Raw genomic sequence first — 72,089 nt, forward strand, 5'->3', positions numbered from 1 at the left:
CAGAAGCGCATTTGTGAGGTCAGACACTGATGTTGGACGAGAAGGCCTGGCTCACAGTCTTCGCTCAAATTCATCCCAAAGGTGCTCTGTCGGGTTGAGGTCAGGACTCTGTGCAGGCCACTCAAGTTCTTCCACACCAAACTCGCTCATCCATGTCTTTATGGACCTTGCTTTGTGCATTGGTGTGCAGTCATGTTGGAACAGGAAGGGGCCATCCCCAAACTGTTCCCACAAAGTTGGGAGCATGGAATTGTCCAAAATCTCTTGGTATGCTGAAGCATTCAGAGTTCCTTTCACTGGAACTAAGGGGCCAAGCCCAGCTCCTGAAAAACAACCCCACACCATAATCCCTCCTCCACCAAACTTCACAGTTGGCACAATGCAGTCAGACAAGTACCGTTCTCCTGGCAACCACCAAACCCAGACTCGTCCATCAGATAGCCAGATGGAGAAGCGTGATTCGTCACTCCAGAGAACGCGTCTCCACTGCTCTAGAGTCCAGTGGCGGCGTGCTTTACACCACTGCATCTGACGCTTTGCATTGCACTTGGTGATGTATGGCTTGGATGCAGCTGCTCGGCCATGGAAACCCATTCCATGAAGCTCTTTACGCACTGTTCTTGATCTAATCTGAAGGCCACATGAACTTTGGAGGTCTGTAGCGATTGACTCTGCAGAAAGTTGGCGACCTCTGCGCACTATGCGCCTCAGCATCCGCTGACCCCGCTCTGTCATTTTACGTGGCCTACCACTTCGTGGCTGAGTTGCTGTCATTCCCAATCGCTTTCACTTTGTTATAATACCACTGACAGTTGACTGTGGAATATTTAGTAGCGAGGAAATTTCACGACTGGACTTGTTGCACAGGTGGCATCCTATCACAGTACCACGTTGGAATTCACTGAGCTCCTGAGAGCGGCCCATTCTTTCACAAATGTTTGTAGAAGCAGTCTGCATGCCTAGGTGCTTCATTTTATACACCTGTGGCCATGGAAGTGATTGGAACACCTGAATTCAATTATTTGGATGGGTGAGCGAATACTTTTGGCAATATAGTGTATAATGGAATTAGCCACGTTCCACCACCCTTATAAGAAGGATAAATAAGAAATGATCAGATTAGAAATCGGAATAAGAATTCTCCACCATTAAATATGTAATACAACAGGCTCGTTGAATCCGCTCACAATGTATATGTAGGAATTAGCTTAATAAGGGAATTATGATTAATTCACTTATTGAAAGAATTAAGGTGTACGTCTGATCACTCACGAGTTGATATGACACATCTGTTAACTCTTTAGAGTAATACTATTCTCATGGCCATTGAAAATATAATCACAAATATGTTGAAATATTGTTTGAGCTTGGAGCGCAGATCTTTTAAAAGTCAATTGATGACCACAGTCAAATTCTCTTTTAATACAAACAAGACTTTATTGCTAATCTACAACATAAAAAATGAACTAACACATAGACAAACATAAAACAGGTTGGTGAGTGAGCTGTATTAGAGGGTGAATGGAAATTATCTGTACAGAGAAGATTGAACTTTATGGAGTCTACAGACCATGCCCTGGACCATCAATACTTCATTTAGTATACCTCGATTTGCAATCGGTTTACCCAAATTATTTAAATAAACACCAGCACATTCTAGCAAAAGTCTGGAGATGTACTTGTGTTTCCTTGTGTTGCTTTGGATCTTTGGCTGGGTCAGTGGAAAGTTCTGGTTGTTCTGTCGATGTTTTGGACCTCTGTTAAAATCGTGGATGTGGGAGTTCAGTGCTGGAATGATCAGGCGGGCTTTGAAGTGAGGTCTCCTGTAAAGGAGACACACGACTCCCTGTCACGTGTGCGAGTCATAGCGCAGAGAAGAGAACTCTTTTCGGAACTTTGCGTTCTGAGCTTTCCTGAACTCTACATTGTGTGGAACTTTGGCAGAGGGGCACCGAAGCGAAGCCAGCTGAAGAAGGGCTAAGAGCCACGAGGGAAGAAAACAAGCATAGTTTGTCCTGAGAGGAGTGGTTTTGTTATGTTAAGGTTTGCCGCACCCCAAAGGTGTCTTGAGCCAATCAGAAGTGTCTTTTGCTGGGTCACATGGTCATTTCTGTCCTCCCCTCAAGATAATTAATTTATGGCCCTTTGTGTGTGCAGATTTGCATTTCCTGCTCAAAAAGAACATTTTAACATTTTAACATGAACATTTTAATCATGAATTTCGTAAGAATATATAAATGCAAATAACCCAAATATACTTCATAGCATCATTCTGGAAATTAACTATGGACCTCATAGATACCAAACATGAGGGTAATAATAATAATTACAATGGTAATAACATGATAAGTGATTAAAAGAGTAATAAGAATAAATTGTATGGTTAAAGCAAGGATAACATTACATGAGGTAGTCTGACAATCTCAAAGGTAGATATAACATATTAGAAAGACACAAACAACGTTAGTTCCATGTATTTAAAAGGGTAAAATATTAGTAAACCCAGTCTTGAAATTTCAAGGCTTCAGATCTCGCTCTCTTGAGTGTAATTATAATGGTTACACCATTAACTTAAGAGCATGGTGATGCTTGATTATCTGTTTTTGTAAATGATATAGTCAGGCTAAGCCTGGTGTATAAAATTATATTGTACGTTTGGTCCAACAGAGAGCTTGGGCATCTTGGGTTGAGATGCACAGAGAGTCAAAAGTTCGGTGTCTGCGTGAAAATGTTCAGAAGGTCATACTGAGTCTACCCTATGTCACTGTCCTGTGGGGTGCAGGGCCTCCTTGACCAAAGGCCCTTTTGTTTTAAATCATGGGGTTTTGCTGTTTTAGCAGAATGGTTAGTCTCCTGACCAACTATTTGGGACTTGTTAATTATCTCAAATCATCAATTAAAAGGAGCTTCAGTCTCCCAAAAGGCGATCTTTCTGACAGTTCTTTTGTTTAGTGATGTGATGCAGGATGGAAATGGGAGAGGATGCCTCAGACTTTTCGGCACCAAATGTATAGATTCACAGTTTTATGGCCTGGAAAGGCCCTAAGGTTATTCCTCCAGAAGGTTCTGCTTATTGCTTTGTGTGTCCTTTGGAATGTTTCGCTGCCTGGTGCACTTAAAGTCCTACAACTATGCATTATGAGGAAGTTGTACTTTAAAATAATTAATTGGCTACATTTTGATTCTGTGTTGAGCTTGTGTAGAGTAGAGAATAAATAAAAAATGTGTAGATTCAGTTTAGAATTTTCCATTACTTTTAGCATTTAATTAATTGCCATGACCTTTCTATGCATGAAAAACACAATTTAGCTAAAATTTCCCTGATATTTCCAGGTTCTCCGTGACTGAGGGAACCCTGCACTTTGTTGCATTCCATTGTGTTCCAGCCGTTTTTGAATGCAAGAACATGCCATATCTAAATGCCTCCTTAGAAACGCATGTGATTGGGGTCAGGTAAACCCTAAACCAGTCTTATTATTATTCTAATTATATATTCGGACTTCCTTAAGGCCAAAATGTAGACTTGATTTTGAACATACGTAGTTTTGCATATACCTAATTTGCATCGAATAAAATTGAACATCAGAATCCATTGTACCAAGCCGTAATGGGCAGTGACCCGCTCCAAACCAGATGTGCACTTTATCCAGCGGAGGTGATGGCTCGGATCAGATGTCCATGACCCAGGGAGTATTTCGAAGTTCTAAAGCATGTTGGAACGTTCCAGATCTCTCTGGCCGAGCGAACAGATTCTGAGAAAAGCCAGAGTCGGAAAATGAGATGTCAAGTGTGATTAATCTTCACACCAGGAGAGGGAGAGAAATGGGGTGATTCTGGGGTGAAGAAAAAGAAAGATCTTGAATAGCAATGAACAAGCTTGAAATTCAGCCACTTTTTGAGCTGTGAAGTTCACAGACCTAAAGAATATATATATGGCATTCAGGCTAATGCACATATTTTCTCTTTTAAAGCTGTGCAATGTTTCTTATGTAGAGCTTTTATAGGTTGCAGCCTATGAGGCTGTTCTTCTACACTGGGCTTTTAGGTCTCTGGTTATGAATAGAATTTGGGTTGGAAATACTGGCCCCAGATGAGCATTAAAAGGAATAGTTTACTCCAAAATGAAATAGCTGTAATTTTTTATTCAAAAAACCTTTTTGACGCCACGATGTGGGTTTATGTTTTCTCTTTTAACCTTTTAAATGTAATTTTGAGTGTGACCATGGTTTAAGGAGGGTGTACCTGTATGCTGGGTTGGAAATGTCAAGAATTAATAGTGGTATTTTCCTCATTACATCACGCATTGTTCTGAAAGCAAAAAGAAACAAATGAAACACGGAATTTAGGCTGTCATCCATGCAGCCTGACCGAAGCAAAGCGTGCGCATTTACTCACACGATTAACCGAAAGTGAAGCGCTGCCGGCTCGTGATGCGTGAATGGCTTCCACGCGCTGCATGAGTCTGTTGGGTATACTGAAGTCTCGTCACATTTGAACTTTTTGTTTAGCCTCCCATTCAGCTCATGAAAACACGCTGCGTGATCATGAGGAAGGATTACATCAAGATGTCATTTGGAATGCAGGTGCGGAATTTATATAAATAAAATAGTCTACTCCTCTCTCGCCGTTGCTGGCGTGTCAGTGATTACCGCTCCGCATGCCAGTGCTGGCACGCGTGCCATAGGTTGCGACCCCCGATCTAAAACATACATATCGGAGATGTACGTGTGCTATCTGGGATGGTTCTTTCTTGATAATTTTTTTCATTTTTGGAGCTTCACATTCTTAGTCAATGAAATTACTGACGAAAATGTTCATTGACCAAGAGTTTTTTTGATTTTGTTAACAACACTGAAGATGAGCCGAAAAAGACACATCATGATGATAATCAAACGGTTTTAACTAAAATATACAGTTTACAAAAATATGATGAGAAAAACATATTGCAATTAACAATGCACTAACACTAGTTTTGTTTTGTATTTGTTTTTTATCTAAAATAATTGATTCAAATAATCCAGTCATAGTATGTTGGGTATTTCCCCACTTGAGCTGCATAAGCTGAAAGAGCACCTGTACAATGAATTTAACTAATCTCTAGAGCAACATGTGTTGTGACACATATGGTGATGTTACACCTGGGGAGCGAGTTGCTGATGGTGATTCAATGTGTTGGGGTCAGATTTCATACTGATGTTTTATGTCAGTTGGTTAGTTAGGTTAAAAGCTTTGTCAGCTAGGGGAATTACGGCGTGCTAACTGGGAATTCCATATGCTCCTTTTTCACAAGAAGGCCGCAAGCAAAGACTAGATTCCTGACACGTAAGCAAAGTGATACTGACAGGTCTGTAAACAAATTACTTTTAGTGTCATGGTCCATTAGCGGGAATTTGGGGGTAGAGACCTGGACGCTTAGAGTGACAGTTCACCCAAGAGTTAAAAATTCTTTCATCATTTACTCGCTCATGTGTTTCTAAATGGAACTTTTTTCTTCTGTCGAACATAAAAGGAGATGTTAGTATATTCACAAAAGGAAAGCCTTGACTGGCTCCTTGTAAATTAAAATCCATCTATATAGTGTTTAATTATAGAAATGCATGGAGTACAATGCAGTCATAACATTTCACTGATGATGTGCTGCACCCTGGTGGTAAGGAGAGGAAGTGCAAGCTTCATTATGTGATAAGTGACTCACACCGTTTTATTTTATGATGATGGAAACTCCCACCCACCCATCTGTCTGGGATTTCTCCTTTAGTGAAATTCACCTAAACTGTTTCCCTCCCTCCATTTGCCAGCTATCTATTTGTTTTCACTTACTATCTGTCATTTGTCACTATTTGCATATGATCTGCCACGTTAATGGTTACCAAACAGATAAAAATCATAATCCTAGTTGCAGTTATTGCATCGCACAGCTGTACAAAATTGCTTCACACCTGAGGTGACGTTAGTGGTGCAGTGATTGCGTTTATGATACCAGTCGCTCTGTTTATGTTCAGATCCATAACACACTGCCACTGCATATTCCAGTTTATGTATGCATGTTTATGCTACAGGCACACATATGTGTTCTAGTACAAGAAGAATCAGCACGGGTGTCAGTGATGTCATGTTAATGGGAAGATTATGACAAATAATGCATCAATGTTGAAATATGTGAGAGCTTGTCTTGATTTGGTCTTGCTCTTCAACAATGAATTGCTTATGTTTTATAATTTCCTAATTTGTAAGTTGCTTTAAATAAAAACATGCTAAATAAATATGAAATTAAATTAATGAAATGACTGTGTGGTTGTACCAGTTGAATCCCTCTCCCTTTTGCTCTCCTTGTTTCTCTGTCTTGGTCCTTGCCTGGTTAAAAACGCAATGTATCATTTACTTGTCCCCTCTGTCCTCAGAGCGTACTTTCAGTTTGACCCAAACTCTGCCTTTTACCTGTAAGTTGAGGTAGGAGTGTCACATCAGAACCCATGGGACTGAATCACAGTATTGAGGCAAGAGCGACAGGGACATAGACAAGGCCTGACATGGAGTGAATCATTATGGATCCTCTTGAAGAGTCTGAAGAGCATGCAATCCGACAGCAATGTATTTGTCACAGTAAAAAGTGATAAATATGCCAAGAATCAGTCTTTCCCTTTGCCGCAACCTGTTTGAAAACAATCAGGGTTTTTTCCAATTCCATTGGAGCCACTAGTGGCGCAGATTTTCACTTCACCTTATGTTTTTGGTCTCACCAGACTGCTCACCCTTTGAATTCGGCAACAGTAGTTTGAACATTTTGCTACTGAAATCGGTCTGTGCTTACCGAAATTCAAACCACTGGCCTCCAGTGGCCAAAGCCGGAAGTGTTGCTGAACATTTGGCCACGTGTGAGCTCTAGTTACCAGGCCCACAGATTGCCGCCAAATGCGAATTGTATTCTAAGTTGTAAATGATGTAGTACAGTCAACAGGAATGGATGTTTTATTAACTCTACCCCTTAATCCAAAACCTTACCATCAGTAGAGTAACAATATAATTTTAGAGCGAAAATACATACTCTGAATCGCGTTCACCATTGTATATATAACGCGATTACTTCCTGGTTCCCGAGGGACCAGAAATCGCATCTCGGATGTTGCCCAGTAGCGCTATAAGCAGAAATGTGTTTATGCTTGAATTGATGCAAAAATTTCTGATGGGGGATGCCACTTCTCAGTAATTCATCTGAATGGAGTTGATTTCAGGGTACATGAACTTTCGGAAGCAACATGTCGATTTCCTGTGTTATTATGTTGGATTTCACTGAGCATGTGTGGATTTGCTTGGATTCACTGGAACCAGTGGTCAGAAGGTTCGGTAACCGAGTCGGAGGTCAGTACTTGGAGAAATCAACTGTACACTTTCTGTCTGGCCCGGGGAAACAGAGGAAGTCCTATTTCAGGCAGCTTTATTTTAATTGAAGCAGTAGTGTGATTGACAGCCCTGCATTTTTTACTCAGATGGAACAGGAGCCATTCTGTTCTCTATAAGAACACAAAAAGCCTTTGGTGGGGTTCAAAGAGTCAATATGCTCTGGTTTTTTTGTTGCACAAGGTCCCAATGCGGGTTTCCCTTTGAGAAAAGGCAGCAGAAAGTCTCAGAGGAGGATTATACTACTGTAAGAGCAGTGCTTCTCTACAAGGGCACAAAGTTTGAAGGACATGTTTTTGATCTCAGTAACTCTGGTTTTTAGGTCAACCTACTTGTGATTGAACTTGCAAGTATTAGGTAACCAGCCCAGATTCATTCCTCCACTACTATTTTATGGTTTAGAGACAACGAGTGATTTACATGCATGATTTTACACTTACAATTTTCCCAACAACACGACAGGTCATGGATACTGTGTTCTTTTAAATGGGAAGAGGCCATTTCTTAAAAGGCATGTTCCAGGTTCAAGTGAAGTTAAGCTTAATCGACAGCATTTGTAGCATAATGTGCATAATGTTTAAACATATATAATGATAAACACATCTTGTGGCTATACTTTTGAAACAGTGTGTATAGTAGCGTTTTTTTGACCAGCTCTTTGTTCACTTTAATTGTAAGTGCCTGTAACCGCAATTTTTGCTTTTTTTTTATAAATAATAATTAAAAAAAAAAAAAGAATTGTGGGGAGCCTGGGTAGCTCAGCGAGTATTGATGCTGGTTACCACACCTGGAGTCGCGAGTTCGAATCCAGGGTGTGCTGAATGACTCCAGCCAGGTCTCCTAAGCAACCAAATTGGCCCGGTTGCTAGGGAAGGTAGAGTCACATGGGGTAACCTCCTCGTGGTCACGATTAGTGGTTCTCGCTCTCAATGGGGCACGTGGCGAGTTGCACGTGGATCGCGGAGAGTAGCATGAGCCTCCACATGCTGTGAGTCTCCCCGGTGTCATGCACAACGAGCCACGTGATAAGATGCGTGGATTGATGGTCTCAGAAGTGGAGACAACTGAGACTTGTCCTCCGCCACCCGGATTAAGGTGAGCAACCATGCCACCATGAGGACCTAATTCCCTAGTAGTGGGAATTGGGCATTCCAAATTGGGAGAAAAGAGAATAAAAAATAAAAAATAAAAAATAAATAAATAAAAGAATTGTGGTATTCAACATTATGCTACAATGTTGTCGACTGAGCTTAACTTGTGTTGAACACAGAGCATTCTTTTATGTATTCATTACTTTCTCAAAAGTAAATATTCAATGAAAAACATTTTTGGGTGGTTGGTCTTATCTATTGAAATTCATTAGATTCTGAAAAGTGTGTGTTACACGCTAGTGTTGGGTTCGAGTCTTTAAACAATCGAGTTGAGTAAGAGTCCAAAAGGGGCAGAGTCGGACTCAAGACCGAGTCCATAACAGTAGTCTGAGTCAGAATGATTATGTTCATGAATTTGAATTAAAATTGTAACCTTAAACTCAACATCAATATTTTAAGCTTATTTTAAACTTCACAACTAAGAAAAACTGTTTGTCAGTATAAATGTAACAAAAAAAACCTCTGTTACATTTCATATATATATATATATATATATATATATTTTATGATTAGTATCCTGCTGAACAAACTTCAAAGTGGTTTCAGATTGAAAGCATATGCTTTATGTGTATGAAGACAAAACTGTCCTTCAACACAATTCTTATTGCATTCTGTTGACATTTCAATTATTTGTTGCTTTTTCCCTTCCACTCAAACATACACCAAAGAAAGTGAAAGCTGCGTTAGTCATTACAACCAATGTTATTATGTTTTGAATTTTAATGTGGTTTTTATTTCTACTTCATTTTCAATTTGTCAATTCAATTTAATTTAGATGTATTTTATCCCTATTTAAAGAAATAATAGTCTATACTGAGATTTCTTTCTGAATCTCTTTTTCTCTATCTGCCAACTGATTTGGGAAAATACAGTACATACAAATGAGTCAACACAGTAGTAATTAGCACTCGCTGAGAAGTTACGTCTCACGATTTGACTGCAAATGCTACATCCAAAAAACACTGGAAAAGCCCACTGATAATATTAGGGCCATGTCATCACGGACATGATTTTCTAGTTAATTTGCAGGAAACCACACAATGCAGGGCAGTTCTGCATACTGCTCGTGTACCTAAATCCCTGATGTGTCCGTGTGCGTCTCGCAGCAGCTGCCGCAGAAGATAAAAAAAAATATAAAAATAATAATAATTGATATTTGCTTGAGCGGCAGCCGCATTGGTCTGCTATCAGTCTGAAATCTTTAAATACCAACCGAAGAAAATTTCATTGAGCTCTTTAACTGCAAAAACATGGAGAATAATAATTTTGAGTTATAAATTTAACCGAATTGTCCTTCAAAAGTGTCATAGAAAAAGACGTGCATAAGTAACCTGGTGGTTTACAATAAAAATAAAATAAACATTTAAAATAAAAATGTCATAACCAAATAAATTCACCTCGTAACATGAAATTTAGCTTCATACACAAACTCTGTCACTGAATAATACATTTATTTTATAGTCTATAATTAAATTATAAACAAAACATTTCACTACCCAAAATATCCTAATATTCTATTGTGTGTGTTTGAATGTTGTGAATGGTGGACAAATGCTGTTTATCTGCTTAGAGTTGCTGTCTGCTTTAGCAATAAAGTTTTTTTCCTCCAACTATTTAAAAAGTTACACAGTTAATTCATCAAGTTATTATGGACCAGTTCAAGCTGACAACACTGCGTGGACTACAAGAGACTACAGAAGCCTGCATGTGTAGATACCTAAAAATACTTAATATCCAATATGAATACTATTTTTATTTCAATATGCTGTTTTTAATAAACTGTGAGATATGATGTGGGTGACTTGACTCACTGAAGTTCTTGATTTTAAGTTTTTAACCACGATGAAACCGCAATGCGAGCACCGTCTTGGCTGCACAAACAACACATGCAATTTTACCAGTTGTCAGGTCCCGTGTCGTGTGAAACTGCCTTGTTTAGTTTCTATTACATTGGATACATACCTGTCTTTATTTTTTGTCATGCTAGCCATCTCAGTAGTCGATGTTAGTCTCTATAGTAACATTCAAGCGTATTGGTTGACTGAAGAGTGTGCCTGTGCACATGTGTGTTTGCGTGAGTTTGCTTAAACACAGTGAAACAACTCTGGCTACAATCTACGACTTCAGGGGCTAATACAGCTGCATGCAGACAGAGATGTGTTCATTAATTTCTGTTTTGTTATTTATTTATTTTATTTTTTTCATTGCATCACAAATGTCATGGACTCGGCTGGACTCAAGTCTGAGTAAAAATGCATCCGAGACCGTGACAAGTCCAAGTCCGTTAAAATTGGACTCGTGACTCAACTCGAGTCCGAGTCCAAACTCAAGTACCCCAACTCTATTACATGCCAAAACAGAGGTGGTTGGAACTGGGTAATACAATGTGCAACAGATCAATATTTAAGTCCTGTTTTACCACAAATCTCCACTTTCACTTTCAAAAATGTAAAAGACTTTGAAAGTGGACACTTGTGGTAAAAAGGACTTAAATATGTATCTGTTTCTCATCCACACCTATCATATCGCTTCTGAACACATGGATTAAACCACTGGAGTCTACTGGTTTACTTTTATTTGGCCTTTAAGTGATTTTTTGGAGCTTCAAAAGTCTGGTCAACATTCACTTACATTGTATAGACCTACAGAGCAGCAATATTCTTCTAAAAATCTTCGTTTGTGTTGTGCAGAAGAAAGAAAGTCAAACACATCTGGGATGGCATGAGGGTGAGTAAATTTTGGGGGGAACTGTCCCTTTAAAAGTCTGAGTCTCTCTGTTTCTGAGTGCTGTGGAGAGGAGGGCAGTTTTATGGAGAGTACCTCCACCCTCAGCATGCTCTCAGAGTAAACGAATGATGAAATTAACTCAAACATTTCTCATCAAATTACCCCAAAACCAAATTATCTGCACTATGATATAGATTAATTTTATAGCATTACTACAATAGGTCAACAATTGTCTCCAAAACCTATTTTTACTTTTCCTAAGGAATTTTCTGTGAAACACCAGAGACGAAGTTGTAAAGCCCCTGAAAGATCAACTTCTGTGCAGTCAAATGGTCTCATCATGTAACATAAACCAGATTACTACTGCAAACCTTATGCTGTCTAATGCCTACATAGGCATCTGCCTTATAAGGAGCTGTGCACACCAAAGCATTTTTATTTTTTTTTTTTTTTTTTTTTTGCATCTGTCAGTGCCACTTGTCAGTTGTTTTCTATATAAAAATTAGCCAGACAGATATCTTTGACCATTGTGCCTCATCTTGATTGTTTTCTATTTTTTTTTTTTTCAGCGGCTTGCACAGCAGTGCCACGTTTTTTTTAAATTCTGAGTCAGGTTAAAAAAAGTCAACTTTTTAAATGTGTCTTAAGCATGTGTTCCGTTCTATCCACCTTTTTCCTGAACGCGGAAGCGCTCCATGCATCCCAACTGAAGCCTGTTTTAGTTTTCTGGTCTCCAAAGTTTTCACTCACATTGGCGTATGTTGTTTAGCATATTAAATTGGTAAAAACTGCCAAATAAATAAAACATGACTCCATAGTGCAAATTCTTTACAGAGTCAGAATTACTGTCCTTTACCACTGCCTCACCTGAGGGTAGATGACATGAAGTGATGGCCCGAGGTTAGCAGGCTTGGGGAGTAACGGAATACTTGTAACGGCATTACGTAATCAGGATACAAAAATGTGTAACTGTAATCCGTTACAGTTACATAAAAATTCAACATATTCAGATTACAGTTACATTTGGTAAAAATTGGGATTACTAGCATTAAAATTTTCAATATATAAAAATAAACAAAAGATTCTCCTTACATAAAACGATAAAGACAGCTGCTTGCTTTATAGTGATACAGATATGATCAGATGCGCGCTGGAGATCTCTTCTGGTTCTCTCTCATGAATCTGGCGCCACTCACTGTCGCATGTGTAAAAAACACTTGTCTCACATCAGCACTGTGCTCTCGAGGCAAACGTGGTCAAACCATTAAAAGTGCCGTTTTTTCTTTATTAAAAAAATCCAGATTGTACACATGAGTACCAAATGAACTGAACATATTATTAAATTCTTAAAGGAAAAGTGCAATGAATAATTTATCTGATTTTGATACTTATAAATTTATTGTTAAGAGCAGTTCAAAAGTATGGATGAGGGAGAAATACTGGCAATTGTAACATTCCTACTTTCTATTTTTTAAATAAGTAAATCAAGACACACTAAAAAGGTTTTCTGTTTTGATCTATTCTTTAAAACAAGATGACAGGCACTGGAGGCATTAATAATAATGATGATGATGATGAAGATAGCATGTGATCTACCTATTGCAGTCGGAAGTTAATGAATGGTCAGTGCCAATTAGTCTACATGCTAAATGCAATACATGGCAGAATTCAACTTTGTAGTATTTTTGAATCTGAGGTATACAGTGCATCCGGAATGTATTCATAGCACTTCACTTTTTCCACATTTTGTTGTTACAGCCTTATTCCAAAATGGATTAAATTCATTATTTTCCTCAAAATTCTACAAACAATACCCCATAATGACAACATGAAAGAAGTTTGTTTGAAATCTTTGCAAATTTATTAAAAATAAAAAACGAAAAAAAAAAAAAAAACATCACATGTACATAAGTATTCACAGCCTTTGCCATGACACTCAAAATTGAGCTCAGGTGCATCCTGTTTCCACTGATCATCCTTGAGATGTTTCTACAACTTGATTGGAGTCTACCTGTGGTAAAATCAGTTGATTGGACATGATTTGGAAAGGCACACACCTGTCTATATAAGGTCCCACAGATAACAGTGCATGTCAGAGCACAAACCAAGGCATGAATTCCAAGGAATTGTCTGTAGATCTCCGAGACAGGATTGTATCGAGGCACAGATCTGGGGAAGGGTACAGAAAAATGTCTGCAGCATTGAAGGTCCCAATGAGCACAGTGGCCTCCATCATCCGTAAATGGAAGAAGTTTGGAACCACCAGGACTCTTCCTAGAGCTGGCCGACCGGCCAAACTGAGCGATCGGGGGAGAAGGACCTTAGTCAGGGAGGTGACCAAGAACCCGATGGTCACTCTGACAGAGCTCCAGCATTTCTCTGTGGAGAGAGGAGAACCCTCCAGAAGAACAACCATCTCTGCAGCACGTCACCAATCAGGCCTGAATGGTAGAGTGGCCAGACGGAAGCCACTCCTCAGTAAAAGGCACATGACAGCCCGCCTGGTGTTTGCCAAAAGGCACCTGAAGGACTCTCAGACCATGAGAAACAAAATTCTCTGGTCTCTTTGGCCTGAATGGCAAGCATCATGTCTGGAGGAAACCAGGCACCACTCATCACCTGGCCAATACCATCCCTACAGTGAAGCATGGTGGTGGCAGCATCATGCTGTGGGGATGTTTTTCAGTGGCAGGAACTGGGAGACTAGTCAGGATTGAGGGAAAGATGAATGCAGCAATGTACAGAGACATCCTTGATGAAAACCTGCTCCAGAGCGCTCTGGACCTCAGACTGGGGCGAAGGTTCATCTCCCAACAGGACAATGACCCTAAGCACACAGCCAAGATAACAAAGGAGTGGCTCCGGGACAACTCTGTGAATGTCCTTGAGGGGCCCAGCCAGAGCCCAGACTTGAACCCAATTGAACATCTCTGGAGAGATCTGAAAATGGCTGTGCACCGACGCTTCTCATCCAACCTAATGGAGCTTGAAAGGTCCTGCAAAGAAGAATGGGAGAAACTGCCCAAAAATAGGTGTGCCAAGCTTGTAGCATCATACTCAAAAAGACTTGAGGCTGTAATTGGTGCCAAAGGTGCTTCAACAAAGTATTGAGCAAAGGCTGTGAATACTTATGTACATGTGATTTTTATTTTTATTATTATTATTTTTTTTTAGATTTCAAACACTTCTTTCACGTTGTCATTATGGGGTATTGTTTGTAGAATTTTGAGGAAAATAATGAATTTAATCCACATAACAAAATGTGGAAAAAGTGAAGCGCTATGAATACTTTCCGGATGCACTGTATCCTCAGATTTTTTTAATGTTAACCAAGACATACTGTAATTCAGTGCATCTGTTCTAACTGTATTTGCTTGATGAGAAAATAAACTATTTTCTGTAACAGATAGAGGACTCACCTGATTTGGTTAATAATGCTAAGTTGTGGGGACCTGGGTAGCTCAGTGGTAAAGACACTAGCTACCACCCCTGGAGTTCACTAGATCAAATCCCAGGGCATGCTGAGTGACTCTAGTCAGGTCTCCTAAGCAACCAAATTGGCCTGGTTGTTAGGGAGGGTAGAGTCACATGGGGTAACCTCCTAAAAGATGCTTTTTTAAACTAAAACGTATTAGTGTAGATGTGACCTTAAGGAGACTTTGCCTTTTTTTTTTTTTTTTTTTTAAGTGAAGTATTGATTTAAAGAGGCCCTATTATGCTTTTTTGGGATTTTACCTTTCCTTTAATGTGTAATATAGCTGTTTGTGCTTGTAAAAGGTCTGCAAAATTTACAAAGCACAAAGTCCACGCCAAAGGGAGTTACTCTCTCCCACATAAAACACTGCTCCTGAACTGCCTGAAACACCTGGTTTGCAGTCCAACCATTACTTCCGTGACTTAGCTATGTCACTATGTAATACATTTACATAATGCCCGCCTAAGGGCTACTTCAGTTATGGTAAGGGGCATTACATTTCCGACACATGCTCTAAGCGGTTGACCAATCACAACAGACTGGGCCAGCTGACCAATCAGAGCAGACTGGGCTTTTTGGAAAGGGAGCCTTTAAAGAGACAGGAGCTAAAACAGAGTGTTTAAAACAGAGGGTGAAAAGAGGTGCTGCAACAATGTACAGCATGAGAAAAATAATGTGTTTTTTTGAACATTAAAGCATGTAAACCTATTCTAGTAGACCCCCAAAATAAAATTATGAACCTGTAAATTAGCATAATATGGGCTCTTTAATTGCTGCTGTTTTTCACAATATTTAGATTCATATATATATATAAAATACTCTAGATAAAAATATGCATTGTAAAAATTATGATCACTTTGTGTATGTGTGTGTGTGTGTGTGTGTGTCTGTGTGAGATAGATTTGATCCTTTCTAGCTGTGTTTATGGGCACACAGATCAAGCAGTGAGCAGACGGCAGAAAATGAGTTTGCAGATCCTCTCTGGTTTGTTTGATCTGGTCGACTGGATGTCCACAGGTGGACGGACATTAAAATTTATGGGGCCGAAAGTAAACTTGCACCCAATTTTGAATCAACAAAAACTCTGAATGAGGGCCATAAAAGGCAATACTGTAACTCAAGAAAGTTATTTAACTTTCATTGTTCCATGGGTCTGTTGAATGCTCGATTCTGATTGGTTGACGGACGTTCTAAGGTGTGTAATTATTTTACAAAAAACACACAGCTATGAAGTAGTTCCAGGTCTTGACTGCATAACGGTTCCATATCACTTCGGCAAATTATTTCAGTTATTTCAAAGAGCCCTACAGGCTACCACAGCAAAATAATAATAAAGACATTGATTAAGTACATTGGATAAGAATGACAAACAATATCTATAATATCCTAAATTTATTTCAATTCCAATATTTTTACAGGAAAACAATACAAAAATTATTATCAAGAATACGCTTTTTGCCCTAATATCAAAGGTCTTTCGAGAAAAAAAGAAATTATGATCCAACATGAATTTTCTTGATAAAAAAATATGATCGTGTCTGGTAACGTGCATGGAAAAAGGCTAGAATAGCATTTTAGCTTAGCGTAAAGCTGACAATTTACACAAGGTTTATTTCTATTTTTTCTGCTCCAAACTGACTTCAAACTTACTTCAGACTTACTTCTCTGTCTGCTCGTATGAATGTAACACATCATAAGAAAGTGTTTCACCGCTGTTCAAATGCACTTTGGATCGCATCATTTATATGTATAAATGTTTTCCATCTGAAAGGACTAAATATTAAATGAAACAAATGACAATAAAATGCAAAGTAATCTCTTCAGTAATCAAAATACTTTTTGAATGTAACAGTATTCTAAATACCAATGATTTAAATTGTAACTGTAGTGGAATACAGTTACTTATATTTTGTATTTTAAATACATATTCCCATTACATGTATTTCGTTACTCCCCAACCCTGCTGATAGCTCAGTCGTACGCTGCTTCTAATTCTTTGTTTGCCGAGTAGAGTAACATAAGAAGAAAGCTTTTCTGGCATATTTTTTTATATCTCAACAAAGCAAAAATGGCAATTACGGACTTTGGTGCCATTCTCACATTCTCAGCCTTTCTCCACTTCATCAGACGACTGACACTCCTCGCATGTGCAGAAGTTTGGTTCGGAATACATGTAATGCACATGTAAACGAATATTTGTATTGGATTGCAAAGTTTAAGGGGCATATAAACAGTACAATCAGAATCTGCAATCGGATTGAATTTATTCAGACTGACGAAAATTAGTGCATGTAAAAATAGCTAATGTATTTCGCCCTAATCATCCTCACATAACTATAGTGGAAAGCACTGCGCTAACCCTTCCCCTCTCTATTGCTCTCACACAAACTCTCTCGGGAGCAAAGTCAGCGCACCCCTGTGACTCACTGGTATTGTAAACAGTTGCTTAGCAATAGAAAAGCTATATACAAGAATGGTGACACTGCTGCTGAGACTAAAACTTACACTTTGGCAATCTGAAGCGATGTTATTCCTGATGAGAGCCACTTGAAACACAGGTAATTCCACACACGATCTCTCTCAGTTTCTCTCTTTTTCTCGCACACACACAACCTTGTTTCTCCAATGCCGTAAAGCAGCACATTCTCCGTTGCTAGTTCTAAAGTGACGTTTTCGAACTAGCAACGAAGGCTTGAGCTGTATCAAAGCTAGATACACTTGATCAATACAACAGTTTCTATATTATCTAAAATAACTGTGGCAAATATCCTTGCGCTCCTCCTCCCCCTCTCTTAAGCTCTCTCACACACGTGGACACATCTACATTATACACATTATGCACACACTAACTCATGAGCGAAAAACAGAGCCATCATGTCAGCGCACACCTGCATCTCAGTAGGGTTGAAAACAGTTGTTAAGGTTTACATCGGAAAAGCTATATACAAAAAAGGTGACACTCGCTACTGCTGAGAAGTGCTTAAACTTACATTTTGGTGATTATGAAGCAGTGTTACTTCTGATGAGAGCTGCAACAAAAAAGATTATCCCAGAAGCGATCTCTCTCAGTTTGAGTTTCTCTCTTTCGATCCCTCAAAATCAAACTCACACGCACACGCACACAAACACACACACACACACACACACACACACACACACAAACACAAATGCACTACCTTATTACACCAGTAAGTTCTCCAGTAAAGCAGCGCAAGCCTCGCTATCCACCGTTGCTAGTTCTAAAATGACATTTACAAATTAGCAACGAAGGCTTGGGCTGTATCAAAACATGATGCTGAATCTGTGACAGAAGAATGTAGTTCCACTCACAAGAGCCTTGTAGGGACGAAAACCAGAAAATGTCTTGAGATAAAACCCTGAACAATGTCTTAAAGTATGGTAATGTGGTATAAATGGAATAATTGACTCTGGCCTGTTGAATTATTGAAAAATAATACACACCCGCTTTATATATTGTTCGTTTTTTAATTAGTAATGAAAGTTAGAATAAAATGTTACCCATGTGCACTCAATCAAGTCAATTAAAAGTACATTCAAAAGCTCATCTAGTTCAGAGACTATTAGAAAAAATAAATAAATCAATCAACAAATTAGTCCATATAAATACTCAATTAATCCAACAAATAAAAAATATACTGGCCAGGGTTTTAAATTAAAGCTTCGGCTTCTTCACCATACATCCTTTCCAGACAAAACATGAGCATTTGAAAATATATGGAATAAACTTTCCACAAAGTACCAAAAGCAACCAGGAAAACATAATAACAATTTAATCAAACCTGCTTCTGAAGAGATATTGTCTTTGGATGTTCCTTTCACTGTCAACTAGACTGGACCTGTGCAACTTCAGTAGTTTGGTTCTCTTTGTATATTTGTTTACATTTGCCTCCATTTTAACCAATTGATTACCTTGATTGGCAGGCTGTCTTAAAGGGGCAGTGCTACACAGCCTGCCTTAAAGGGGCAGAGCATGTTTATGCTAGTCTGCCACACAAACAGCCAGTCTATTGAAAGTCACTTTCTTCCAACACACGTCCACCCACTGACTGAGGTGTATAGTAATGAGACACAAATACTTTGTTACTGCACTTTTGTAATATTTCTTCTTTACTAGAGTATGCTTCTTTTGGCTTTTACTTGTACTTCACTACATATCGAAGCAAAAACATTAATACTTTTACTGCAATAAATGTCTTTATGCCCTTCCTTGTTTTTGCGACTGCATAACACAATAGAACTGTTCAGCTGTGACATCAATTTATTGGGAACGTGTAAGGGTAATTCGCAAAGGGTTCCCTCTGAATTTTCCTATGGGTTTTGAAAATGGGGTTTTTCAGCTTATGAGGAAAATAAGGTCAACAATTGTGGTAAACATTACTTGATGATACGTGGACTTTTTGTCATACCTCAAACATGAATTTTGAAGCTGCTGTGTGTTTAAAAAAAGAAGAAGGATGCATTCAATACGGCTTCAAAATTGTCTGATTCATGAACAAATTATTTGAGCCAAATCTTTTATTCAGTCAATTCTGTCTGAACGATTAATTTCTCGAATCGTGTATCGCGAATCTGAATCAAAATCATGAGAAGCTCCCAACGTGTGTCACGTCTCCACCTGGGAATCTGAAGAGAAGAGACTGCTCATGTTGTATATAAATGGAGTTGTAAACAAATGTTTGGGAGGAGCTTGTCCAGCTAATCCCATCAATCATAATGCAAGCACATATAAGCAGCTGCTTACCCTCACTCCCGTGACGAGTCTTCCGGCATCTCTCCAACACCCCTATTCCTCCTTGATTATTAACCTTAACTAACTTTAGTTAAGTAGCCCAGAAGGGGGCGAACTTAGTGCTCAAGCCGAGACGCATGCTCAGGCCCCTCATGCCCGAGCCCCTCTTTACGGACAGCAAGCCAAATGTGTTTACCCTTAACAATCTGTTTACCATTTCCACTTCAGGGGCTAGGTGGACATGCAAACTCATTAAATTAATTTTATACGTTCCTGACTGAAGCATTGTGAACATTGAGAAATGTTGATGAATTTATGTGCAATAACATTTCTTCAAGTCTCTTCACATATTTCCTGGAGAATTGTTAATATTTATATTTATCAGAAAGCGCGTTCATAAGTTACTACAATGTAGTTACCATTTACATTTAACCAAAGCGCCATATATGATTAGATTATGTTCGGATTCGCTTAGGAGAATGCCTAATACTAACATCTGCAAAGCTCATTTAACCTGAAAGCGTCAACACACACGTTTTCTTTATGTTAAACATGAATGGAACTTATTATAAAACAGATAAACAACACATAAAATGGAATCTGGATACAAATAGAGCTACTTTAACTTTTACTTGAGGCAATTAAGGTAATTAAAAGGTACAATTAAAATTGTGTTTTAAAACACAGACTGTCTATACACCCATATGCATCTATAAAAGAACTAATAGTCTTTATATGAAAAATCCTCTTTAGTCAAACACTACTAGGCAACTAAATGGCCTCTGGGGCCAAAACATAGATTTGAGTGGACATCCAGTTATCTTAAGTGCTTCACATTATAGTAAAAATTTTAATTATACATACAGTAAAAACATGTTACCGTAATTAACCAAAATATGTATACAATGCATGAAAAAGTATACAATAATATTAAGAAATAAACTGATGACCCTGTTTTGAAATACAATTCAATTTGATTTGAAATTTTGATATTCTTTAGCAATTATTAAACAAACATAACTTACAATAATATGCACATAAGTAGTTGAAGTAAAAAAAATAAAAATAAAAATGTATTGAAATATAGCCACTTTTTCAAAATGCCATATTGTTTTTCTTGGCATCTAAATATGGATGATTTAGGAAGAACAGAATTACAACTATGGCAGTGAAAAGTTGAAATGACGCATTTTGCAAGCAAAACATTTGTCAATGGCATTACAATTTTTAAGTTAATTTTATTTTTTTATTTTTTTCACTTTAAAACAAATATACAAAGCATTGACAAATATGTGGTTCCCACCACTACATTTGATAAGTACAGTAACTGTTATATCTAGCAATAATCAAAATGTGCAATGTGCAGACAGGAATTACACTTTAAGTATGAAGCTATGGAATACTATGCAATTGTGGTCCAATTTACAGGTACAATTCCATCAATAATGGCTCAGTTAAACTCTGAGATTTCTCAGTTTTCCCAGTCCACCCAAGGGTTGCTGAACAATTTAACCACCATGCAGTGCTTTAAGGCATAAAGCTTTAAACAAGCTTACACAATTGTGGTAGACACCACTATCATTGCAGCATAGTACAGAAATCTTACAACAGAAATCAACACCATGTTAACAGTGTTCTGAGACTTATAAGAGATACCACAGAGGGAGTTGTTCAGTCCATAGGGCCTTTCATTGGGTTTATCCCTCAAAGGAACATGAACTTCAGGCCTATAGAAGCAGTTTAGCCTAGGTGATGGACTACATGTGGATTTCAATACTTAAAGGCAGCTTTCTTGTGAAGCCATGTACCTGCAAGAATTTTAAAAAAGCTGTGGGAGATCTTTGAGGGTGGATGGAAGATGTGAAATCGTTGAGGCCAAGATCATAAGTGCTAACTGCACTGCCCACGCAAAACAGAAATGTCTTGTAGGAAACTTCACAAATTGAAATTCTCACAATATGCATGACTGTTCTCTATGCAGTACGTTGCATCATGGGAGAATGCGTTGATTCCATGGCAGGCCGTCTTTAAGGGCTACTGGACACCAACTTGTTGTAGGATATAGAAGACAGTGGACTGTTCTGAACCTGAAAAATCCAACAGAGCAACATTTTTGGGTCAGCTATCCCTTTAAATGCATCATAATTTAGAGTCTATAATGGATTTTATAAATTGAATAATGACAAATGCTTCAAGCAAAGGATTAGTTTGTCTTAGGTCTTTGACTTCAAGCCATGGCTGAAGTTTAAAAAAAAGCAGTGGGGGCCTGGGTAGCTCAGTGGTAAAGATGCTGGCTATCACACCTGGAGTTCACTAGTTTGAATCCCAGGGCGTGCTGAGTGACTCCAGCCAGGTCTCCTAAGCAACCAAATTTGCCTGGTTGCTAGGGAGGGTAGAGTCACATGGGGTAACCTCCTCGTGGTCACTATAATGTGGTTCGTTCTCGGTGGGGCGCGTGGTGAGTTGACCGTGGTTGCCACGGTGGATGGTGTGAAGCCTCCACACGCTCTATGTCTCCGTGGCAACGCGCTCAACAAGCCACATGATAAGATGCGTGGGTTGATGGTCTTAGACGCAGAGGCAACTGGGATTTGTCATCTGCCACCCAGACTGAGGTGAATCACTACACAATCACGAGGACTTAAAAGCACATTGGGAATTGGGCATTCCAAATTGGGAGAAAAAGGGGAAAAATCAGTAAACAAACTTTACAAAAATGTTAAAAACATGCACATTTTATCTGATGAGGAACAAGTAAAGCTCTTTAGCCTGTTGAGAGTCTGCTCACATGTGTGGATTTGTGGCAATAACAGAAAATGCCTGGATGCATAATGCTAACAAGATGTGTGAGAAGGTACAGAACATATTGTGGCAACCAAATTTTACAGATAATCATACTGAACAATTATTAGCATTAAATAAGAGATTTAAGGAACATTTCACCCTGAGTTACATGGTTGAGTATGAAGAAATTAAAAAATCAGCTAAAGTGGCATGTCAGACCAGCCTAATCTGCCTGGTTTAGCTGGTCTGGCTGGTTTTAGAGGGGTTTTGGGTACTTTTTAGCTGTTCAGGCAAAGAGACCACTTTATCCTCCTGAGACCCGAGCATGACTGCTTTGTGCATTTTCCATTTCCCTGTTTGATTTGTAATTAATAGCCCCTAATAAACATACAACAACCAAAAAAATTCTAGAGCAAATAGTTTTCCTAAAAATGTATGTTCACATATGTGGACAGCGGGACTAAGTTTGAAATTTTAAGTAATACCAAGCTATAGAATGTCTTCTTTTTTTTATCAAACTGTTTATTATTGCATGTTTCCAGGAGTGTTGGTTATTCATGTTTTTGAGACGTTACAGACATTACAGCTGATTTTCTGTAAAGCTGCTTTGGAACAATGTGTATTGTGAAAAGCATAAATAAAAAGTATTTGACTTGATTTGACTTTTATGTAACAATGTTTTTTCTACTTTGGCAACAAAATCTCAATGTTCTCTTTTTCCACTGTCAAACAAACAAGTGCTAGTCAGTGCTGAAGCATATTACAAATCAGAAATTAGCATAATTAATTCTGATACAAGTAATGGCCAGCATCCTCCAATCACTGCCAACCATGTTAAAATAAAATTAGACATTATAAATTCTAAATCTAAGTACTAATCTCACAACCTAATGCACTTGGCTTCGTAGGAAAGCTATAGGATGCTCCCTTGTTCCCTATTTAGTGAATGACTTCCTACAGTGTGCTGTCTGTATGCACAGGTCTCAAAACTGTTCGAAATGCACCTTATTTTCATCCTAACTCCAGATGAAGCCTCTGAAAGCAAAAAAATAAAAAATTCTCAATGTGAAAATGCACAGCAAATAGAGGATTTCTAATGAAAACCTTGCGCTATTGTACACATTAATGTACATTGTGTTTAGCAGTGTGGCGTTTCGTGATAAACTGCTCAAATTTTAAAAAATGCCATATCTGATGATACTAGACACTCTAATCTTTTGACTCAAACAGGTTTCAATGTAAAAACGTAATTAGGTTTCTTAACAGATGTAGTTTTGTTGCCTTTTTTCCCAAAGACAAACTCTGCTGTGATCGGCGCCATGTTGTTTTGTCACATGACTCTTTATGTCGAAAATGTAACCCTTTATTGACAGCTCAGAGTGTCCTGAACTGAGATCAGTCAATTTAATTGAAATTAAATTATGCTTTGCGTATTGCAAAGCAAAAATACAATGTCCACGCATGTGTATGCAGGGTCGCACAAGGTTATACCACTGAAGACCAGCTTAAACTAGCTAAAACCATCTTAGACTGGATTACACTTGACAACCCATTTTACTTACATAATGTGACATATTTCCAATGTTCAATAATGAAAAATAAAAAATGTAGGACGGCCTTGATTTTATACATCTGGAATTACTTGGATTGTGAAATGTGGTTTCAATGTGACATGTTGATGAAGAGGTGGGGCTGAAAATTAAGAGATCAGCCAAAAAGTAAAGTAGTGGTAGAGGCAGAGCAGGTTGTTACATTTAAAAATAAAGGTTACGAATACATATTTTTTTTCTTCGTTGTATAATCTACACCAATTAAATATAGTGGTCAGTTTGAATCTAAAAGATGAGTAGTATGCGTCATCTTGTAGATTTGGCATTTAGCCACTTTTCTAAATAGAAACACTACTGTATATGCACATGACCTGTTTGTAGGTGTGTGAAGGTGTGTGTATGACTAACCTGGATGGATCCTCTTCTTTGGTAAAAAATCCTCTCAGTTCCACACTGTTCATTTTATTCTCAAACCATCCATAACTAAGAGTAACCTTCAGTATGAGAGGAAAAGAAACAGAAAGAAAGACTGTACGAGTCAGTTAAAGGGATAAAACCTCTATTTTTCATTAAAAAAATAAAATAAAAAAAAATCTGTCATAATTTACTCATATTGTTCCAAAGCCATTCTCACCTGTTTTGGGATATCACTAGGGGAAAGTAGAAGGAGGTTTTCCAGGTGAGAGTGGAACATTCTGCTATGGACCATGGAGACTCCCAGTCGCCTCTCAACTATGAAGCCCACCGTACAGTCATCAGGCAACATTATCACTGCTGAGGTCTGCTCGAACCTAGGACCACTGCATGAAGATACAGACACACTCATATTCGGCAATTAATGTGGATATAAACACACTTTTTGACTGAAAGCAAACCCAGAGGAAATGTGATTTGTTAAGAGGTTGCTCTATCATAGCTCAGGAAACCTTGTTGAGTTCTCAGTTATGTTTAATTTAAGTAACAAGTTTGTTTTAGATGTTTCAACTAAAATGCCAAGACACAAACGAGTCATTTGTTGATATACAGTTAGAGTATAAAGCTATACAATTACCGTGGATGGCATAGTTAAAATAATTTAATCTGGGAAGAATTTGACGAGCAAATCTAAACATAATTTGAGACCATCGTAGAATCACGTTACTATTCCTACATTTTTGCAGTTTTTGTGTGGCTTGTTCTTCATATCGTGGCAGTTTCCTGGTGAAATGAACATTAGAGGCGCTACAACAACGACTTTTATTCACTTTCACACAAATCATGAGTAAATACCAGATTAACATTTACTTTTCACCTTGTTCCTAACACATGACATCTAAACACTTTTACTATAGTGCAAGACTTGTACAGCGATGCATTTTAAAATTTGCATTAAATAACCATCTATATGTATAAGCTTGTTCAAGTGCGATTAAATTGAGTGTTAGTTTTTTTGTGTGTGTGTTTTTTCCCCTTTTTCTCCCAATTTGGAATGCCCAATTCCAAATGTGCTTTTAAGTCCTTGTGGTCACGTAGTGATTCGCCTCACTCGTACCGGGTGGCGGAGGACGAATCCCAGCTGCCTCTGCGACCGTCAACCCGTGCATCATATCACGTGGCTTGTTGAGTGCGTTGCCATGGAGACATAGCGCATGTGGAGGCTTCACGCCATCCACTGTGGCATCCACACACCCCACCAAGAACTAACCACATTATAGCGATCACAAGGAGGTTACCCCATGTGACTCTACCCTCCCTAGCAACCAGGCCAATCTGGTTGCTTAGGAGACCTGACTGGAGTCACTCAGCACACCCTGGGATTCGAAGTAGCAAACTCCAGGGGTGGTAGCCAGCATCTTAACCACTGAGCTACCCAGGCCCCCAGTTGTGTGGTAGTTTAACTAAAAGAGCATTTCACTTACGATGCAAAATACTGCCGTATAAGTCCTGAATAGCACACGAGTTGACATGTGAGCCGAAAGTTTAATAGAAGCACCACAAAATGACGTGGTTGCTTCAGTCATTGCACTTTTCATCTCACATTTGTTTTTTATGACACTATCGGTTAGGTTTAAGGTTTAGGGTAGCGAGGTCAGTTTAAAAAGAGCATTAACCACTAACCTGCTTTTAGCGCCACACAGTGGACATTTAATCTTGAAACTGCCGCGTTACGCATAATGAACCATGTAATTTCATTTTGAATTTGTTTTGCCACAGTTACTGAATTTTCATGGAATCAGTCTGTTCTCATCGCTGTCCAAAGAAAAAAAATATATATATAACAGAGATCTCTTTTGGAATTTTTCAGTCAAATCGGAATGTACAAGCTCTAACATACACAGGAAATTATTTTAAGATCAAAGACAAAACACACACATGCTATTTCCAGGCCTCACCTTGCCCAGGGTGCCATCTTCTCTGCTAACTTCCTGCTCAAGCAGAAACCTGCCCCTCCTGTAGCAAACCAGAAATGAACTGCCCTCTAAAAAAATAGAACAGAGGAGAAGTCAACCAATCAGCTACAAGTTCTTTCCAAAGACATATAGTTATGCATTTGGTCCAAGAAATATCCTTCCATTGTGCAAATCATATGAAAAATAATTCAAGAAATTAAGAATATATCATGTTTTCATCTTGCATTGCTACAGTTCCCATATCCTTATTCCAAAGTTTGAAGAATCAAGCCCCTAAAATAATGATGATCAGTATGACGTGTTGAACACAGGCCAGTCTAAAGCTCTAGTAGTGCAATCGGTCAGCATGTGATAGTGCCACAGCAGTACATGCAAAGACATTGTGAGGTTGTGAGTTCAAGCCTCACCTAAAGCAGGTATTTAAAATTACAAGGCAATTTTCTCACAAAATATTTATATGTGCAATATTGGCTGTAATCACTTGGTGGAAAATGGGGCTAAGATACTGCACTACCAAACCATACAGTTACTGTATGCATATGTTGTTTGACAGGATAGTTAGAATACAGGCAAAATAAATATTATTACTGAAACTTTTTGAAACACAAACCAGTCAAAATGTATTCAAAATTCTGTTTTTTTCTGCTGACGTAACCAAGGCAACATGAGCAGCATAGAACAATAATAAAAACTTTCCATTGCTCAAGAGCCAATCAAATCCCAATATATAAAATCAAGTCCCGCCCTACATTATTTTTAACTTAATTTTCTGTTTCACTCAGAAATACATCAGAAAAGTTAAATGCGGTAAATGCAGTTAAATGCAGATGTCGCTTCATGTTATAAGACATTTCCAAGTTCAGTTTGCTCACCAATTTTACAACGCTATTTTAGTGGCACAGTTAAATATAAAAAATATAACATTTTGAGAATAAAGTCATAACATTACAAAAATAAGTTGTAACATTTTAAGATTAATCTAATAATAGGTCTTTTTTGAGAATAAAAGTTATAACATTACAAGATAAAGTAGTAATATATTTTGAGAATTAAGTCAAAATTATGAGATTAAAGTTGTAGCCTTACAAGATTAATTAAATATGACTTTATTCTCGCAATATTACAACTTTGATCTCGTAATGCTAAGACTTTATTCTTATAACGCAACAACTTTATTCTCATAATTTTTACTATTCTTAAAATATTGAGACTTTATTCTCCTAATGCTACAGCTTTATTCTCACAATATTTCGACTTTAACAATGTTCAGATTATTGCTGAAATATTAAGAATGTAATCTCGTAATGCTACGACTTCATAATACTTCAACTTTATTCCCATCATTTTTACTTTATTTTCTAAATATGACTTTATTCTCACAATATTACAACTTTAATCTCATAATGCTAAGACTTTAATCTTACATTGCAACAACTTTATTCTTGTAATTTTTACTATTCTTAAAACATTGAGACTTTATTTTCGTAGTGCTACAACTTTATTCTCGCAATATTATGACTGTATTCTCGTAATATTAAGACTTTAATAATGTTTCAACTATTGTTGAAATATTATGAATTTAATCTCATAATTCTTCAACTTTAATTTTAAAATACTATTACTTTATTCCCATAATTGTTACTTTATGTTCTAATATTACTTTATTCTGGCAATATTATGAATTTAATCTCATAATGCTACAATTTTATTCTCATAATTTTGATTTTATTCTCAGAATACTATGATTTGATTCTCAATGTTTTGACTTTATTCTCAAAATATTACAACTTTAATGTTGTAATGCTACAACTTCAATCTCATAATTCTGCAACTTCATTATTGATATATTTACTTTATTCTCAAAATATTAAAACTTTATTCTTGTAATGCTATAACTTCATTCTTGCAATATTACGAATTTAATACCGTAATGCTACAACTTTAATTCTGTCTATTTTTATCATTTTGACTTTATTCTCATAACATTGTGACTATTAATTTAATTTAATCTCATAATAATATGACTTTAATCTTATAATGCTATGACTTTATTCTCGTAACTTTGACTTTAATTTTGACTTAAAATATTGCAACTTTATTCTCTGAATTTTAGTACTTTATTCTTACAATATTATGACTTTAATCTTGTTATGCTACAGATTTAATTACAAAATGCTACAGCTTTATTCTTGTAATTTTGACTTTATTCTCAAAATATTACTTCATTCAACTTTGTTAAAAAAAAAAATATATATATATATATATATATATATATATATATATATATATATATATATATATATATATATATATATATTATATTATTTTTATTTTAACCTGGCACTAAAACATTGTTGTATCAATTTTGACCTAACCCTTATGAAAGAGAAAATGAAATACTGTAGACTAGTTGTTTAACCAAAGTTATGTCAAGCTGCCAGCAGAGTTTCTCTCCCCCTCTAAGCCCTTAATGCATACAGTATCTACTCTTCATTTCTTTTATTTTCCGTGTACTCTGAGCAGGTATGTCCTCGCAGCATTCTGTGAAGCATTATCAGTGATGGGGGAATAAATCTGAGCCGTGACCTTTCACTCGCCCCCTCCATCCGTTTATCCCTCCTCCGTGGCCATTACCCTAAAGGTTCTACGCACTCCTCCACACTATCCCCTCATTGTTTTCATCTTCTTCTGCCCCTGTAAGTAGTTGTGGTCTGTCCAGCAATACGTATAAATGTGGACATAAACATCACAGAGGACACACAAGGAGATAGATAGTCCTATCTAGTCTGGGGTGTGTTTACCAGAACAAAAGCGAACTTTGGATTCAATGGCCTTTGAGGGTCCATCTGTGAGACAACAGTCTGTTATATACAGAGGAAGACATGCAGGGACGAAGCAAAGAGAGCATGCAAAATGGTTGAAGAAGTATATATAGTGTCAAACTTAAACACTTTTTACAAATCTGCAATTAATCGCAATTAACTTCACCCATACAGGTTTGTGTCAAGACAAAGAAACAAACTTTTCGTCCAATACAAAGAAAGACAAGTTTTGTGTTTCAAAAGACAAGCTGGTCTACTTGTAACAGGTAAGTTGAAAAATTACAAACTGTCCATTTATGCATTTGGCAGACACTTTTATGTAAAATTACTTACAGAACATTCAAGGTAGACATGTTTATTTTTTTTATTATTATTTATTGTAGTATGTGTGTTCTTTGGGAATCAAACCCATGGCCTTGGCATTGCTAGTACTACATTCTACCAATTGAGCTACAGACACACTTGCTCCTAAACAGATACATTTTATATAATCTAATCTGGCAGTTATAAAAGGTACTTGTCTTTCATTATATTGAGCAGAGGAAAAGTCTAGTATGGGCCAAGGCAGGTTTCATTTTTATTACTCAGATGCCACTGTGGCCCAAGAGATCAAGAAAAAAAAAAAAGAGAGAGAGCGACAGGTTGAAGAAACTTGAACTGAATGGCTCGACTGTTCCTTTAGGCCTCACACATACACATTTGTTGACACACACCACTGCAGGAGCAGGTCCCCAGAGTGCATGTCAAGGCCAAAGTAATAACCATTGATGTGTGATGGGAACCGACAGGGAAAGAGACAAAGAAAAATACTTTGTATGTTAATTTGTTTGAACCAAACACTATTTGGGGCCACTGTAGATAGTCAAGACACCAAAACATACACTCAAAATAACTGTCATTACTTATTGTGCCTGATGGGTTGAACTCTAGTTTACTCCGACAGTATTGATTCATGGCTAGTTTTATCCTCCCTTGCCGCACATTAAAACATCTGATTTAATTTTCCAAATCAGTAAGCCTTAAAGTTCTAATCACTGATTGATCCCAGGAGAAAAAGTCAATTTTGCTACTGGTTTATTGCAGAAAAATATTGGTGAAGGTTGGTCAATGGAAAAGAGGAGGAATAAAGACGGGTCAGAAGTACAAAGGTCCTTTCAGCCATTAAAAATCAATAATTATTCTTAGTTTATAAATAATAGTTAAGCAGAACCAGCAAAATGACTTGTGTAGACTGTCTGAATGAGCAACAATGATTATGAAGATAAGAAATATGGGATAATGACCATCTTATTTCCTTCCAGAAGCTCCTGTGCTTTCATTGGTCGATCCAGGCTCGGCTTGCCCACATAGATATCGCTGTCCGTTGGGAAGGCCGAGAGGACAGAGAGCAGGGCCCCAGGGTTCAAGTAGTTATCATCATCAACATGACACAACCATCTGCAGCAAAAAAGTGGATGTTTTAAACATACTTATGATATTCAGTATTCATTTTTTTTTCTCCTCCTTGAAAGGGATATTAGGCAGCTAAATTATAAATAAATGGTTTGCATATTTTGTTTTGGGGTGAATTTCAGAAACAGGTTGCAAAATTGTAACCACTAATGCTCAATGTTGCATTTTTGCTTCGCTTAGACAATTTGATTTTAAAAGTATGAAAGTTGATATTTTCAGGGGATGCAGTCATTTTTCAATCAGCAAACATACTGGGAATTAAGAAGAATAAAATTACAGGTCAGAAACATAAAAAACTGCTAAATTTACTTCAGAAGTGTTAGCAATTGTGTCACTTATAGCTGTGAGCTTTTTGTGTTCCCGCCAAAACTGTTGTTTTGATACAGTTCATAGTGTCAGCTATTGTTATGTGTAGTTTTAGCCATATTTAATGAAAATTAATATCTAACCCTTCTATGGTATTAAAAAATGTCACCTTCCTTTGGTGTTTGCGGTCATTTTTGACCGGAAGGTTTAGATGTGTAACCCTTTTTTTTTTTCTTTTTGATGATGATGATACCATTTTTTTCTATCCTGAAGTAAGAACAATACAATTATGCATTTATTTTGGGATTTTATGCTATTTTGATATTATTTACATGTAAATTTGTAAATGTTACAATTACTTTGCATATACAAATAAGTAAACTTTGGAGAAAATTTTTTTTTACATTCAGAACCTACACTTTAAGTTGAAAGATGAAGAAAATATGAGAATGTGACATAAATTGCTGATATCTGGTGAACAGAATATAAATAACATGACTTGAAAACCATGTCATGCCAGTAGATGGCTGTAGCACCTACTGTGTAGTCTGATGGCTTATTGTAAACTAATTTTATATTTTAAAACAATATATGGATTTGGATATATATTTAGACATTATCAAACTATTATTTGTTAAAGTTTAGCATTTTAAAATTGATTTGAAGTGTCAGTTTTTGCAGTTTATGTCATTATGCTTGTCATCAAACCTGACCATGGTGTTAGAAAGAGAAGACACAGAATAAGCATTTTTCTACCAATAATTGTAATTTTATTTCAGAATCAGAGTAAACATTTTGCAATTTCAACCTTTCTATAGTAAAAATTTATTTTCCAAAGTGTGAGTATGTGTGTATGTCAGATTGCTGTCAACAGTTGGAAAACAACAAGCTCCACTTACTGATGCCCTGGTTTTGTGTGCGTGTGTGTGCGTGTGTGTGTGTGTGTGTGTGTGTGTGTGTGTGTGTGTGTGTTATGATCTAAAACCTTCATTTCTGAGTATGTATGTTTAACATTGTAGTGATTTACTGGTTTTATTTGACAAATATAAAAAAAAATCTCTATGTTATAGTCTCATCAGTTCATTCTTGTGTGTGTGTAAGTGTGCTTATGTGTGAGTGACTGTGTATGTTTTGCACTGAGGATGTTTTAGAGTCTCACCCTGTAATTGCTGTCTGTTTTTGTTCTGCATTGTGGCTGATTTATTGATTGTATTTGACAGATAAAAAAAGAAAATTGCTCTGTTTTTTGGTCTTTCCCATTCATTTTCAATGGTCGGCCAGTTTTGACCGTGAATACCAAAGGTGTCACTTTTTCTTTTACGACCAATTAGACTTATCGAATCAAGCTCAATTTATTTTTTTATGTTCAGATGGCAAATGGAGGAAAAGTCACCAAGTCTTGTACTGCTCAGATAAAGGAAACCATTTTCATTAAATTAAAAAAATACCATAGGAGGGTTAATTGCTTTAAACTCACGGTTTTCAAACTGGGATGCGCCAGAGCTTGTCAGGGGAGGTGCGGAGATTGATGATAAATTCACCAAGTAAAATTAAAACATACATAAACACAAGAAAAAGTCACGCTAAATTAAAATTATTAGCTTAATGGACCATAGTCCATCTTAATAGACTGTAGCTTTATGTCGTTATAATACAATTAAAAGTCATGAATGAATGCATATAATGCAAGAGCACATCCATGACGTACCGGTTGCGCGAGCGTGAATTTGTCAGCTCGCATGCGGATTTCCTTCGTTCTCGCACAATACTGAAAGCGCTCTGAAATATATGCTGCTCTCGTGTGCACGCTCAAAACGTGTCCTGAGCACTTGCGAATCTATTATAAAGCCATATAGCTCTGTCTCTGTTCATCCGTCACGACGTGTTACGAGTTAAACATGATATCGGGTTGATGTATCTTCATGTGTTTGTGACAAGTGCAGTTTCACATGGAGATGGACACTGGCTCATGTGATGTGAGTTTATAAAAAATATAGGCTAAAAAACAGTTAAGTAATTCCACTGTCATAAGGGTAAACATGTATTTTTAATTAAAATAATGCAGAATACGGTTTCATATTATTAATAGAAATATGTATAATTATTTTATAAGTTTTCTTAAAAATGTAATGACTTTCTCAGCCTCTCCATTACTTATGTAATCAAGGCTGCATGGGCCATGAAAAGGAATATTAACCAATAATATTATAGCTGGGTTTTCATGATCCATTTAAATCTCAATGGATAAAATCCATATTTTCCAATTAATATTTACTCAAAATATGTTAAATGCATTGTTTAATGCCGTTTGTTTATTCACAAAGTTAATGCTCTTGAGCAGCCCTGGCAAAAATCTATAGTTAACCCACATTAATAAACAGATTAAAACAAAATTGCACCTGCTTTATATTAGGTGTATTTAACTACTATGTACTTAAGCATTTGATACAATATACTTATTATGTACAGAGGTTTCATTGCATTGTACTTAAATTTAAAGTACCTGCATTTAATTACATCTGTAGTTACGCTCTTAACCTTAACCCCAACCCTAAACCTCAACCTCAGTGGCAGCAAATGTGAATCTTGTGAGAATTTTGCAGAACATATATTTACACAATAAGTACATTGTATTGTATGTATTTAATGTTAGAACATAGTAGTTAAATATTTAAAGTGGAACCAATTTTTTTATTCAATATTTATATATTTACATATTATCTAAAATAAATATATAATAAAACTGTATACATTTATTATTTAAAATGTATTTATTATATTTTATATTTAATTTTTTATTTATTTATAACAGACACTGAGACTGCTAGAGAAGACAAAATCTGTAACTCCTTTTCAAAATGATTCACACAATAACGTAAAGTCACAATTTCAGAGCTCACAAATTATTAAGTGACTTACTTTTTATCGGAGGCCATGAAGTGGTCGTACTCAGCAGCCATTTTACAGGAAAGAGCCTGATGACTGTGTTCAGGGGAGCAGCCCGTGACAACAATATTGAATCCTGCAAGACACGTACTGTAATGAGTGATCATTCCTGCCGCAAATATTAAAAACTTCCAGACAACTCCTGCAGAAGTTGGAATTACTGATGGCATAAGAACGATCTACCTTCAGAGGAAATATCTTCATCGGGAGTGTCAGTGAAAATGTAAGTCTGTAAAAAAAGAAATAAACACACTTGTAAGTAGCCATTGTTACTAATTTATAATGCCAAGAGGTTAGCCAATTTTAAAGACCCCATGAAATCAAAATTTGAGTTTTTTTTTTATTTTTTTAATTTTTTTTTTAGTTCAAGTGTGTTTGCTTTGAGGCCATCTATATGCTAGTGTACTATTAAAAGTTGACTTTTGCAGATATACTGTACATATTCAAATCATTTACAGTCTTTCTCTTTAAAAATTAACAAAACTACTGTTGACTCATCCTGCACTCACAGCCGTGTCAATATTTTTGTCCAATCAAATGTTCTCTAGAATTAGCAAGCCCTGCCCCCTAATGCCACCTGACAAAGACTAGCAATGGCAAGTAGCGAATCATTGTTCACGGCTGTCAAATAAACCAAAGACTTTTGATTTTTTTTAATTTTTTTTTTAAAGGGGACAAACCTTTTATATCCCACCCCATTTTCCTGTTTTAATTGGCAATATTTCAAAACAGTAAAGAAAAGTTCACTTGTTAAGCCATATTTTTGGGTTTATACAAATCCCTAGCACCAAGTATGAATGTTGCAATTACACACTAGATACGTAAAGTTTGTCAAGACAAACTTTGATGTTGGCTTGACAAAGCCTTGTCTGAAGGATGGATGGATGGATGGATGGATGGATAGATAGATAGATAGATAGATAGATAGATAGATAGATAGACTGATTGATTGATTGATTGATTGATTGATTGATTGATTGATTGATTTAATAACTTGTCGATGCTCCATTAGCAGCAATGACCACAACCAAGCATTTATGGTAGCAGTGGATTAGACCTACACAATGTTCAGAAGGAATTTTGGACCATTCTTCCTTAGAGATGTGCTTCAGCTCAGCCATATTCTTAGAATGTCTGGTATGAACAGCTCTCTTGAAGTCCTTCTACAGCATCTCTTTTGGGTTAAGATCTGGGATCTGACTGGGGCACTCCAAAAGGTGGATTTTCTTTTCATTCTGTAGTGGATTTACTTCGATGTTTAGGGTCATTGTCCTGATGCATCACACAACTTTTACTGGGCTTCAGCTGGCGCACAGCCACCCTGATATTATCCTGTAGGATATTTTGATAAACTTGGGAATTCATTTTTCTCTCGATGATTGCAAGCATTCAAGGCCCTGAAGCAGCAAAGCAGCCCTAAACCATGATGCCCCCTCCACCGTACATCACCACTGGGATGATGTTTTCATGTTGGTATACAGTGCCCTTGTTACATCATATGTAAAGCTGTGTGTTCTTCCCAAACAATTCAACCTTAGTTTCATCAGTCCACATAAAATTTCCCCAGTAGTGTTTTGGAGTGTCAAGGTGGTCTTTGGCAAACTTCAGGCACACAGCAACATTCTTGTTGGAAAGCAGTGGCTTACTTCGGGGTGTCCTGCCATGGACACCATGGATGTTTAATGTTTTCCATATAGTAGACTCATGAACAGAGATGTTAACCAGTTCCAATGATTCCTTCAAGTCTTTAGCTGTCACTCGAGGGTTCTTTTTTACCTCACTGAACATTCTGAAGTGTCCTTTGAGTCATTGGCTGGACGGCCACTTCAAGGGAGAGTAGCCACAGTTCTAAATCGTCTCCATTTATAAACAATTTGTCTAACTGTGGACAGATGAATATCTAAGCTCTTTGAGATAACTTTGTAACCCTTTCCAGCTTTATGCAAAGCAACAATTCTTGATCATAGGTCTTCTGAGATCACTTTTTTGCAAGGCGTGGTCCACGTCAGCTTCTTGTGAATAGCAAACTCAAAATGTTTGAGTTCTTTCAAAGTATCTCTTACCCATACCTTCAATCTCATTTCATTAATTGGATGCCAGGTGGATAGATAGATAGATAGATAGATAGATAGATAGATAGATAGATAGATAGATAGATAGATAGATAGATCGATAGATAGACAGATCTCACAGTGAAATCGGAAAGAGTAGACCGACTTTTCTTTCGTCAAAATCATATCCGTTGACCGAAATTTCGAAACACTGCCCCCAGCAGCCAAAGCAGTAAGTGTTGTAGGGCATATTGGTACGTGTGAGCTCCATTTATGTCCAGGAGAGGTCTCCAAAAGCTAGTAGTGAAGCAAGTTGTTTTCAGATTTACAGGACGTTATACAATGAAGATAAAAGCATATATTTATAGTTTCTCTCCTCCAACCCAAAATTTACCTTAACCATTAGTGGAGTAAAAAAGTAGTGTTAGAGAGAAAAGTGAAACCTCCGAATCATGCTCGTCATTGATTATTCAAACATGGTTACTGCCTGGCTTTCAACCCTAGTCTCCCAAGCAGCTGATGCAACACGCTGCCAATTGCACCACTTGGAAAGGTAAACAAAATGAAACCACTGCAAACATGTCTGATAAGAATGCTTCATGTCAGTGCGTCGGCATACAGTCGCCGATCCTAAGGTACCGAAACTATCAGAAACATTATGCCGACTTCACGTGTGATCATGTTGGATAGATAGATAGATAGATAGATAGATAGATAGATAGATAGATAGATAGATAAATAGATAAGATAGATAGATAGATAGACAGACAGATAGATATATAGATAGACAGACAGACAGGTAGGTAGGTAGTTGGAGTTTGAAAAGTCTTGACCCATTTGAACATTCCGTCAATGTATGTCTATGGGTTTTGGGGGATCCTCTGCTATGGGAAAACCGTAAGTACGATCAGTTACAAAAGGCCTATACCAAGTTTGGTGGATGTATCTTGAAAACTCTAGGAGTTACATTCAGAAATTTTGGTCTTAGTTTAGGGATAAAAAAATAAAAAAATAAACCATATCTGTAGATAACAGTATCAGGGCTCCAGATTGCGACTAAAATGGTCACAAATGCAACCAAAAATAATTGATTGCAACAATAATTTAAAATTTAGTCACCATTGGCGACAGTCAGGTTGTGTGCGTTCAAATGTAGTTTCGTCAGATATCATCTTGTGAGTTATTGAATACATTTTTAGAATGCACACAACCAGTGTGTCTCACGCCACTTTTCACCCGTTCTGTTTCTGAAGAGCTCGCTGCACCGCACGCAACAAAAAACCCAGCGCAAGAGAGTTGAACAAATGACTCTTTTGAACCGGGTCTTTTTCATGAATCACCCGAAAATATTTGAACTCAGGAGCTCAGGTTAGCAGTTTGAATCAGATTCACTTTCTCAGCGAATCAGCCATCAGTGTGTTCACAACTGGGATTGCAGACATTTCAGAATAAGAGTCCCATGTGTATTTCGGGCTTCTTTATATTTGAAAGTCACGTATTGTATACTAGTTTTTTTCTTCTTCTGGTAATTATTGATTGGGATTGGAGTAGCACAATAAACTGCATCTGGGATTTCATTCAATTTGCACTCTTGTAGTCTCTGTGTCTGGGCAAGACTAAGGCAATACTGTAAAACAATGTAAATATATATATATATATATATATATATATATATATATATATATATATATATATATATATATATATATATATATAGCTTTTGACACTTAGGACAATTGAGGGACTTGTACACAACTATTACACAAGGCACAAACATTCATTGATGCTCAAGAAGACAACACATTACTATATGCATACAATACTTTATGTAAATATCTGTAATGTAGATTCTGAAGAGCAGTACTAATCCATCTTATCACATGGCTTATTGAGCACATTACTGCAGAGACCTAGCGTATGTGGAGGCTCACACTATTCTCCACGGGATCCACGCACAACTCACCAAGCACCCCACTGAGAGCGAGAACCACATTATAGCGACCACGAGGAGGTTAACCCAATGAGACTCTACCCACCCTAGCAACCGGGCCAGTTGGTTGCTTAGGAAGCCTGACTGGATTCACTCAGCATGCTCTGGATTCAAACTTGCGACTCCAGGTGTGGTAGTCAGTGTCTTTATTTACTGAGCTACCCAGGCCCCTTTTCTATCTTTTTTCTGAACAGCATCTAAATCTCTTTTAGTCGCCAAATCAATTCTGTGATTTGTTGACTAAAAACAGCCATTTGGCTCCTTAATGTTTCAGTTTAGGAGCCAATGGCTCCTAAATCATTTTTTTTTTTTTTTTTTGTCTGGAGCCCTGAGTATGTTGAATTTGTCAAGTCAACATAACTAATTACTATAAATTAGTACCTAAGCAAGCACCACTAATTAATTAAGGTTTTCAGTGTCATTTGAAACCACAAGCCAAAGTGTGCTGCTTTAAACAGTCCCTCAAACAAATCGAGAGGAACAGATTAGATTTATGAGTCATTTCCTGAATGTGGTCAGCCACTGCCATATTCTTGCACTGTCTCTTTCTCTCTTTCTTCGTCCCTCTCTTCCATTTTTACTCACACACATGCACAAAAAACACACAAACACACACACCCTGTGTTGGATCAATGATACACAGATGGCCCAAGGGGACACAAAAGGGCAAAAAGGGATGGAGAATCTGACAAACTCTCAGATGGATAGAAATAGAGAGATAGACAAGGAGAGAGAAAGGTTCCTGATGCCTGCATGTGAAGACAAGTTTTTTGGTCTCTTTTGGACTACAAAAAAACAAAAAAGATGGGGGAGGGGGAAGTAAAGGAAATTTTATTTGAGTAATAAATAAATGTTGGTGTGCAAAAAAACAAATAGATTTTCAAATTTCCATTTGAATATTCGACTATTGAAATTCCTGAAAATTTACATATCTTATTATTAATATTTGTTATTATTATTATTATTATTATTATTATAGAAGTTGAGTTATGCTTCATGCCACCCTTAAATGAGTCTGTGCCTCACATGGGCCACCCCAGTCAAAAAAGTCTGGACACACCACTGATGCCCCCCTGCCATTGTCCTTGGGTACAGGCGGAATAATGGAACTTAAAGATCAATGCAACAGTCATCAAAGCCAATGGGCCACTTCGAGGGGAAACAGCCCACTTGCACCCTGAGCTCCTTCATAAATCATATGGCTGAATCTTTAGTGCTCATTTAGGCTAGACAGTAGAGCTAAAGAGAGGTGAATGATGACAGCGGCTCATAAAGGACCGTCTGCAGATACACAAAGAGTGAAACCACAGGAGAAATGCCCATTAGTGACATAATGAAGTGAAACTTGTGGAGAAGGAACCTCCATTTTGTCTCCTTAACTAGTAGTGAGAAAAGGAAATTGGCTCAAATGGGATGAATGAAATGGCAAAGTGGTGCAAACCTAAGAAAGAGGGTTGGAGATGTTAGACTTCACAATAGGATGGATGATAAAAGCAGAAAAAAGCCACTACACAAGCATGCCATAGAGTACTTTAGCTTATAATAACCAATGAGGTCTACAATACTGAGCTATCCATTAGCATTTCCATTCATTGTTTGGCTGGCACAAGACCCCCCAGAAGTACGTGATTTTAAATGTGCACTATATACACTCACCGACCACTTTATTAGGAACACCTGTACACCTACATATTCATGCGATTATCTTAGCAGCCAATCGTGTGGCAGCAGTGTAATGCATAAAATCATGCAGAAATGGGTCAGGCATTTCAGTTAATATTCACACCAACCATTAGAATGGGAAAAAAAATTTAATCTCAGTGATTTCGACCATGGTATTATTGTTGGTGCCAGACGGGCTGATTTGAGTATTTCTGTAACAGATGATCCATTGGGATTTTCACGCATAACAGTCTGTAGAGTTTACTCATAATGGTACCAAAAACAAAAAACATCCAGTGAGCAGCGGTTCTGTGGACGGAAACGCCTTGTTGATGAGAGAGATTAACGGAGAATGGCCGGACTGGTTCAAGCTGACAGAAAGGCTTCAAAAACTTAGAAACCACTCTGTACAATTGTAGTGAGAAGAATCTTAGAATGCACAACACGTCGAACCTTGAGGTGGATGGGCTACAACAGCAGAAGACCATGTCCGCAACTTTATTAGGACCAAAGTGTTCCTAATAAAGTGCTCAGTGAGTGTGTGTGTGTGTGTGTGTGTGTGTGTGTGTGTGTATATATATATATATATATATATATATATATATATATATATATATATATATATATATATATATACAGTGTTGGGGAGTAACGGAATACATGTAAAGGGATTACGTATTTAAAATACAAAATATAAGTAACTGTATTCCACTACAGTTACAATTTAAATCATTGGTAATTAGAATACAGTTATATTCAAAAAGTATTTTGATTACTGAAGAGATTACTTTGCATTTTATTGTCATTTGTTTCATTTAATATTTAGTCCTTTCAGATGGAAAACAATTATACATATAAATGATGTGATCCAAAGTGCATTTGAACAGCAGTGAAACACTTTCTTATGATGTGTTACATTCATACGAAGTCTGAAGTAAGTTTGAAGTAAGTTTGGAGCAGAAGAAATAGATATAAACCTTGTGTAAATTGTCATCTTTATGCTAAGCTAAAATGTTATTTCTAGCCATTTTACATGCTCATGTTACCAGGCACGATCATATTCTTTTATCAAGAAAATTCACGTTGGATCATAATTTCCTTTTTCTAGTAAGACCTTTGATATTAGGGCAAAAATCGTATTCTTGATGATAATTTTTGTATTGTTTTCCTGTAAAAATATCTAGAAATCCTTAAAACAAGATCAATTTGATTGATCTTGTTTTAGAAATAACTCTGCATAAGATATTTAGGTTTTTCAGAGAATGTATTTTTAACATGTGTATTTTGTCTTTCTGTACTGGCAGAGTTTTTATAGTCAAAACAAGTGAAAAAATCTACCAGTGCTGAAGAAGTAATCCAAAGTATTTAGAATACATTACTGACCTTGAGTAATCTAACGGAATATGTGTATATACAGGTGCATCTCAATAAATTAGAATGTCGTGGAAAAGTTCATTTATTTCAGTAATTCAACTCAAATTGTGAAACTCGTGTATTAAATAAATTAAATGCACACAGACTGAAGTAGTTTAAGTCTTTGGTTCTTTTAATTGTGATGATTTTGGCTCACATTTAACAAAAACCCACCAATTCACTATCTCAAAAAATTAGAATATGGTGACATGCCAATCAGCTAATCAACTCAAAACACCTGCAAAGGTTTCCTGAGCCTTCAAAATGGTCTCTCAGTTTGGTTCACTAGGCTACACAATCTGCTGATCTGACAGTTGTCCAGAAGACAATCATTGACACCCTTCACAAGGAGGGTAAGCCACAAACATTCATTGCCAAAGAAGCTGGCTGTTCACAGAGTGCTGTATCCAAGCATGTTAACAGAAAGTTGAGTGGAAGGGAAAGGTGTGGAAGAAAAAGATGCACAACCAACCGAGAGAACCGCAGCCTTATGATTGTCAAGCAAAATCGATTCAAGAATTTGGGTGAACTTCACAAGGAATGGACTGAGGCTGGGGTCAAGGCATCAAGAGCCACCACACACAGACGTGTCAAGGAATTTGGCTACAGTTGTCGTATTCCTCTTGTTAAGCCGCTCCTGAACCACAGACAATGTCAGAGGCGTCTTACCTGGGCTAAGGAGAAGAAGAACTGGACTGTTGCCCAGTGGTCCAAAGTCCTCTTTTCAGATGAGAGCAAGTTTTGTATTTCATTTGGAAACCAAAGTCCTAGAGTCTGGAGGAAGGGTGGAGAAGCTCATAGCCCAAGTTGCTTGAAGTCCAGTGTTAAGTTTCCACAGTCTGTGATGATTTGGGGTGCAATGTCATCTGCTGGTGTTGGTCCATTGTGTTTTTTGAAAACCAAAGTCACTGCACACATTTACCAAGAAATTTTGGAGCACTTCATGCTTCCTTCTGCTGACCAGCTTTTTAAAGATGCTGATTTCATTTTCCAGCAGGATTTGGCACCTGCCCACACTGCCAAAAGCACCAAAAGTTGGTTAAATGACCATGGTGTTGGTGTGCTTGACTGGCCAGCAAACTCACCAGACCTGAACCCCATAGAGAATCTATGGGGTATTGTCAAGAGGAAAATGAGAAACAAGAGACCAAAAAATGCAGATGAGCTGAAGGCCACTGTCAAAGAAACCTGGGCTTCCATACCACCTCAGCAGTGCCACAAACTGATCACCTCCATGCCACGCTGAATTGAGGGAGTAATTAAAGCAAAAGGAGCCCCTACCAAGTATTGAGTACATATACAGGAAATGAACATACTTTCCAGAAGGCCAACAATTCACTAAAAATGTTTTTTTTATTGGTCTTATGATGTATTCTAATTTTTTGAGATGATGAATTGGTGGGTTTTTGTTAAATGTGAGCCAAAATCATCACAATTAAATGAACCAAAGACTTAAACTACTTCAGTCTGTGTGCACTGAATTTATTTAATACACGAGTTTCACAATTTGAGTTGAATTACTGAAATAAATGAACTTTTCCACGACATTCTAATTTATTGAGATGCACCTGTATATATATATATATATATATATGCCCATGAGAAAAGACCCAGATTTTCAATGTAAAATTATCGAAATCCATTACATCCATTGCACGTGTCTTGAGTTCCAGCACATTTCATTAGAGTTAGGATTAGCATCATGACGATACAATATGACCCTTTGCTTCACTTGTGCTGAGGGGGGCATAGGGATAATTTGCGCATTAATCTAGTGTGATTAATTACATGTAAAATAACAAGTACGCAATTAATCATGCCCCTGATCAGTACCTAATTTCAGCAGTAAGGAATGTTCCTTCCATTGGACCAATTCAAGCTTGATGACCCACCTTGTTTTAACAAATTTGTGGCTGTAGGGGGCAGTCAGCACTCCAGCTGTACAAGCAACATGCATTATCAAATCACAAACCAGACAGTACAGCCTTCCACAGATGCGCTTTTGTGCTCAGAAACAGCTGGACTGAGAACAACAGAATGCAGGGTTTTCGAGATGCATTTTTCCCAAAGTTTCAAATTACGTTTACTTTTTTTCAATGGGCCGGAGTCAATTATTCTGCTTATACCACGGTTACCACACCTTAAAACATCGCTTTGAATATGTATGTTTAAGCACACTTCTCTGCAGCAGCCTGGTCATGTCAACATAATTTAAAAAAAAATGTTTAATCCCCTTTATTCCCCAGTTTTGAATGCCCAATTCCCACTACTTAGTAGGTCCTCGTGGTGGTGTGGTTACTCACCTCAATCCAGGTGGCGGAGGACAAGTCTCAGTTGCCTACGCTTCTGAGACAGTCAATCCACAGATCTTATCACGTGGCTCGTTGTGCATGACACCGCGGAGACTCCAAGCATGTGAAGGCTCATGCTACACTCCGTGATCCATGCACAACTTACCACGCGCCCCATTGAGAGCGAGAACCACTAAATGTGACTACGAGGAGGTTACCCCATGTGACTCTACCTTCCCTAGAAACCGGGCCAATTTGGTTGTTTAGGAGACCTGGCTGGATTCACTCAGCACACCCTGGATTCAAACTCGTGACTCCAGGGGTGGTAGTTGGCGTCAATACTCGCTGAGCTACCCAGACCCCCGTGTCGGCATTCTTGAATATAGCTTTTCCGTTGTTAAACAACAGCCACACTGAAATGCATGGGTGCACTGACATGCCGCTCGTGAGTTGCGAGTATGTGTGTGAGTCCATGTGTGAGACTGTGTGTGTGTGAGAGCAAAAGAGAGGGGGAGGGGAGCGTGAGGGTGCTTTCTACTATGGGAGGCTGATCAGGGCAAATTACAATGAAATACTTTAAAAGTTATTTTGGATAATTTAGAAACTGTTGTATTGATCAAGTCACAGGGTTGCGGCTCTATTTGTTGGTCGTGACTAGAGTCTCTATGTGCATGTGTGTGTGCATATGTATGTGTATCAATGTGTGTGAGTGTGGTTGAGAAGAGAGCGAAAGAGAGAGGAGCGCAAGGCCACTTTTCAACCAAAATTGAAAAAAAAAAAAAACTGGGATATTATAGACATTGTTTGTCATTTTTATCTGATATACTTAACCAATGTGTGGTTTTTATTATTATTTTGCTGTGGTAGCCTGTACAGCTCTTTGAAATAACTGAAATTATTTGCTGAAGTGATATGGAACCATTATACGGTCAAGACCTGGAACTGCTTCATAGCCATGCGCTTACTTGAAAAATACTTGCACACCTTAGAATGTCTGTCAGCCAATTAGAATCAAGCATTGAACAGACCCATGGAATAAAAGGGTTATGTTCAATGATATAGAAATGAAACATTATTGGCAGATACTATTTGCACCCCTAATTAATGCATCTATGTGAACTTCAGCAGTTAATCCAGGATGGACTTCAAAGACAGTTCATAAAAAATATATTTTCTTTTTTTTAAACACTGGACCTTAATGCTTGCTTAATTTATAAATTTAAACCATGACTTGCACTGCACACAAATAAGTAATATTGGCATTACATTCATGCTGTTTAGCCAGAGGGGAACTGGCCCCCACAGTGAGCCTGGTTTCTCCCAAGGTTATTTTTCTCCATTAACCAACATCTTATTGAGTTTTGTGTTCCTTGCCACAGTCGCCTTCAGCTTACTCACTGGGGTTCTAAATACAATTATTATTAAATTATTTAAGTTTTATACACAATTAACAATCATATTTAATCAAACTACACAATAATCACTCTTAAGACTTTATAGATAATACAGTTTCAGGTAATGCTTTAGATTACAGCCCGCAATTTACAGTGTAAGTACACCAAATTTACAGCGTACCTTTTTTGTATTAATAGTGTAACTACACAGTACGTACTTGTAGGTATAAGGGAACAATATGCAAAGTTTGGGGAATAAAGGGGTAACAACCTGGAAAATTACAAAAATTTTATAACTAAGGGGTAACTATTCTAATATTACGTAGTATATGACCTTATACTATGCTAAACAACAATCTTACTTTGAGAGCAATTAAGCAAGAACATACACAGCGTACCTTTTTGTAATAATAGTGTACATACACATATAGGCTGCTGTAGGTATTTTTGAACTACGGGGTACATACTCTATTATTACAGGATACATGAGGTTATTTTTCTTCACTACTGTCATCTGACGGAGTTTTGGTTCCTTGCCATTGTTGCCTTTAGCTTGCTCATTGGGGGCTTAAATGACTATTAATATTCGGAAAATATTATCGAAATAACTGTATTGACACTATTGGATGAGAACACAAAACTTGAACTGAATTGAGCTGAATAATTACATTACCGTCTTGAGCTGCTTTATAGCTGAAATTGAAGTATTTTTCATAATTGATGCATTTTGAAACATTACTGTTATTTTTCTGTTTATTACTGTGAAACTGCTTTGAAACAATCTGTAGCCTATAGTATAAAGCGCTATATAAATAAATGTGATTTGACTTGACTTAACTTGACATGATGGAGATATTACGTGGTAAATGACCTACTATGCTAAACAACAATCATTTGGGAGCAATTTAGAAGGACTTAGTTTGGTCTTCCATGTTTCAAGGCAAGTAAAACTAAATTAATTAATTAATTTAATTACTGGCAAATATACCCCCTGGTTTCACATAGTTACAGAGTAAGAACAACATCTGCGGGCTGTAATTTAAGGTGGTGCTTGTTACCCCCTTGTTTCACGTAGTTACAGAGTAAGTACAACATCTGCGGGTTGTAATTTAAGGTGGTGCTTGTTACCCCCTTGTTTCACGTAGTTACAGAGGAAGTACAACATCTGCGGGCTGTAATTTAAAGTGGTGCTTGTTACCCCCTTGTTTCACGTAGTTACAGAGTAAGTACAACATCTGCAGGCTGTAATTTAAGGTGGTGCTTGTTACTCCCTTGTTTCAAGTAGTTACAGAGTAAGTACAACATCTGCGGGTTGTAATTTAAGGTGGTGCTTGTTACCCCCTTGTTTCACGTAGTTACAGAGTAAGTACAACATCTGCGGGCTGTAATTTAAGGTGGTGCTTGTTACCCCCTTGTTTCACGTAGTTACAGAGTAAGTACAACATCTGCGGGCTGTAATTTAAGGTTGTGCTTGTTACCCCCTTGTTTCACGTAGTTACAGAGTAAGTACAACATCTGCGGGTTGTAATTTAAGGTGGTGCTTGTTACTCCCTTGTTTCAAGTAGTTACAGAGTAAGTACAACATCTGCGGGTTGTAATTTAAGGTGGTGCTTGTTACCCCCTTGTTTCACGTAGTTACAGAGTAAGTACAACATCTGCGGGCTGTAATTTAAGGTGGTGCTTGTTACCCCCTTGTTTCACGTAGTTACAAAGTAAGAACAACATCTGCGGGTTGTAATTTAAGGTTGTGCTTGTTACCCCCTTGTTTCACGTAGTTACAGGGTAAGTACAACATCTGCGGGCTGTAATTTAAGGTGGTGCTTGTTACCCCCTTGTTTCACATAGTTACAGAGTAAGTACAACATCTGCGGGCTGTAATTTAAAGTGGTGCTTGTTACCCCCTTGTTTCACGTAGTTACAGAGTAAGTACAACATCTGCAGGCTGTAATTTAAGGTGGTGCTTGTTACTCCCTTGTTTCAAGTAGTTACAGAGTAAGTACAACATCTGCGGGTTGTAATTTAAGGTGGTGCTTGTTACCCCCTTGTTTCACGTAGTTACAGAGTAAGTACAACATCTGCGGGCTGTAATTTAAGGTGGTGCTTGTTACCCCCTTGTTTCACGTAGTTACAGAGTAAGTACAACATCTGCGGGCTGTAATTTAAGGTGGTGCTTGTTACCCCCTTGTTTCACGTAGTTACAGAGTAAGTACAACATCTGCGGGTTGTAATTTAAGGTGGTGCTTGTTACTCCCTTGTTTCAAGTAGTTACAGAGTAAGTACAACATCTGCGGGTTGTAATTTAAGGTGGTGCTTGTTACCCCCTTGTTTCACGTAGTTACAGAGTAAGTACAACATCTGCGGGCTGTAATTTAAGGTGGTGCTTGTTACCCCCTTGTTTCACGTAGTTACAAAGTAAGAACAACATCTGCGGGTTGTAATTTAAGGTTGTGCTTGTTACCCCCTTGTTTCACGTAGTTACAGGGTAAGTACAACATCTGCGGGCTGTAATTTAAGGTGGTGCTTGTTACCCCCTTGTTTCACGTAGTTACAGAGTAAGTACAACATCTGCGGGCTGTAATTTAAAGTGGTACTTGTTACCCCTTTATTCCCCAAACTTTGCATATTTTTCCTTATACCTACACGTAAGTAATTTATAGGTACACTATTATTACAAAAAGGTATGCTGTAAATTTGGTGTACTTACACTGTAAATTGCGGGCTGTAATCTAAAGCGTTACCCAGTTTCATTTGTTTTTGTTAATGCATGATTTCCTGTAAAGCTGCTTTGAAACGATGTGTGTTGTGAAAACGCTATTCAAATAAAAATGACTTGACTTCTCAAACTAATCAAACTGCCAATAAAATCTAAACAGCTCAAGACTTTGCTCGGATGTCCAGATGGTATTTTTTGTCTTTGCATAGGGTGTTGGTGAATCTTTGACTTTTAAAAAAATGTGGATGTTGTTGTTTCACACTCTGTTCCTGTTTCCTCTGCTCAAGACTTCCTCTCTCTCAGATAGACTTCTGTTTTGTCATTGTTTCAAAACTTAGTCTGCGGCCATCACTTCCTCTTATTGGCACTGAGGCAAAGGGCACACACACATGTGCAGACACACTCTCAAAAACATACATTCAACATCATGTGCTTCTAGAACATACTGAAGTAGCCAGAAACTGCTTTTCAGCTTAATTAGTGGAATTAATTAACCCTAAGTTTTACACTTTGGCACATTACTCCATGGATGATACCTCAAATAATGTTGCTTGTTTAGAAGAGTTGTGTTATAATTTTTTAAGCAATAAGATCTAAGATTTTTCGCCCCAGTGTACGATAAAATTGGTGAATAAATCCCATAGACTTAGGCCATGTCCGCACTAATCCGTTTAAGTTTGAAACTTCTGTTTTCAGTTTCCTAATGTCATCACTTTCCAAAATTTGTAGTTATGTATAGCTTTTTCGCATATCTAATGCTGTTCCAGAGTGGATGAGAGGCATAAACATAAAAAATGAATGTGTTTTCAAAAAAAATTTTTTTAGGGAGGATAAAAGGATGTGGCCTTACATTAAAGGAGGGACTGAAGCCATATCTAGGGTCATATCATAAAGACTTGGGTTCTTTTGATTTGGGCCAGTTTTGGTGCCAGTAACAACCTGGCAACCACATAGCAACATCATAGCAATCATGGTGGTTAATTTTGCATAGGCAAGAAAATTGACAACTCTTGTGTTCATATCTAAAATTAGTCACTGAAAGAAAACTATATCTGCGATTGCCTGTAACAACTGCAAGTTTGACTTGAGGACAACAAACACTTCCTCGCCACAGTCACCACTTACTCATATTTAAACCTAGATGCCATTTTTTAACAAAAAGCAGAAGCAGTGAAGTTTTTTTAACCTGTTGCCTCTACAAGAACCAAACTTTAGCACAAAACTTTAACAACAAAGTCAAGTTTCATGCAAGTTTCAGTCGCGCTTAAATTGGGAAACGGCTGAACAGGATGGGAGTAATTTCTTCCACACAAAAACAGCTTATTAGTATGCGATACAAGACGAAATACAGCCCCTAGCATTTGCAAACGTTGTCTTTGATTGTACAAGTATTTGGATCAGCAGCACCACTGTTTCGCACTTGTCATCTTATATTTAGAGTGATGGCTGCTCCTTTGAAAGTGTTACATTCTGAGTCGCATTTTGGGAATTTGCTTTGACAAGCCACTCAGAGATAACACTTGGCAAGTCCAATCACTGACATCTTCCCAAAGTACTGGTGTTGTTAGTGCCTGCCAAAGTATGAGTTTGTATGAGTGTGAGTGTGTGCGTACATAAGCATGTGTTAAGCCCAAAGTATACTTTGGTCAGACGTGAATGCTAGGTGTCTGCGTATAGGATGCGTGACGCAAATTTCGTCATCAGCAGAGTGCTCGAGCACTGAACACGCACGGCAGAATTTTTCCAACCGCAAAAAGCATGCGCATATGCCTGGAATTATTTGCACTAATTTATGAAACCACAAGGTGGCAACGCTCACCATTGAGCCGTTGCCGCTAAACAACAGGAGACAAATATGGAAACAACAACAGTGGATGTGCACGTTAAGAGCGCATGTGTGAAGAGGTCTGGAGATACCTGCATTTGTATAACTCGAGTTACACAAAGGAATATAAAGACATCTTTATGGATCTAAGCTCTTGAAGATAAATAGACCATGTTTCCTGTTCATTCCGACAACAAAGCACTTGAATGCGACATACTCATTATTATCACTTCAGAAGTGGGAAGTAGGATGATTCCGTTTGCACATGAAGGCAGCATTACCATTCATCTTTGAAAGTTGATTTCAGTTGTTTTGACTTTCTTTAGTCTCAATCATTATTCACTTTGATTGTTTGGAAAAAAAGATGCAATTATTTCTACCCCTCTTCTACCTACACCATTGAGCCGTTGCCGCTAAACAACAGGAGACAAATATGGAAACAGTGAATGTGCATGTTAAGAGCGCATGTGTGAGGAGGTCTGGAGATACCTGCATTTGTATAACTCGAGTTACACAAAGGAATATAAAGACACCTTTATGGATCTAAGCTCTTGAAGATAAATAGACCAGTCTCACATAGCAGTCTTAGCGCGCATGCGCCAATCTCCTGTGTATGAGCACACAGTCAAATCATGTATACTTTGAAACGCTAAACATTCGCATAAAAACCGAAGTATACTTTTGGCTTTAGTATGTCAGTCTGACTTTGTTCTGCTTCTTAATGTCATATCACAGCAAGCCAGAGTCAACTTTCAAATCTAATATTTAGAGTTTTAATGGATGTCCATTAAATGGAGCATTCAGGATTTTCTTCAATTTGTATTTATGCTGCCTTCATGTGCTATCGGAATTATTGTAAATACGAGTTTCCCACTCGGAAGTTGCACATGAACAACCCCACAAGTCATAATCGTGACTGGTAAACTCTGAAATAATTTTGATACTCGAGGTTCCGAGTTGGGAGTATTCATAAACTTTCAACATAGAGGGAGTACGGTTTCTGTAGCGAATTACAGGTTTTATTAATTTTTCTAAATAAAGCTAATTGTTAGCGCTTGCCTTTCCGTCATATTAATTTATGTATATCAGCTACAATTTGATGAGTGTTGTACATTTTTACACTGTAAAAATAGCTTGTATTTGACCAAAATTCCATTATCTTCAGCAAGCTAAGTAACATGTATTATGGTGTCAAATTTGTTTCCTCAAGAAATATGTCCATGTTTCCTGTTCATTCCAACAACAAAGCACTTGAATGCGACATACTCATTATTATCACTTCAGAAGTGGGAAGTAGGATAATTCCAATTGCACATGAAGGCAGCATTACCATGCATCTTTGAAAGTTGATTTCAGTTGTTTTGACTTTCTTTAGCCTCAATCATTATTCACTTTGATTGTTTGGAAAAAAAGATGCAATTATTTCTACCCCTCTTGACAGGGTACCTATTGCTGGGTTAGAGAACATAGACAGGAAGTTCTAGGTCTATAAATGAGCGCAGTAAGGTGAAACAGGAAATGGGGTAGAATGTTGCATTTTATGCACTCGTTCGTGGGCCAATATCGGTGGCATGGTGCCAACATTAATAAAAATCACTACAGTGGCTCTTCAAATATGAAATATGAATTGACTTTAAAATGTTTTATTAATTTTTATAAACAAAAATACCTCAAATCTGACTTTGTCAGTTGGCGGGTGAATTTCTTAGGTTCCACATACTGAGGGTGAGTTACCACAAAAGCACGGTCATAAGAATCCTGTCTGGTTTTGGCAATGGGTAAGTCTGAGGTTTTGCACCTTTGTGTGCTTTTACCCAGATGTTTGCACACATAGCAACTTGATGATGGCACAGGATGTGCGTACCTCTGCCAGCTATGTGTACAAGCTTCCTGTGACAGCAACAGAAGTTGTCGACAGAGACAGCAGCTTGGATTGTGATGTAAAAAGAGAACCATGACCCATACAATGATGAAGAACAGGGCCAAAACCACAATAGACACTGAAGGGGACACATACCCCTCCTAATATTTAGAATATTAGTCCATCAACATGGGATTTTCAGTAACATATTCATAAATTTTAACATTTGGTCCCCCCATAGCTTGTATATTTGGTTACATCCTTCAACAAACACTCACATGGTCTTTAGTCCTGGTGATCCAGGTCTCTAAAAGAAGAGCAAGGCGGGTTTTGTGGAACCTTCCAGTGGTTTTCACCGCAATGAAGATGTCATTGAGTTCTAATGGTGACTTTGGCTTTGTTTCCCTCCATTTGTCAATTTTTGGCTTCTGTTCTTTAGTGGCAACATCTCTAGGTTGATTTACAGCTGTGGTCCTAGATGGTGCCTGGCTCTTTATCCTTTCGTGCGCCAGATGCGCACTGGGTTTTTGGTCACTCCGGATGCGCAGCTGTAAATCCAGTAAAACCAGGATGAAGAGAGACAGAGCAACGAGAGGAAGAACATGAAATAGTCTCCTCAAGATCATCTTCTAAAATATTTGAGTGACTTTTGGCCACATATTATAGCAGTCGTCATTTAGTCTCACATCTGGGCGTCTTCTTGGGCGTTTGTAAAATAGATAATAATAAAACACAACAAAAACGGGTTGGAGTATACAGTACGAGTCATTGTTATTAGTTATTATTATCTAAGCGCATCGGTACATACTGGTGCTCAGTTAAAAATCCGACGTCCTGAATTGTTTTTAAGTGCCCTTGAATAACCAAAACTGTTTGACGAAACAAAAACGAGAACTTTGACTTGCGCACGGTTATATACTCATCAAAAATTGAAATATTATAGTCCAGCGCGGATTCTGTCTGATACCCCATGCGTACTGTCAGAGGGCAGGATGAGTGAACTGTCACTCATTCTCTTTCGGGCTTCGCAAACTTTTACCCACCGCCCACTTTCCACACTGACGAACCGATGGTGACTGATAAAAGCGCGGATGTTCATATCTGCAGTGTGCAAATATGAACTAATTTCCTATTGCAAACTATAGTATTTTGGTGGAAACTATGGTTACAGTGGTAAATATTTGGAAGTTTCAACATGCCCTTCAAAAAGGTACTGTGACAGTACAAGACTCATTCTATAATTTAGGGTACATTCAGTGTCCACTGATGATATTTATATATTTTCTAACCATTTTCTTCAGAAATATCCCATTTTTTGCATTGTCCGTTTTTGAAGTGAGTGGGTCTTAAGTTAAAAAATAATGAAAAAAAAAAGGGCAAAAAAAAAAAAAAGTTAGTCAACATTATCTATATTTTATTTATTTTAAAAATCTAAACATTTAAGAAAAAAAAAACTATTTTTTTTACATTGAGTTTGACATTTTAATAAAGAAAACTTATGTCCACAAAAGTTCTGTCAACTATGTTACTAAACAATTTGCAATATTTGTATGATTTTAACTAAAATATATGTTCAAATTTGAGGTTAACCTGATCAAGAAAATGACATGGCAAGGCTTACCAATGAAATCATAAGTCAAAATGGGGGGATGTTTCTTAATGTCAATGGGGGGATTGTTACTGTCAACTATGTTACCATATAGGGCCAATTCTTGGGTAACATAGATGACGTGACCCTAATGTGTCCACTAATGTCCACTAATGTCCACTGATGATAATTCATTATTGTCCATAGATCAGTTTTTTTTTTTTTTTTGTATGTGTAATGGGATACTGAGGGTGTGTGCCCTCGTGCATGTGTGTGTGTGCATGTGAATCATGATGATTAGGGATTAAGGGACATTTAATTGATTTTACAAAATTAACTAGATATTGTTCCTTTGCAAGTTAATACAGAGATCTTATGTAAATGGTGTCATTGTATTTTGTAAAAAAAAAAAAAAAAGAAGAAGAAAAAAGCAGGATATTGCTTTTCAACTACGTTACTTTCACTGTCAGATATGTTTTTTTTTTTTTTACATTTCAAATAACAAGAATGCTGCCCCTAATATCCTTTAAGGTATATTTGACATGAAATCAAATCAAATCAATTCCCTTTACTGTCACACATCCATATGCACAAGTGCAACACCGCCTGGTGCATATGTCCTGGAGGGAGGGAAGCTCACCTCCGATGAGGTGTCTGGCAGTTCGCACCACACTTTGCAGGGCTTTGCAGTTGAGGGTGGTGCTGTTGCTGTACCAGGCAGTGATGCAGCCAGTCAGGATGCTCTCTACAGTGCTGGTGTAGAACCGTGTGAGGATGTGGTGGTTCATTCCAAACTTCCTCAGCCTTCTCAGGAAGAAGAGGTGCTGGTGAGCCATCTTCATAACGACCTCAGTGTGGACGAACCATGTGAGTTCCTCAGTGTTGTGGACACCGAGGAACTTGAAGCTGCTGACTCTCTCCACCGGTGCTCCATTGATGGTGATGGGGCTGTGTTCTCTGTCTTTTCTCCTGAAGTCCACCACAGGCACCTTGGTCTTGCTGACATTGAGGGAGAGGTTCTGCTCCTGACACCAGCGTGTCAGAGTGTGCACCTCCTCTCTGTAGGCTGTTTCATCATTGTCAGTGATCAGACCTACCACCGTCGTATCATCAGCAAACTTAATGATGGCATTGGAGCTATGTGTTGCCACACAGTCATGTGTGTACAGGAAATACAGTAGTGGGCTGAGAACACAGCCCTGCGGGGTCCAGTGCTGATGGTCAGTGATGAGGAGATGTTGCTGCCCATTCTAAGCACCTGGCGTCTGCTTGACAGGACGTCAACCCAGAGCCCGGAGTTTCTCATCAAGCTTGGAGGGCACTAAGGTGTTGAATGCTGAGCTGTAGTCTACAAACAGCATTCTCAAATATGTGTTCCTTTTTTCCAGGTGGGAGAGAGCAGTGTGTAGTGTAGATGCAATGGCATCATCAGTGGAGCGATTGTTGAGATATGCAAACTGCAGTGAGTCCAGTGAGGCAGGCAGCACAGAACAGATGTAATCTCTGATTAGTCTCTCAAAGCATTTGCTGATGATGGGGGACAGAGCAACAGGACGGCAGTCATTTAAGCAAGTGATTTTGGATTGCTTTGGTACAGGCACAATGGTGGAAGTTTTAAAGCATATGGGGACTGCAGACAAGGAGAGGGAAAGGTTGAAATGTCAGTAAAAATACCAGCCAGTTGGTTCGCGGATGCTCTGATGACGCGGCCCGGAATGCCATCTGGACCCGCGGCTTAACGGATATTCACCCATCGGAAGGATCAGGTTACATCCGCTACAGAGACGGAGAGTGAACTAACCTTTGCAGCTTCGGCCGCGAGAGCTCTCTCCACAAGGGTGGTGTTATTTCCCTCAAAATGAGCATAAAAAGTATTTAGCTCATCCAGAAGAGAGGCAGCGGTGTTCACGGCGGAGTTTTTATTCCCTTTGAATAAAATTTTTTAGAGTTTTTTATTCAAACGTTAGAGTTTTGCATAACATCTCTTAAAACTACCAAAATTATATTGAAGGCAGATTTATGATCAAAATGTTTTACTTTCACTAGTGATCGTGCTGAAAATATCACAAGAATATCTGCAAAAACATTCAATTCTTAAAATTATTTTAAATGAAGTACTGCACATATGGCAGAATAGACAAAAGAACCCTTAATTATGTGTGTTACTTGAAGTGTAGCGTTTAATCAGTGCCTGTAATGGCATGCAGTTTGTCCGTAACATAGTTGACAAACTCACTAGTTAAAGCAATAGCCAAAATCTCTCTCTCTCCTGCATGCATGCACACACTGCGTGGGCACGTTTGAACAAAATACTATCTTATACTAATTATATTTATTTTAATTATTTAATAATTGTTTAATAATTTTATTTCAATTATTTTTTTTTAATTACAGATCTGCTTCTTTGTCAAAACCTGGCAGCATCAAATCTGCATTTATGCATCATACCTAACAATAATTCAGTGAAGACTTGGAAACAACAGAGAAATGTAATTTTTACCTCAATATTTTTCCTTGCATCTGGATTAATCGTGCATGTACACTCACTGAACACTTTATTAGGAACACCTGTACACCTACTTATTCATGCTTTTATCTAATCAGCCAATGGTGTGGCTGCAGTGCAGTGCATAAAGTCATGCAGATATGGGTTAGGAGCTTCAGTTAATTTTTCACATCAACCATCATAATGGGGAAAAAATTAGATTTCAGTGATTTCGACCGTGGCATGATTGTTGGTGCCAGACAGGCTGGTTTGAGTATTTCTGTAACTGCTGATCTCCTGGGATTTTCACACACAACAGTCTCTAGAGTTTGCTAGAGTTTACTAAACAAAAAACATCCATTGAGCGGCAGTTCTGTGGATGGAAATGCCTTGTTGATGAGAAAGGTTAACGAATGGTCAGACTGGTTCGAGCTGACAAAAAGGCTACGATAACTCAGATAACTGCTCTGTACAATTGTAGTGAGCAGAATAGCATATCGGAATGCACAACAAGTCGAACATTGAGGCGAATGGGCTTCAACAGCAGAAGACCACGTTGGGAACTTTATTAGGACCATAGTGTTCCTAATAAAGTGCTCAGAGAGTGTATATGTAGTAATTATATATAGCTGCCAAAAACGGTGTTCAGCATGTCACGGAAGGCTACATCTAGAATGTGCAATTAGGCAAAGAAATGTTATGTGTTATGCAGTGGTTTCCTTCAGGATCAAAGCCCATTTATCATGTTCTACTGAAATGAGAGAGGCCCCATTTTTTGGGCAACAAGAATTGGTGTAATTCCAAAAATTTTCTGTGATAAACCTTTTGGTCTTTGGTCATTGGAATTAAATTAAACAGTTATTAACCGGTTAACAGCATTTAAAAAGAAAGTTTTCACTCCGGAACAATTGAAAGTGACTTATTACACATTTTCGATTACATTCTGCAAAACAATTTGTTCGTTTTCTGTTTTCATTCCTTGAATCATTTTTAGTCCCTGACCGTCACATTAAGGGCATTTAGAAACTTCCAAATAATTACCATGGTAACTTTAATTTCCGTCAAAATACCATAGTTACTGAAGTTATTGAAAATGTAAAACAATAATAAAAACACAGAATGAAAAAAACATTGTAAAACCATGATTAAAACAGAACGCATCAGAACGAGTCTAATAATAATGACGATTCGATTTCTTCAGGAAGTATTTTTGCTTCTTTGAGACAATGAGTTGGCAACATTTTTATTTAATGTTCATGATGAACTCTGTTGCTTCTATGCATGAGAAAATGACACTTGAAACATGTTGGTGTCTGCCCCAAATGACTTTATCTTTTTACTTTCAACTTGTGCCAGAGAACTGCTAAGCACCACTTGTCAAATAGTCAAGTGTCCACGTAGTTAGAGTGTTTGGCGTCTTTGAACAGTTTTATGGTTTTAATAGCTACAATAATAGCTAATATTTTACCTCAGGTCAAGGTTATTGAGGATGACACAATCAGCACAAACCTTCACAACTGACACGATAACCTTCATCAGTACCTTTGTTTGTAATTTCTCAGCCTTCTCATCTTTCAACCATTCATCCTTTGCCTTCAGTAACCAGCTGCCTTTTTCTCTCTGCCCCCACCCTTAATGGCCCCATGCAAGGGCATCTGGTCCCTTAGGTAAATCAGAGATGCCCAAGCACACCCTGGCCAGGCAAGGCCCAGGATCAGTTTACGGCCTACCTGAAAAGATCCTTTTAAACGACAAGTGCTTTGCTCCCTACTTTGAACAATGACAGATGCTTTATGAGTCAGCCCAGTCTCTGAGAAGCCCTTTACATGCCTCTTGACTAGCTGTCCTGAATATAAGGCTCATTATAGATACAGTATTTTGTGCAGACAACAGAGTGTTAGACAGAGGAGACAAAACAGATAGGGCAAAGCGGACAGTAAGTTTAGAAGCATTAGATCCTTAAGACCTAAGTTTGCAAACAAACCCCTCTGTCTACAAACTGCAGGTGTGTCGGTTACCATCAACAAGTAAGTTGAGTACACCAATCAGGTTTCTCGTTGTAGAAGAGACTTAACTACCATCTCTAAGTGAGGCCTGTCTGATATACTGGTTGTTTATGAAACAGACCTACAGTAAAAAAAAAAAAAAAAAAACACACACACACATATATATTGAGTATTCCACCTAGAAAAGGGATTTAGAAATTAAATAATGTTTACAAGTTTAATTGTGCTTAGTTTTATTTTAGAACTTTTTATGACCCATTCTGATTTAAAGTAAGAAGAAAATGGGTAGTTGACAAATAACCAATATGATCACACGGGAATCGACATTTTGCTTCTGAAAGTTCATGTACCCTGAAATCAGCCCCATTTTGCTGAATTGCTGACAAGCACCATCCATCATCAAATTTTTGCATTGATTCAAGCATAAACACATTTCCCTCTAGTGCTACTGATACAAGTTATGTAAGCAGCCTGTGAGACATTTTGGTCCAGTGGGAACCAGGAAGTAATTTCGTTCACATAAACAATGGTGAGCGTGATTCGTAGGTTGCATTTTTGCTTTGAAATTAAATATTTACTCAGCAGACAGTTAGGTTTAGGGTTTGGGTTAGAAGGTAGAGATAATAAAATATGAAATCCAGTAAACTGTTTTATATTGTTGACAACTAAAAATACAGCTTGCTTTTGGCACCACTCTGTGGACATTTATAACACTTTCATCTTCAGCCACTGGGAGGAGTGATTTGAATTTTGGTAAGCACAGACTGATTTCAGCTGAAGAACTTTTGACATACTGTTGCCGAATTTACAGTGTGATCAGTCTAACGTGGGCATAAATGTTTTTTAAACACCCATTTTAAGTTACATTGTTTTACTATTTTTTTATTGTACATATCTACTGGAAAGTGTATAATCTTAGGTCACGTCCAGACTAATAAATTTTTGTTTGAAAACACATAAACTTCACTACGTCTATGCCTCTCAACCATAATAGAAAGGCTTTTTCCTCCAGCAAAAATTGAGACTTTCGAAAACCCTCTCCATAACTGCATACTTTGGAAAATTATGACATTAGAAAACCAAAAAAGGAGGATTCAGATTGTGGATGTGGCTTTAGGCTATGTCCACATTAATCCTGATACATTTGAAAACAGCGTTTTCATCTTCGAAATGCTCTCTGTCCATACTGCCATTTTCAAACGTTTTCTAAATGTTTCCCGTCCATACTGAAACATATGAAAAATCGCATGCGAAAAAAATCACCATTTCATGTACGGTCTGAAACCGTACATTGTTGTCGTGTTCCCTGGACAGCAATTCTGAGTAATCTTTCCATTGCCTTTGAAGGAATGCAATGTGAAGTTTGTACAAAATAAAATATAACTTTAACAACGCTATCAAAGTGAATATCAGGCACAACAATGCTGTTACAACATGGGTCACCATTTGGTTGTTTTGAGTTGAATGGATCACATGACTGCACACATGACAACAAATATGTCGTAGTTTTTGGATATCTCTGTTTTCCCTGTCCACACTTTAATGCGAAGCCGGCATTTTCAAATTAATCCACTTTTCGAAAAGCTCAGTTTTCGTTGTCAAAAACGCAGTCTCCGTGTGGATGCAAGGCAAAAACGTAGAGATAAAGATGCATTTTAAAACTAAAACATATTAGTGTGGACATGGCCTTAGATTCTGTAACTTTGTTGCCACCTCTTTTACGTTTTTCACCATTGTTAACCACTTTTTTGTTGTTGTTCACTTGGATTAAAAACAATTTTATGTGTGTGTTTTGGAAAAAAAATGTCCCCCAAAAAATTATAGCACATCTCTCCTCAACCAAGCCATACAACTGAGGTATCATTCCATAACACAATTGCATGTGACGAGTTGCACACTAAAGTTTAATACGGTTAGGCCAAAGTTTTTTTTTTTTTAATCCCTAACCTTAAGTATGAGCAATCTTAATATTTATGTTTGCCTTAGCAAGCACTACTAATTAATAGCTAAACAAAAATACTTTCTCAAAACTTTACATCCTATTGGTCTGAAATAAAATCTTGAACCAATTAGTCAACACAAATTGAGTTCTACAGGCTCTGAAGTGTAGAACTCAATTGTGGATTTGTTCTGCCTTATCAAACACCACAGATTAATAGTAAAAAAAAAAAAAAAAAAAAAAAAAAAGGAAAATACTTTCATTCTGCAATAAAAAAAAAAAAAAAAAAAAATGGCCTACTTAAATCTAGTACCAGAGTATATTTTCATTTAATCATTCAGTTAGTCTATTTTGATGATTGCATTAACATGCATGCAATATGCAATGATCTAAAAATGAAAATGTGTAATTAACGTACTATGATAAACTGCATTATGAATGTCAATATGTTACATATTTAATCGTTCATTTATTGATTTAATTATAATTTACTCAGTTTAATAATCAAAGTGCAAATCAATGGAAAAATGCAGCTTGGCTTCTCTAGGGAGAATTACAGTATCTCTCTGTATCTCTTTGTAAGGCCCATTCTGTGAATGTTCTTTAATAGAATTGAGTCAGACAATGCATGACTTGTCTGTGTCAAGGAATAATGAGTTAATGCTTATAACAGAACAGAGTCTGACAATGCATGATTTGATGCAGACAATATGTGGAATTGGGAGTATTGGGATGAATCGAGATGCATGCGTCAAGAGAAATAGGGAGTATTGCAGTGAATCGAGAAGCATGCATCAAAAGGAAGTCTCAAGGATAAAAAACACCACCTGTGGCATCACACACACACTTCTTCATCTCACAGTGATGTGTTGTGTGTGACCAATAAACTGAAATAAGGGAAATCATTTAATATACTAATCAAATTAATGCAGAATGTAATGATTGTTAGTTAATATAAAATATGTAACCATATGAAGTGATTACAATGTGTTTTCTGCATATAAAATAAAATAGTTATGCTTTTGCAACCACTGAAGTAAGTTAAGCCAGGATGTCTTGTTAGAAGGAGTGATGATGTAAATAATCAAGGCATAAGATTTTATTGGATGATATTATTGGATGATCTCATGGGTTAATTTTTGGACGAAGAGGCCATCCTCAAAGAGAACAGAAACGGTATAAAAAAGGCATGTTCTAAAATGTAACTTCAGATACTTTATGAACCATCTCGGCTTTGTTATTTTTATAATTAAGTCTATTTTTGGAATCAGAACTTTGCGCCTCCGAGAAATCTTTGACTCGACTGTGCTTCGATGGCTGTTGGAGAATCTGCCATGACAGTACACAGTTTAAATTTAGTGTAGGACACAGTCAGTCTAGTATAGATTAAGCTCAGATCAGCAGATGCTTGTCTCATTGCCAGTTACGATAATCAGGGGCAGTTCTAGAGGGGCAGCAGTCTATATACTGTATATATATATATATATATATATAATAAGACATTTCCAAGTAAAAGATGACATAACATTTCAAATTGTATCTAGCTATTAAAAACCATGTAGCACTGCCCTTTGGATAAATAGCTCGAATGGAGGTGAGGCCCTTCTAAAATCTTCAGTTCCTCAGTGGATGACCAGTAGATGTCAGCAAACACCATCCAGTTCAAGTCACTTTCCCATTTACTGTACAAAAAAAAAAATCAGATATTACAAATTGCTTATGTAAAATTACTACAATTACAGCATCATTTCAGTTTGGAAGTGCACACAGTATACTGAGCACAGTGTATATTGAGAGCAATCTATTCATTTTCAATTATCAAGGTTATCCAAGGTCAAAAATGTAATTATTTTCCCATTGTAACCACATAAGTATATACCATACATAAATAAAATTATTTTAATTAATTATTGGTGGAGTTCATCAGAGTGCACAGGTATGAGAGATGTTCCAAATAATTTTAAACCAAAAATTAATGATTTACTCTGAAATTGCTTTTAATAACTTAGTGACAAAGACAATTTATTTTCTTTTAGACTTTTTTTCTTAATGTTTTAAGGACGTACAGTATATACAGTATATGGTCAGTTCAACATTGATCCCAATGTATTAATGTATAAATGCTCAAACATAAAATTGGACTCAAATACAACCACAATTTGTGCACTTTACACTGGTATTTGCATTATGTTCAATCATTTATGTTTAAACGTCATATATTCTGAACTTTACTATTGATTTTCCTGTTTAAAGAGCAAAAATCAAGACTGATAAGAAGAAATATTCAGTTTGATATTGAGTGCAAAGTTCAAGTCTTTAGCCAAAATAATTCTTTAACTGATTATGTAACAGTACATGATAAATCTGTGTGAATAAAGCAAGGTCCTCTCCATAATTTACAGTGTTTCAGCAGGAGGACAAGCAAGACGTGATTCTGTTGATTTGGTTCAGGTAGAACTCAAAAATGGCTCAGCAGGAATACAAGATGCTCAGTGACAACCTGGTAACATACAAGGGAATGGTCTTTCCAGTGGATGGCTTGCATGATATTACTAAAGACTATATTGACAGTTTAGATGAATTTGAAATAAGGGATGATGATGTCTTTATTGTTACCTACCCAAAATCTGGTAAGTGAGATGTTGAGATATGAGAAGGCATTTTTACACTTGGACAGCTTGCTCTGGACCTCATAATTCAGTCACCCTCTTGTATAATACAAAAGTTAGACAGAATGTTAGCCTTTCATTGCAATTTTTTTCTCCACACCATAAAAAGTTAATGGTGACTAAGGCTGTAAATCGACAGAAGAGAAATTACATGTAAGCCTATGAAGTTTATGTGGACTGAAATGTTTATAACATTACTTTAGAACATTAGAGACCATGTTTAACATACCACACGATGGTAAAATCACAAATGACTGTAAATGACATTGGTATGCCTTCATTATTTATTATTTCTTCTAGACAGCCAAGAGATCGAATGGAGACGTTTGCTCCTGCTTCTCAGATTTTATCCAGTAATCTCACATGTGTCTCCACAGTCTCACAAACTGTTCTCAGACTTGGCAAGATACCAAAGTCTTTCTACTTTCCTCAGGTACGGTATGGACCCAACGTATCATGACTTTAGTGTATGAGGAAGATTTCCCTGAAAAAGTGGACACAACCACGTACAAGCAGGTGCCCTGGTTAGAGTTACTGCAAAAGGGGGAAGATTACAACTCACGTCCATCCCCAAGACTTTTTTCTACCCATTTACACCAGCACATGGTGCCCAAAGGGCTACAAGGAAAAGGAAAAGTGTGTATGCCTCAACCAATCAATGAACCAACCAACTAATCAATCAATCAATCAATCATTCAATCACCAGACAAGCACTAACCAAAAAAAAAAAAAAAAATTCAAAAACAGGCAGTCAAAAAAATAATTGATTAAATGTAGTTTAATACGTAATTTATTTGCTCACAGATCATCTACATCTTGAGAAACCCTAAAGATGTCATGGTGTCATATTTCCATTTCTCCAAAAACATGAAGACGCTGGATAGCTCTGAGAGCTACAATGAGATGCTGGAGAAGTTCTTCTCAGGACGAAGTAAGAACCTTACAGAACTTGAAATGTAGATTTTTAAATAGTCTCTTTGTTTTCTCTGAATCTGGGAATAGTTGTTTAGTTGTTAATAGTCTAAGACAGGTTTTTTCTAAATTGTTGATACAAAGGACCCCAAAATATGATAATCCCCTTGTTGACTTAATGACTTGTTGTGCTTGGTTTGTAGTGCTTGGTGGCTGTTGGTTTGACCAAGTCAAAGGATGGATCACAAATAAAGACAAATACAACATCCTGTTCCTTACTTATGAAGAGATGATCAAGGTGATAATTGTTTGGGAATGGTTGACCAAGCTTTATACAGTATATACATACCTTTAAAACTGACCAATGGAATCTAATGACATTTAAAGCTTCCATCTTTAATCAGGACCTCAGATCCGTCATACACAAAATCTGTGAGTTTGTTGGGAAGAATCTGTCGGATGCAGCGATTGATAAAGTGGTGGAGACAGCCACTTTCAATCACATGAAGAAAGACCCCATAGCCAACTATGAATTCTTTCCTTATGCTGTCCGTCCAAAAGAACTATTCATGCGCAAAGGTCAGTCAAAACTAATAATCATTAGTTTGCAGTAGAATCATCCATTGGTCATTAAAAAAGCATAAAGTATCAAACTAGTCATCTAGCGCTGGCCGATATACAACGAATATTCTCAGTATATTCGCAAGCCCCGTTCATACATGCAACCAGGTAAATTACAGGAAAATCGTTGGGTTGCATTTACTGGCAAATGTACCAAATGTGGCGTTCACACATACAGTACCATCAATAAGGAAATTTGTAGGTAATGATTCAACTTTGCATCAAGGAAAATAGCTAGAGCAAAATTTACCAGTATTTTCAAAACGGTCATGTTCACACATTATCTCTAAATTGGAAATTGTAGGTAATTTTCTGGAAAAGGCTGTATGTGTGAATACTACTGTGAAATTTGCAATGATTTTAATGAGTTGATGACCACGTCATAAGAGTGCTGTAATTTCACACTTTTTCCTTGTAAATGAGACAATTTAATAGCATTTCACGAGTTCACTGGTCCATATATTCCTGGATAGCATTAAGGTAAATGGATTTGCCATGCTGGCGATAATAGAGGAGCTTGAGCACGGCATAAATTTCAGTAGCAAAGTTCAATTCAATTTATTGGTTCAAAACTCTGATTCAATGATTTGTTTAACGTGTTTTAACATACTGTGTGACAGGAACAGTTGGCGACTGGAAGAATGCTTTAACAGTGGCTCAGAATGAACGATTTGACCAGGTCTACCAAGAAAGAATGAAGGGTCTTCCTCTTGACTTTAACTGGGACATCTCAGAGTTACTTGGCTAAAAACCAACACATTGTGGATATGTTATAAAATATCTAATATAAGCTAGTATATAGCCAATTGTGCATCACTAAACAGAGTTTCTGAGCTTATATGCAATGTCAAGATGTCTGAAAAGTTTATATCAGTATTTATTAATACACTATGTGGCCAAAAGTATGTGAACACCCACTTTTATGGAACAGTTAAGGGCCCCCTCGCCAACTGTTGCAATAAAATTGAATACACAGTTTCATTGTATGCCATAGCGATTTGTCACTAGTATAGCAAAATCCGTTAATTAAAAAAGCGTGTCCTGTGAGGGACAAATTAATTTCACATGTATTATTCTCATATTTAACCTGTATTCTAGCTCTTGCTTCTTTTGTTGCATTACCGTGTCTAAGATGTAGGACTTCTAAGAGATAGCGTACCAGACATATCCATCTAGCATAAGTCAAACATTTACAAGTGAGATGGCATGGGCCAGAGAATGAGTTAGTCATTGGGTCAACCTGACATAGTGACATAATGTGTTTATGCAAGTAACCAGTTAGAGATTTAGTTGAATTAGGAAAGATCTTGTTTGTTTGAAATGGTATAAAACTCATGTGTAGTGGGATGATTGTTGGGAGACTTCTTTTGAATGAGGGACTTCTTACCCAAATTGTAAAAAGAATCCTCTTCATTGTGTTATTTTTCTTTATTGGAAAATTCCCTGAAAGTCCACATACTTTTGACTGTATAGTGTATCTTTCAACTAGTGCATGGCCGGCCTGTGGGTTTGTTTTGCCCTAGGCAAAATCATGAAAATGTGCCTCTGGTGTGAAAATTGTCATAACTTTAAAACATCCTAGAACCACTGCAAACGTGATGAGCAGATCTTGTTTTTATAGAAAGCATTAAAAAAATGCACTATACTGTATAGCTCAGTTGAGGACAAATAACGTGTCCAAAAGATTTTCTTTTTTTTTTTTTCTCCACCAACATGAAAATGTTAGGTTAAAATGTACATGCATGCATAAGGGAATATGTGTATTTTAGGTGCTATGACAAGTCACCATTTTATTGGCTTATTTTGATCACCTTTCAACCTTTTTCTAGAAGTACAAATAAACCAGTGTCTCAATTAAAATGAGGTCATGGAAACTGCAAGTATGACAATTACTGGGTAACATTTTACAATAAGGTTTGCATTAGGTCTCATTAACAATGTATATTACAATTTTCCAGCATTTATCAATCTTGGCTAATGTCAATTTATAAAAATAAAATTGTTTACTGTTTATGTTAGTTTATATTGTATTAACTAATCTTAACTTATACAATTTTTAATGTTAAAAATTGACTAATATATGTAGAAATTAACATTAACTAAAATTATTAGGTATTGTTCAATGTTAGTTCATGTTAACTAAAGTAGATAACTAATGTTAACAAATACAACTATAAGTGTTACCCATTAAAGATACCCAAAATAAGAAAATGCCGTTTAAAATAGTTTTAGATAGTTTTAATAGTACAGGACACTGCTGACAATGCTTGAAATTCCATTTCACCTACCCACATACTGTATGTGTGAATGTTTATTTAGAGCAACAAAATCAATGAAAACAAAAAGTTGACGGCTAAAATGTTTGCAGAATTGAATAGAAGTTAAAACATCAATCAGGAAAATCAGATAACTAGAGCAATAAAATTAAAACAATTTAAATTGGGCCAATAAACACGACACCTTGAAATATATATTTGTAAACAAATGTAAAGAATAAACACATACTTCTTAGAGAGATATTCCAGATTAATTAGTCATATTTTCACTCTATGTTAGTTTTTTGCATCTTTATATCGACAGTGTCTGAATTCATTCCCCAGCAGATTATTCTTGAGAAAACGTGAAAAGCCATAATGATTTGACAAATGCTGTTTCTGCTATCCTTTACAGAAAATAAACCTCAAAGACTCAAATAGCCACAAAGCAATATTTTTCATAACTTATTACCTGCGTTTCTGTCAGGCATGAACATTATTCAGCAAGGTGCGATTTGTGTCTAATAAAACTGTTATTGTCGCTGTCCTGTCACTCTGTCAGTCTGGCTTTTTGTGTGACAGGGTCATGACATCAGGGGCAGACTGGTTATGGGGAGAACCGGGAGTTTTCCCGGTGTGCCGGCCATGAAACAGGGCCGAACGGGCCACGATGAACTGTAATGGGCAGCCGTGTTATGCCGAACGGGCCGCGACAGGCTAAAGAGGGCCGAAAAATGGCACCACGATATACAGAAAAGGACAGTGACAGGAGGCGGAGGAGCCCGCTGCTGACCGCCAGGAGGTGGAGGAGCCTGCTGCTGTCTGACAGGAGGCAGAGGAGCCCGCTGCTGACCGCCAGGAGGTGGATGAGCCCGCTGCTGACCACCAGGAGGCAGAGGAGCCCGCTGCTGTCTGACAGGAGGCAGAGGAGCCTGCTGCTGACCACCAGGAGGCAGAGGAGCCCGCTGCTGACCACCAGGAGATGGTGGCTGTTACTGCAGCAGTGCTTCTCACCACCCGGAAGAGGAGGAGAAGGGCATCTACTCCTCTGCCAGCGCTCACAGCCATGGAGGCCATTCTCCTGCTGCTGCCAGCGTTCAAGGCCATGCATGCCGTTCCCGCAGGGCAATGATTTATGTCATAAGCGCAAAGTCAGTGGGCATGGCCATGAAGTTTTGGTATTTTGGCGAAATTGCCCGCGCAATGCACAAATGGGCTGGGTCAAGTGCAATTTAATTTTGAGGTTCTTCTCCGGTTTTTCCACCGTCTGTGTCCTATTATATAGTCCATTCCATCAAGCACCAATGATTTAAACAAAGACAGCACATTCATAAGAAGTAAATGGACTGTATGCAATGTATTAGAAGAATTGAAAATTGTGTTCTTTTGTGCATTAACTGCATCTTTGTTGAATGTCAGGAATATTTCTATGACAGTGACACGCTCCTTTTATATCTTGTAAGAATTTGGATGTAGGCGCCATTAAATTAAAGAGAATATAGGTATTATTAATGGTTTTTTTTCTACTGAGACACAAATCATGGCTAGTGTTAATAACGATTGTATCAGCACACACTTCACTTCTACAGGTTGATTTTGATTTTTAAAAATGTTATTAATTTTTTGAAACACGAAAAAATTAAACAAAAAATATTTCTAAATTCAAATTACACTTCAAACTAAATGAAAATATAATCAAAATAATGAAGTGGTCAAACAAATCATGCAAATATTTTACTCTCTCCTTCCACCGGCCTCTTCTGTGGTGACTTAAAAATCACTCTACAACAACAGGTAAGAAATTACTAGTAGGCTACTAATTAAAAAATAAATACATATGTAAATATACAATAATAATACATAAAACATAACAATAATAATAATAATAATAATAATAATAATTGAAAAAATAAACCAAGACCTCTAGAAAATTTAACACAAATCTCATACATTTTTGTTTCAACAAACGGCTACAACAGTGATCGTCATTGACATAGTTTGATGTTTTGTACTTTGAGAATTTGGACATGAACTTTATTACCAGATGCTGGTGGAATCTCCAAACTTCAAATGCAGGAACTGAATTTGGACTGCGCTGAGTTAATAGGTGGTATTGAAATCTCTTAGTGCAATGATATACAGGTATTTCTCAGGAAAATAGCAAATTGTGCTTTGCGCCACTTCATCTACATACAATACACTCACAGTTTGCTGGCCTACACCCAAAGTAGCGCAAACATTCCCTCCCATGCCCACTTGCGCTTTGCGCAATTGGATAAGACTTTGAGCACGGTCGTAGCATGTAGAGCTGCGCTTTGCGCGCTCACAAAAATAGAGCCCGAATTATGAGACATGTAATGTTTGAAAAAAACAAAGAAAGGTATATATACTTAGTAGAATATTTTTATTGGGTGTCATTTCCAATCAGGCTTTAATTTTGCCAAATTATGGAAAAATTATGTGAAAATATTATTTAATTGTGTGTATTTAGAATCTGACTTGGTCTGTTGTCTGTTGTCTGAATCGCTCATTTCGGTAGTTTTTGCATTGATTCTTATGGAGACCGTAACCAAAAAACAGTCAAAGTCCCTTTCAAGGCAAGTCAGTCCACTCGGTGGCCATCTTGGGAACGTTCACTGTCAGCTATTTTCTATTGATAGAATTGCCATTCAACTACAGCTTCTATCTACTTGGATGGGGAAAGACCGAAATCTCCAAAAGGGTTGGTCAAGATTACAATTAAATTACATATATTCAAATCAGCAGTAAAATCAGAACACACTGGTATCATAAATTGTACTTCTTTTGCTCAAATCATACTAAAAAAATGCTATTTTTCAGCTGGTTCAGCTAATATGCATGTGCGTTCTCAAGTTGGCTGAAAGACGATGTACACTCATTGAGCACTTTATTAGGAACACCTGTACACCTCCTTATTCATGTGATTATTTAATCAGCCAATCATGTAGCAGCACTGCAATGCTTAAAATCATGCAGATACGGTTCAGGAGCTTTAGTTAATGTTCACGTCAACCATCACAATGGGGAAAAAATGTGATCTTAACCCACACAAAATCCACACTAGCTCGAATTCCGCTTCTGAACAGTCTTTCAGATGAAGTGTATCCCAGAGTTCATCGTGTTCAGGAGTCCACACCCCGCTTCCCAATGAGAAGTAGTGTATTTTCACCAAGCTGTCAAGAAAATTCATTTTAGATGTAGAAACCCAAAGAGAAAGTGTCAAATTAATAAATTTAAAGAGCCTTGACAAGTCCCATGTAAATCTCATTTCATTTAACCCTGAACCTGTTTACGACCATTTTTCTTGATGTATGAAAATGATGGTTGCATTTGAGTTCATTACCACTGGTTCCAAAATACAGTATACACAATTAGTCATTACTCATTTAATTTCATTAGCCATGTCTTTTGACCTATACTATTACATTTCCAATTTGAAGAGGACTGACAAGAAGAGAAACATTTTAACGTCACCGTAGTGAGTACAAAGTTTGGCTCAGAACAAGCAAAAAAAAAAAAAAAAAAAAAAAAACTTTAACTAATGAAGAATAACAGTAAATATCAAACTTTTTTTTTTTTCCAAATAAATCTGGAGTGTATAAATCTGCTTGTATCAAACCATGGCCCCTCCATAATGTACAGAAAGAGTGTTGGTTTGGTTCAGAAACAGCTCAAACATGGCTAAGCAGGAATACATGTTGCTTAGTGACAACCTGTTAACATACAAAGGAATGGTCTTTCCATTGCATGGCTTGCATGATGTTACTACAGACTATATTGACAGTTTAGAGGAATTTGAAATAAAAAATGATGATGTCTTTGTTATTACATTTCCGAAATCAGGTAAGTAAGATCTTGAGACATGTGAAGGCAAGAAAGCTTTATTTGGACTTCAGAATATTACTGTAGAACATTAAATAATTTTTTCTTTTAAATCACACAGAATGGAAAAAGCACAAATTATGTGTTTTTAGAATATGATTGTTTCTTAGGCAATAGATTAAATGGAGAACAAATTAAGAATTTTGCTGACGTCTCCTGCTTCTAAGATTGTTATAACAGAAATTTCTGTGATATAAAAATGGAAAAACAGAGGTGAGAGAGATTTACGTGATCTGCATGTTTGTTCAGTGATGGCAAACTAATGAAACTTAGTGAAATTTTGTCAACTTTGTATGTGCAACTGTTTTATAATTAAGGTTACTGTATGTACAAGAGACATGTATTGAGTAGGCTGTCTATGCTTTTCAGGGCATTTTAAGCTTCTGCAGAGTTTCACTGAATCTTCTTCTTGCTTCTACAACACTGTTTCATTCAGGAACACTTCCGTCAAATTAATATTTCGACTTAAATACTTTGTATAAATAGTTTTATTCACTAACTGTATAAACAGTTGAAGCAATCTGTTCGTGTTGCCGATTTGGTTCTGTTCTGGACAAACTTCCCACCTATCCATGAAGCCATGCATGGACAGAGCAGGGAGTGCAGTAAATAAAAAAAATATAGGGGTATCAAAACAGAACCAGCAGAATTATTTCAAGATTGTACAATTTGTTTTTAACATTTCTGACAGTGCAACATGGTACAATTGTTCATTTGCATTATAGATTAAATGGGCACTTAAAAGAACTTCAAATATTGTATTTGAAGTTGTGAAATCAAGAACAAGGTGCAATAACACATGGAGATAGGAATTTCAAATTGGCAATCAACTGTAGTCTAAGAGCACAGAACAACAAGACTGATGTAGAGAAAACTTAAGGCAAAGCTGCCATTCTAGATGTGTAGCTGAGGTTGGAGGAGGGTGGTTAAATGCAGCTTGTATCCATGCAATGGAAAGGCTGCTAAGGCAATGAATAAACAGAGGATTTAACTAGAACCGCTCTGCTAAGTGTCTGAATTGTATTTGGTAGACATCATTATCAGCTGAGCATTGCAAGCTTGACTAACATGACCTGCCTGAATCGACACTACACTTGATTTCATGTACGGTATGGACCCAACGGATCATGACTTCATACCACATACGAGCAGATGCCCTGGTTAGAGTTACTTCAAAAGGGGAAAGATTATGTCTCACGTCCATCCCCAAGGCTTTTCTGTTCCCATTTACACGAGCACATGGTGCCTAAGGGGCTACAAGGAAAAGGAAAAGTGTGTATGCAGTAATCAATCAATCAATGACTGACCGACCAATAAACTTGCATTTTCATTAAAATATATTTAATTTTAATATGTCACTTTTTTGCTCACAGATCATCTACATCATGAGAAAACCTAAAGATGTCATGGTGTCATATTTCCATTACTCCAAAAACATGAAGGAACTGGATTCTTCCAAAAGCTATGATGAGATGCTGGAGAAGTTCTTCACAGGATTGAGTATGAACCTTACAGAACTTCAGACTCTTTCCAAATATTCTGCCCTTCAATTTATGTATTGACATAAACCTTAAAATCTTTATACATTGTATAAAATTACAAAGAACAAAATACATGTGAAAGTGTAGCCTGACCTGACATTTATGAAAAATACTTTTTTTGGTAAACACTTATAAACCTTTACATAGCTGACACCTGCCTAAATGTTCCCCATCATGGTTTTATTGTGTTCACCCCTTTACCTAAAAGCTATTTGTTAGGGGTAATGCTTGGAAGGTCTTGAACCAGCAGGAAAATCTGACATCAATTACTTGATGTTGTGTTTGTAGTGCTTGGTGGCTGTTTGTTTGACCAAGTCAAAGGATGGATGACAAATAAAGACAAATACAACATCCTGATCCTGAGGTGAGAATTGTTTGAGCATAGTTTCTAAATAACAACCTATTTTCCATTAAGATATATTCATCATTCTAACATTAAATAATGTATATTTCTGGAAAGAGTGTATTTCCAATGCATCAGCTCACCTGGCTGTAATATTCAACTAAACCCAAAGACTTTGATTAGATGGTTTAGGTACATTTAATCAGAGTTCAAGCTAAACTCTAGAAGAAAGTGGCTCTCCAGCAGTAGAAATATGTAACCCTGAGGAGACAGGTGGAGTTCTATCAGCCGCTTGTTCTATCTTGTATTCATACATGTTGAGACTTTGAGGAGTTGAACATCTTTGGCAACCAAATAACCTAAACACTTTAATAGATATGCAGTCTAGATCTCGATATATATTTGCGGGCCAAATGAGTGGGTGCTAGTGCGTGCCAGGGCCAGTTGCGTTCCCACTGTCACTTCCGGGATTTCATCGTGCCTCCTTGAGGGCTTCTCGGGGCCAACCAGCCAAGCGCCCTGGCCAACCGATTACCCATGGGCCAAAGAAGCCCAACTGGGGTTTGAGGCGGGGTCAATGTCAAAGTCAGAGTTTTACTGAGTCAGGTCAGAGGTTTCGTCACATACTCATTTCCCAGTCTTTCATATTTAGCTATCAGCTTTTCTCAACACATCAATGGAGAATGGAGAATTGTCAGTAATGATCAGTAGACAAAATCAGGGCTCTTCTATATATCTCGGCTGATGAAAATGTGCAACATCAGGTCGGCGGCATCTGCCGAAATGAAGACGTTATTAAGTAGATTGTCGACAAACTTGCCAAGTTGTGTATCCAGTGCAAAATTGTACAGGTTCGGGAAAAAAATTATTTTCAGA

The 72,089-nt window shown here is 37.4% G+C and overlaps 2 protein-coding genes, 1 long non-coding RNA gene and 1 pseudogene across 3 annotated transcripts; 3 read left to right on the plus strand and 1 right to left on the minus strand.

The window, feature by feature from the left end:
* Positions 1-20,195: 20,195 nt before the first annotated feature.
* Positions 20,196-51,976, minus strand: LOC127437931 (beta-1,3-N-acetylglucosaminyltransferase manic fringe-like). The gene is made up of 8 exons (XM_051693100.1): positions 51,230-51,976; positions 33,935-33,980; positions 33,725-33,827; positions 30,331-30,484; positions 26,208-26,293; positions 24,470-24,635; positions 24,244-24,329; positions 20,196-21,588 (listed from the first exon to the last, which is right to left on the minus strand). The coding sequence occupies exons 1-8, from the start codon at positions 51,575-51,577 to the stop codon at positions 21,492-21,494; spliced, it is 1,086 nt and encodes a 361-aa protein (XP_051549060.1). The 5' UTR covers positions 51,578-51,976; the 3' UTR covers positions 20,196-21,491.
* Positions 46,126-47,109, plus strand: LOC127437939 (uncharacterized). Its single transcript, XR_007896635.1, has 3 exons — positions 46,126-46,366; positions 46,717-46,786; positions 46,997-47,109. It is a non-coding gene; the product is annotated as an uncharacterized LOC127437939 (long non-coding RNA).
* Positions 51,977-61,351: 9,375 nt separating the features above from the next.
* On the plus strand, positions 61,352-66,923 carry LOC127437936 (amine sulfotransferase-like). Its single transcript, XM_051693104.1, has 6 exons — positions 61,352-61,599; positions 62,072-62,274; positions 62,443-62,569; positions 62,754-62,848; positions 62,955-63,129; positions 63,792-66,923. Exons 1-6 carry the CDS (start codon positions 61,434-61,436, stop codon positions 63,917-63,919), a joined length of 894 nt encoding a protein of 297 aa, XP_051549064.1. The 5' UTR covers positions 61,352-61,433; the 3' UTR covers positions 63,920-66,923.
* Positions 66,924-69,124: 2,201 nt separating this feature from the next.
* Positions 69,125-72,089, plus strand: part of LOC127438067 (amine sulfotransferase-like) — a 3,990-nt pseudogene continuing 1,025 nt past the window's right edge.

Source organism: Myxocyprinus asiaticus, chromosome 49 (genome assembly GCF_019703515.2).
Source record: "Myxocyprinus asiaticus isolate MX2 ecotype Aquarium Trade chromosome 49, UBuf_Myxa_2, whole genome shotgun sequence".
Classification (NCBI taxonomy): domain Eukaryota; kingdom Metazoa; phylum Chordata; class Actinopteri; order Cypriniformes; family Catostomidae; genus Myxocyprinus; species Myxocyprinus asiaticus.

Excerpts from the sequence above, each read along its gene's own strand:
- LOC127437931 (XM_051693100.1), bottom strand. The coding sequence starts at position 51,577 with ATGATCTTGAGGAGACTATTTCATGTTCTTCCTCTCGTTGCTCTGTCT. Across the intron at positions 30,485-33,724 it reads TTCATGGCCTCCGATAAAAA|ATGGTTGTGTCATGTTGATG; the intron begins GTAAGTCACTTA and ends TTTTTGCTGCAG. Across the intron at positions 24,330-24,469 it reads CTAGTGATATCCCAAAACAG|GTTACTCTTAGTTATGGATG; the intron begins GTGAGAATGGCT and ends CTCATACTGAAG.
- LOC127437936 (XM_051693104.1), top strand. The coding sequence starts at position 61,434 with ATGGCTCAGCAGGAATACAAGATGCTCAGTGACAACCTGGTAACATAC. Across the intron at positions 61,600-62,071 it reads TGTTACCTACCCAAAATCTG|GTACGGTATGGACCCAACGT; the intron begins GTAAGTGAGATG and ends TACTTTCCTCAG. Across the intron at positions 63,130-63,791 it reads AGAACTATTCATGCGCAAAG|GAACAGTTGGCGACTGGAAG; the intron begins GTCAGTCAAAAC and ends ACTGTGTGACAG.